The sequence below is a fragment of the Eleutherodactylus coqui genome, chromosome 8 (genome assembly GCF_035609145.1).
Source record: "Eleutherodactylus coqui strain aEleCoq1 chromosome 8, aEleCoq1.hap1, whole genome shotgun sequence".
Taxonomy (NCBI): Eukaryota; Metazoa; Chordata; class Amphibia; order Anura; family Eleutherodactylidae; genus Eleutherodactylus; species Eleutherodactylus coqui.
Window position 1 is genome coordinate 156903976 of NC_089844.1, and position 71735 is coordinate 156975710.

Genomic DNA, 71735 nt, shown 5'->3' on the forward strand with positions numbered 1-71735 from the left:
AAAGTAAATGAGGGCCCTATCTCCCTCATCTTGCACACAGGACTCTTGAACTTTGTGGAGAGCCTGCAGGATCTCAAGGCCTTACGACAATTTACAGATATAAATAAGTCAGAGATCACATTGGATGTGAACACAGCTCAAAATAAAATCAGCATCTCCAACGACCTGAAATCCGCTTCCCACTCCACAGCATCACAGAAGTATCCGGAAAGCCCTGAGAGGTTTAAATCATGTCAAGTCTTAAGCACCAATGAATTCACCTCTGGGCAACATTACTGGGAAGTAGATGTGAGTCAAGCCAAGAGGTGGATTGTTGGGGTGGCCTTCAAGAGCATAGAGAGGAAGATTGCTGATAATGAGTCATTTCTTGGCTACAACAAGAAGTCGTGGACCTTATTTTTCCAAAAATTTCTTGGAGCCTCTCACAACAACATACAAAATGAAGTGATCTCTGAATCCACAGTGAAAGAAATTGGGATCTACCTCGATTATGACAACGGGTATCTGTCTTTCTATCAGCTGAACCCTACAAGACACTTGTACACCTTCACCGCCACCTTCTATGAGACTCTCCATGCTGCGTTCTACGTATTCGACAACAGCTGCATTAAAATTAAGAGTTAGAAGGGAGATCTTGCAACCTGACAGTCAGGAAACTGGAGCTTCTGGGACACGACACTTTGAAGAATTCTTTCACTTTTACACTCTTAAAGACATCTACAAGGTTACTGGTACGATGGCCGTATGAGAGGACGATGGTATAAGTATTTACCACTGCTATGTAGTTTATGTCCTGGTTTATAAGATGCTTCAGGGTTTTCTCTAAATGTTCTATGTGGGGAACTTTTTTTCCCTTTTATTAATATTTTTAACTATATACAGTTCGAGAGAGAATTTCTTTTACAATGTTGGTGAAATATAACTTATTTGGTCTGTCATACTAGGTTTAAAGGGTTATTCCGGGCTTTTACAACTGAAGAACTATCCTTTGGATAGGCCATCAGTAGTTGATTGACAGGAACCTGCCACTCGGGATACTCGTCTATCAACTGATCATTTGGCACTCTGTCAGTGCAGCAGGGCCAAACGTCATCATCAGGGGTCAGGTGAGGATGTGAGAGAGCTGGCTTTACTCCAATTGAACTCAATGGCAGCGCTGTACTTCTATTACACTTCATGCTCCTCTTATGGTCAGGGCCAGCCATCAAGAGGATAAGTCATAAGTTGAAAGAGGCCGGAATACCCCTTTAAGGGTTTTATTTACAGTCTATGGAATATGTAGTACAACTGGTCTGTAAGTCTCAGCAGGACCAGATCAAAAACTGTATATCTTGAATCAGAATGTTGCTGATTCCACGGTAAAATAGAACATGCTGTATTCTATATTCTTCCGAGCGAATGGGCTAATGTGAGCAGAATTGTGTAATTCAATTCATTAGATTGATCCACGTATTACCACGGATCAAATGCTTACAAAATCCGCAATTCCTGTCTGGCTGTGTAAGGCCAGCCTAAGGGTATGTTCACATGGCAGAATCCAACGCAGAATGTTCCTTGCCGATTCTGCTTCTAGAGCTGTAACAGAAATCTACATCTATTCTGCCATGGATTTTGCCATAGATCTATATGTGGATGCAGCCCTGTCAATGGCGAAATCTACATGCAGAATTTCCAACACGTTTCTGCAAAGATCCACATGAAGAAGTGAGATGCCACTTTTTGACATGGATCGGCGTGGAATCGCATTGCAAATTACGGCATTGACAGGGATAAATTCTTAACAAAATATGCCACATATTTCTGTTGCGGTTTTAAAGGATGAATCCTCGCATTGAATTCTGCTGTTTGAGCACACCATTATACTTCCCTTTCCCCCCGTGTGCTGTCAAAAGCACCATTGAATGAATCCAGGCGACTACTTTTGCACCCACAAAGCATGAAAGGGCTATGTAGTATACTGGATACGTGCTGTGATGGCTTCAACAGCTCATGGCGGGGACGGTAAGTATAACAGTTATATCTCCGGGTTCAGAGGGTCTCTTTCTATGACCCCTTAATGCTAGCTTATGGGCTCAAAAGAACAGACAAACTCCCTTTAAACCCTGCAGTGAACTCCTTTCAGCTCCGTTCTTGGAGGAGAGAAATTGAAATAAAATGGAAATAATGGATCAGTTTTTACCCCCATTGATTTCAATGGGGTTTCAAAAAAAAAAAAGGAAAGCAAATTAAAAGCTTTCCATTTTGCTTCCATTCCGTCCCATTTCCATTTTTTTTACAAAAAAGTAACACTGCAGACTGCGCAGTTTTCCCATTCAAGAAAACGGAAACTCAACTAAATGGAAGCCTGCTAATATGGATAGAGCGCAGTTTGGCCCCACTGCCTTCCCTATAGGCAGTGTCCCTCAATATGTGTCTCCTACAAGGGATTGCAAGTGAGGGAAAGAACCACCACTAGGGGCGCTTTACTGGAATAATAGGGTGATGTGGCCCCTAGCACCAGAAAGGGGCCTATTTTAATTTTTCCACTGAAGCCCCCTCCCCTTTAGCAGTTTCTGCAGATTGGATCCAGGTAATTGATCAGACAAGGCTTGTAATCCACTCCAGAATCCTTGCCTTCTCCGAATTTATTGTTTTCGTAATTTTTTATTTATCTATAAAGTCAAAAATAGAAAAGAGGTTTTTTAATCAACAAAAAGTAAAAGTAGAACAAATAATAAAATGTAAGATTAAAATCAAGAAGTATCCGCTGTGATGTGATCTGCGTGAATGTCGTGATTTATAAGTGTATAATAAACAGCGGTCTGTCAGCGATGTGTTGGGTCTTATACATACAAGCTCTGAGGTTCACGAGGCAGTAAAACGGCGCCCATAAAACCGTGCAATCTGTTATCAGCGCTTCTTGCTAGAGGACAATAATGTAGCCAGATCCATGATATTTCTCTTCCCATGACAACACTCCCGGCCCTCTACGCTGGCAGTTCAGTGTTATCATAGGGAGGTTATAGTAATCTCTGTAGTGAGAGGGAATAAAAAGAAAATCCATAAACTTGTATAATACTTGACGGCCTCCTGTTAAACATTGTGTAACAGATGAAGTACAGGAAACGTCTCCCGCTGGGCAGCAGAAATACCACAGATACTTGTTACCATAGCAGACTGATAACACCCATCTGTGGGCGCACAGAGCAGGAAATGAGGAGGATATTAAGGTCGTGTACAAAAACAAAAAAGTTTTCCCTGTAAAATCATGGGAGACAAAAACTTGTGACACTTGTGACCTTCACGTGCCCACCGTCCGCTGGTGCACAGTTCACCTAGTGCAAAGCCACCTAGTGGGAAGAGCTTTTTGGTGCATGGTAAAAGTTGACAAAATTCAGCCCTTCTTAGCGTGAAAGTTTCTTAAGTGTGGGTCTAGATATTTAGTACCTTAAAGTCTGTGTTCCGGTGGTTGAGTAGTGCCCCTGCGGCCAGCACAGAAAGGATCAAAAGGAGCCAGTGCTATCTGAGTCACCATTTATCAATAGAGAGAGAGACAGATAGATATGAAATAGATAGATATGAAATAGATAGATATGAGATAGATAGATATGAGATAGATAGATAAATATGAAATAGATAGATAGCTATGAGATACATAGATATGAAATAGATAGACAGATATGAAATAGATAGATAGATAGATAGATAGATAGATAGATAGATATGAATTAGATAGATAGATAGATAGATAGATAGATAGGAGATAGATAGATAGGAGATAGATGATAGATAGAAGATAGATAGATATGAAATAGATAAATAGATAGCTAGATAGATATGAAATAGATAGATAGATATGAGATAGATAGATAAATATGAAATAGATAGATAGATAGATAGATAGATATAAGATAGATAGATAAGTATGAAATAGATAGATAGATAGAAATAAAGATAGATAGGAAATAGATAGATAGATAAATATGAAATAGATAGATAGATAGATATAGATAGATAGATATAAGATAGATAGATAAGTATGAAATAGATAGATAGATAGATAGAAATATAGATAGCTAGATAGGAAATAGATAGATAGATACATAGATACATAGATACGTAGATAGATATGAAATAGATAGACAGATATGAGATAGATAGATAGGAGATAGATGATAAATAGATAGAAGATAGATAGATATGAAATAGATAAATAGATAGCTAGATAGATATGAGATAGATAGATATGAAATAGATAGATAGATATGAGATAGATAGATAAATATGAAATAGATAGATAGATATAAGATAGATAGATAAGTATGAAATAGATAGATAGAAATATAGATAGCTAGATAGGAAATAGATAGATAGATAGATAGATAGATAGATAGATAGATAGATAGATAGATAGATAGATAGATAGATAGATAGATAGATAGAATAACAGAATATAATATGTTATGGGGTTTATGGTGGCATGAGGCCCGTCCTTTCTGAATCCACAGTAAATGTTCTACATTCCTGAGATAAGAACTACCTCCGCTGCAAATGAGAATTGGGAGAATATCTAGGATTTCCCTTCTTGCTGTGTTCGTGCCTCTGTGATGGGCTGGAGGAGGATTTACCACTCCAGATGTTGAGTATTTCACAGGCTGGTACTAGAAGCAGAGCATTACATAAGATAACATGGAACAGAGCAGACAGATCGGGACACTGATCATCCTGCTCGGGGCTGTGATCGGCGCCATCTCAGGTGAGTGTTGGCTCCACTGGTGACATCTCATTCAGGTACGTCTGCACCATACTCTATTCTCCATGAATGCTTTTATGCTACATGGGGACCTATGGCCACCTGACCTCTGCAACCCCAATAGCTCTCCTAATGACCTTATATTTGAGGCCTAGTGTCACACCAAGAAATATTAGGATATTTGGCATCACTTGTATCACATCATCTATCTTGAAGATACTTCTTTCCTGGAAGTCTTAAAGGGGTTTTCCAGTTGAAAAACGATTCATGGCATATCTGTAGGTTAGGCCATCATTATTAGATTGATGGGAGCCACCTGCGACCCCAGCAGTTCTCTTGCCCGTTATACTAATGCACTGAGATGATTTCTGCAAGAAGCAGACAGCTCTGTTTCCACTACAGTAGTGAGGCTTGGCATTACAGGCAGAGGTACCATTGAAGTGAATGGGAACTTGCGTGTAATACATAGTCAGGCCACTGCAGTGGGATCGGTGCTATCTGCTTCCTGTAGAAAACAGCTCAGTGCATGAGTACCCTGGGCAAGAGAACAGTTGATCAGCAGCGGTTACATGTGGCGGACTTCTGCCAATCTACTATTGATGCCTAAGGATATGCTTTCAATAGTTTAAAACTGGACAACCTGTTTAACATCTGAAGGTACAAAATGTGGCCAGTGATTGCAAAGAAAGGAGCAAGGAGTATAGACAGCAGTAGAAAGACAAGTGGGCATATTTACTTAGACTAGCCTATGAGACACCAGTCTAAGTAAGGCTTGCACCGGTGTTAATCTAACAGATGTATTAACCCCATAGTGACGGCCCAATAGTAATTTTAGCTATCTCCCTCCATACAGCACGGGCATCAGCTGTTTATTACAGCTGACACTCGTGGGCAATAGCTGCAATCAGCCACGCGGCCCTGACAGCAGCATTTAAATCTCCCAAGCATTACGTAAGGCCCTCCCGCGGTGAAATCGGGGGAGCCGCGCAGGTGTCATGGCAACCGAGGGCCTTCTAAAAGGCCCCAGGGCTGCCTTAGGAGACTGCCCATCAAGCCATCCCCGTGGGGTGGCTTGATAGACTGCCTGTCAAAAAGCAGTATCACGTAATGCTATAGCATTACGTCATACTGCAGGAGCGATCAAAGCATCGCTGGTTGTGGTCTCCCCTGGGAAGTGAAAGAAAGTGTAAAAAAAAACACAATAAAGTTTTACTAATTATTTAAAAAAAACAAAATAAAGTAATAAAAGTTAAAAAAATAACTTTTTGCTATATTTGCAATAAAAGAATCTTAATAATAAAGCAAAAATATGTTTTTGGTATTGCTGCTTCCGTAAAAGTCTGATCTAGCAAAGTAATGCATTATTTACCCCGCATGCTGAACGTCGTCTGAAAAAAAATAAAGAACGGCAGAAATGCGCTTTTTTGGTCACCCTGTCTCCAAGAAAAAAATGTAATAAAAAGCAATCAAAAAGTCGTTTGTATCCAAAAATGGTACCAATGGAAACGTCAGGACATACCGCACTAAATGAGCCTCGCACAACTATATCGAGGGAAAAATAAAAAAAAGTTATTGTGCGCAGAAAATAGAGACAGAAAATAATTTTAAAAAAATTAAATATCTTAAAAAAAAATACAAGTAGTACAGCAAAAAAAAAAAAAAAACTATATAAGTTTAGTATCATAGTAATCGTACTGACTAGAGATGAGCGAACGTACTCGTTCGAGTATTAGCGTGTTCGAGATGCTCGTTACTTGTGACGAGTACCACGCGATGTTCGAGTTACTTTCACTTTCATCTCTGAGACGTTAGCGCGCTTTTCTGGCCAATAGAAAGACAGGGAAGGCATTACAACTTCCCCCTGCGACGTTCAAGCCCTATACCACCCCCGTGCAGTGAGTGGCTGGCGAGATCAGGTGTCACCCAAGTATATAAATCGGCCCCTCCGCGGCTCGCCACAGATGCATTCTGACAGAGATCAGGGAAAGTGCTGCTGGTGCCGGAGCTGCTATAGGGAGAGCGTTAGGAGTTATTTTAGGCTTCAAGAACCCCAACGGTCCTTCTTAGGGCCACATCTAACCATGTGCAGTAGTGTGGAGGCTGCTTTTTGCAGTGTTGCACTTTTTTTTTTTTTTGTATATCGGCCGTGCAGAGCATTGCGTCCTGCAGTAATTTTACATTGTCCAGGGCCAGTAGTGGTGAGGCAGGGACAGAAGACATATTTCGTGTATATAGGCAGTGGGCCTTTCCAAAAAAATCTATTTGGGCTGCCTGTGACCGTCCTCAGTGTACTGGGTCTCTGCTGGGGGTAGTTGTCCTAATTCATACGCAGCCAGCTAAGTGTTACAGCAGGCTTGCACAAAATTCTTTCCTGGCTCTGCTGTGCGTTCCGTAAGCGAAGTCAGCCTCCAACCACAGGCCAATAAGCGGCACATTTAATTACAGCGTTCTGTTTCTGCACTACTGGTAATACACCATGCTGAGGGGTAGGGGTAGGCCTAGAGGACGTGGACGCGGCCGAGGACGCGGAGGCCCAAGTCAGGGTGTGGGCACAGGCCAAACTCCTGATCCAGGTGTATCGCAGCCGACTGCTGCGGGATTAGGAGAGAGGCACGTTTCTGGCGTCCCCACATTCATCTCACAATTAATGGGTCCACACGGTAGACCTTTATTAGAAAATGAGCAGTGTGAGCAGGTCCTGTCGTGGATGGCAGAAAGTGCATCCAGCAATCTATCGACCACCCAGAGTTCTGCGCCGTCCACTGCTGCAACTCTGAATCCTCTGGCTGCTGCTCCTCCTTCCTCCCAGCCTCCTCACTCCATTACAATGACACATTCTGAGGAGCAGGCAGACTCCCAGGAACTGTTCCCGGGCCCCTGCCCAGAATGGCCAGCAATGGTTCCTCTCCCACCGGAGGAGTTTGTCGTGACCGATGCCCAACCATTGCAAAGTTCCCGAGGCCCGGGGGATGAGGCTGGGGACTTCCGGCAACTGTCTCAAGAGCTTTCAGTGGGTGAGGAGGACGATGACGATGAGACACAGTTGTCTATCACTCAGGTAGTAGTAATTGGAGTAAGTCCGAGGGAGGAGCGCACAGAGGATTCGGAGGAAGAGCAGCAGGACGATGAGGTGACTGACCCCACCTGGTTTGCTACGCCTACTGAGGACAGGTCTTCAGAGGGGGAGGCAAGTGCAGCAGCAGGGCAGGTTGGAAGAGGCAGTGCGGTGGCCAGGGGTAGAGGCAGGGCCAGACCGAATAATCCAACAACTGTTTCCCAAAGCGCCCCCTCGCGCCATGCCACCCTGCAGAGGCCGAGGTGCTCAAAAGGTGTGGCAGTTTTTCACTGAGAGTGCAGACGACCGACGAACAGTGGTGTGCAACCTTTGTCGCGCCAAGATCAGCCGGGGAGCCACCACCACCAGCTTCACCACCACCAGCATGCGCAGACATATGATGGCCAAGCACCCCACAAGGTGGGACGAAGGCCTTTCACCGCCTCCGGTTTGCACGGCTGCCTCTCCCCCTGTGCCCCAAACTGCCACTGAGATCCAACCCCCCTCTCAGGACGCAGGCACCACCGTCTCCTGGCCTGCACCCACACCCTCACCTCCGCTGTGCTCGGCCCCATCCACCAATGTTTCTCAGCGCACTGTCCAGCCGTCGCTAGCGCAAGTGTTGGAGCGCAAGTACGCCGCCACGCACCCGCACGCTCAAGCGTTAAACGTGCACATAGCCAAATTTATCAGCCTGGAGATGCTGCCGTATAGGGTTGTGGAAACGGAGGCTTTCAAAGGTATGATAGCGGCGGCGGCCCCGCGCTACTCAGTTACCAGTCGCCACTACTTTTCCCGATGTGCCGTCCCAGCCCTGCACGACCATGTCTCCCGCAACATTGTACGCGCCCTCAGCAACACGGTTACTGCCAAGGTCCACTTAACAACGGACACGTGGACAAGCACAGGCAGGCAGGGCCACTATATCTCCCTGATGGCACATTGGGTGAATTTAGTGGAGGCTGGGACAGAGTCAGAGCCTGGGACCGCTCACGTCCTACCCATCCCCAAAATTGCGGGCCCCAGCTCGGTGGTGGTATCTGCGGCGGTGTATGCTTCCTCCACTAAACCACCCTCCTCCTCCTATGCAACCTCTGTCTCGCAATTAAGATGTGTCAGCAGCAGCGCGTCGCCAGCAGTCGGTGTCGCGCGGCGTGGCAGCACAGCGGTGGGCAAGCGTCAGCAGGCCGTGCTGAAACTACTCAGCTTAGGAGAGAAGAGGCACATGGCCCACGAACTGCTGCAGGGTCTGACAGAGCAGACCGACCGCTGGCTTGCGCTGCTGAGCCTCCAACCGGGCATGGTCGTGTGTGACAACGGCCGTAACCTGGTGGCGGCTCTGCAGCTCGGCAGCCTCACGCACGTGCCATGCCTGGCCCACGTCTTTAATTTGGTGGTTCAGCGCTTTCTGAAAAGCTACCCACGCTTGTCAGACCTGCTCGGAAAGGTGCGCCAGCTCTGCGTACATTTCCGCAAGTCCCACACGGACGCTGCCACCCTGCAACATCGGTTTCATCTGCCAGTGCACCGACTGCTGTGCGACGTGCCCACACAGTAGAACTCTACGCTCCACATGTTGGCCAGGCTCTATGAGCAGCGTAGAGCTATAGTGGAATACGAACTCCAACATGGGCGGTGCAGTGGGAGTCAGCCACCTCAATTCTTTACAGAAGAGTGGGCCTGGTGGCAGACATCTGCCAGGTCCATGGAAACTTTGAGGAGTCTACCCAGATGGTGAGCGGCGATGCTGCAATCATTAGCGTCACCATTCCTCTGCTATGCCTCTTGAGAAGTTCCCTGCAAAGCATAAAGGCAGACGCTTTGCGCTCGGAAACAGAGGCGGGGGAAGACAGTATGTCGCTGGATAGTCAGAGCACCCTCCTGTCTATATCTCAGCGCGTTGAGGAGGCGGAGGAGCATGAGGAGGATGAGGATGAGGGGGAAGAGACAGCTTGGCCCAATGCTGAGGGTACCCATGCTGCTTGCCTGTCATCCTTTCAGCGTGTATGGCCTGAGGAGGAGGAGGATCCTGAAAGTGATCTTCCTAGTGCGGACAGCCATGTGTTGCATACAGGTACCCTGGCACACATGGCTGACTTCATGTTAGGATGCCTTTCTCGTGACCCTCGCGTTACACGCATTCTGGCCACTACGGATTACTGGGTGTACACAATGCTCGACCCACGGTATAAGGAGAACCTTTCCACTCTCATACCCGAAGAGGAAAGGGGTTCGAGAGTGATGCTATACCACAGGACCCTGGCGGACAAGCTGATGGTAAAATTCCCATCCGACAGCGCTAGTGGCCGAAGGCGCAGTTCCGAGGGCCAGGTAGCAGGGGAGGTGCAGAGATCAGGCAGCATGTACAGCACAGACAGGGGAACACTCTCTAAGGCCTTTGACAGCTTTCTGGCTCCCCAGCAAGACTGTGTCACGGCTCCCCATTCAAGGCTGAGTCGGCGGGAGCACTGTAAAAGGATGGTGAGGGAGTACGTAGCCGATCGCACGACCGTCCTCGGTGACGCCTCTGCCCCCTACAACTACTGGGTGTCGAAGCTGGACACGTGGCCTGAACTCGCGCTGTATGCCCTGGAGGTGCTTGCTTGTCCTGCGGCTAGCGTCTTGTCAGAGAGTGTGTTTAGTGCGGCTGGGGGAATCATCACGGATAAGCGTACCCGCCTGTCAACCGACAGTGCCGACAGGCTTACACTCATCAAGATGAACAAAGCCTGGATTTCCCCAGACTTCTCTTCTCCACCAGCGGACAGCAGCGATACCTAAACAATACGTAGGCTGCACCCGCGAATGGAAGCATTGTTCTCTATCACCATCAAAAACGTGGGCCTTTTAGCTTCATCAATCTGTGTATAATATTCCTCCTCCTCCTCCTGCTCCTCCTCCTGAAACTTCACGTAATCACGCCGAACGGGCAATTTTTCTTAGGCCCACAAGGCTCAGTCATATAATTTTTGTAAACAATTTTTATACGTTTCAATGCTCATTAAAGCGTTGAAACTTTCACCTGAACCAATTTTTATTTTAACTCAGCTGCCTCCAGGCCTAGTTACAAATTAAGCCACATTAACCAAAGCGATTAATGGGTTTCACCTGCCCTCTTGGTTGGGCATGGGCAATTTTTCTGATGTACATTAGTACTGTTGGTACACCAATTTTTTGGGGCCCTCGCCTACAGTGTAATCCAATTAATTTTTTGCCCACCTGCATTAAAGCTGACGTTACATCAGCTGTGCTGGGCCCTGCAATGGGATACATTTATGTACCGCCGGTGAGTTCCAGGGAGCCACCCATGCTGTGGGTCCACAGGGAGTTGTAACTGCATGTGTCTACTTCTAAAGAACCCCAGTCTGACTCGGGCATGCAGTGTGGGCCGAAGCCCACCTGCATTTAACATGACATTACCTCAGCTGTGATGGGTAATGCAATGGGATATATTTATGTACCGACAGTGGCTTCCTGGCACCCACCCATGCTGTGGGTCCACAGGGAGTTGTAAATGCATGTGTCCACTTCTAAAGAACCCCAGTCTGACTGGGGCATGCAGTGTGGGCCGAAGCCCACCTGCATTTAATCGGACGTTACCTCAGCTGTGATGGGCACTGCAATGGGATACATTTATGTACAGCCGGTGGGTTCCAGGGAGCCACCCATGCTGTGGGTGCACACAGAATTCCCATTGCGTAGTTGTACCTGCCTGTGACTATTTATAAAAAAACGCGGTCTGACTGGGGCATGCAGACCAGACACCTTGACAGAATGAGTAGTGTGTGGCACATAGGTTCCCCGTTGCTATGCCCACGTGTGCAGCTCCTGATGGCGGTGGCACAGGATTATATTTCTCATTGCTTCTGTACAGCATTGTGGGCTATCACCCCGCTCCTTTTAAAGAGGGTCACTGCCTAGCGGTGCCAACCCTCTGCAGTGTGTGCCTGCGGTTCCTCCTCATGGCAGACGCACTTATAAATAGACATGAGGGTGGCGTGGCATGAGGGCAGCTGAAGGCTGCGCAGGGACACTTTGGTGTGCGCTGTGGACACTGGGTCGTGCGGGGGGGTTGGGCAGCATGTAACCCAGGAGAAGTGGCAGCGAAGTGTCATGCAGGCAGTGATTGTGCTTTGTTGGAGGTAGTGTGGTGCTTAGCTAAGGTATGCATTGCTAATGAGGGCTTTTCAGAAGTAAAAGTTGTTGGGAGGGGGCCCACTCTTGCCGCTATTGTGGCTTAATAGTGGGACCTGGGAACTTGAGATGCAGCCCAACATGTAGCCCCTCGCCTGCCCTATCCGTTGCTGTGTCGTTCCCATCACTTTCTTGAATTGCCCAGATTTTCACAAATGAAAACCTTAGCGAGCATCGGCAATATACAAAAATGCTCAGGTCGCCCATTGACTTCAATGGGGTTCGTTACTCGAAACGAACCCTCGAGCATCACGATAATTTCGTCCCGAGTAACGAGCACCCGAGCATTTTGGTGCTCGCTCATCTCTAGTACTGACCCATAGAATAAAGTTATCATGTCATTTTTGTTGCAGTTTGTGCCCCGTAGAAACAGGACGCACCTGCTAGAATTTTTTTAAAGTTTTTCAGTACATTATAAGGTACATTAAATAGCACCATTCAAAAATACAACTTGTCCCGCAAAAACCAAGCCCTCATACAGCGACGTCAATGAATAAATAAAGGAGTTACGATTTTTTAAAGGGGGGGGGGAGGAAAAAACGAAAAAGGGAAAAAAGGAAAAAATCTCCGTCACTAAGTTAAAATACGCATGTGGGTACATTTATCACATCTGACGGTACCTCCATGAACCAGACTGAAATCTATGCCAGCTTTCAGTTGGTATAGGTTCCAGCTATAATTTATAACAGTTTCTAGTATAAATTATTATAAATGTGATGGCCCAACAAAACTTTGCCCACTTAAAAAAAAAAAGTTCTGAAGGCCAGCATGAATTCTCAAAAACTCACAATTTTGGCACTTGTACCAAAATTACAACTTTTTAATACTCCATTTCCGGAGCAACCCACCTAATAAATATGCCTTAATTTTGCAAGTAAAGCCAGTTAGCCCACCTCTGCTTGTCTTCTTGCCTTCTTGCTTACTTGTACCAGAAACCACAGGAGCCTTTGGTACTGTTCAGATGTTTCCATCGCTCCACTCTACCAAGTCCTGTACTTTGACTGTCTCTCTCCTCATAGATGGGATAGAAGACGTGAGACTCGTGGGGGGATCTGGACCCTGTGAAGGGAGAGTGGAAGTGAAGATTGGGGGCGAGTGGGGTACTGTGTGTGAAGACGACTGGGATGAGGAGAACACCGAAGTGGTTTGTAGACACATAGGCTGCCCCCAAGGATCAGGGCGTGATACCCGGACGTCCTCATTTGGTGCTGGCACTGGGACTGTCTGGTTGACCGATGTGATCTGCAGAGGACAAGAGGAAACTCTGAATCAATGCAAATATTCCTCTGAATCGGGAGACATTTGTGACCACAAGAAGGACATCGGCGTCATTTGTGGAGGTGAGTTATTTATCTAAAATAGCCCATTCAAAAAACTCCCAGAACTTAGGAACGTCCAGTATGCTGTCCTATTGAATTCAATGTATACAGTACTCTCCTGAGCTCCCCCTACTGGTGACTGTAAGAAGTTAAAATTATATCATACAACGCTGTGCATGCTGGAGATTTGGATGTCTGTATAAAAAAAATTATCTTTGCCCACTATAAAGATATATTAAGAAACTAATCAGCACAGAATTAATTTATTTAGGATATTACCTTTAACCCTTTCCAATCCACTGTCTGACCTCTCAAGACATTATGATTTAAAGCTGTACAGCTACGATGTTGAAAGACATCTGTCGGGGTTCTCTTACTGTATATTGCCGGCCTCTCTGCTGTCGGAGCCTATCCAACGTGTCACCTAATGTAGTACTGGCTTTAGCCAGCAGATAGCGCTGTTGTATAATGGCAGAAAATGAGTAAGCCCCCTAGGAAAACCAGGATACAAAATGGATTGGAAAGGGTTAAGGATTTATATTTACTGGGGTTTTTTTTCATAAAAGGGAAAAGGTTGTTTTAATACATCTCCCACCAGTGCCGGATTCAGTGGGACAGTCCAAGATTTGGGGGCTGTTCGGGAAGCCAGAAAATATGTCCCAGTGGAGCGGCTGGAAATGGAGTAAAGTTAAAAAACATCCTATACTTACCGCTTTCCTAACGCCCACTTCTCCAGTCCCCTGCTCACTTCCGGTTAGCATGATCACATGCTGTCTAGCATGTGATTGTTGCAGCCAAATACTGGCCTCAGCCTTACTAAGGCTGAGGTGGGGGATTGGCCTCCATGATCACGTGATTGTGCTACCTGGAAGTGAGCAGGGGACAGAAGCGGCACTGGCCAAAGCAGTGGGGAAGCAAAAGAGGTGAGCGCAGTTTTTTTGTTTTTTTTAACTGTACTGCATAACAGGGGGCTTTGCAGGGGTATTATTGAAAAGTGGGGATTTGCGGGGGTATTATTACTATGAGTTGACACAAAGGTTTTATTTTAGTGTAAAAGAGGTATGACTGAACAGTAAAAAAAATGCCGCAGCATACTCTATATCCCTCAAAAATTCTTCCCCTTCCCATTGTTTAAAAGTTAGGAGGCAAATAGTACAGCTGTAGTTTATATCCTAGGTCTATAGTGAGTGTATCCAACTTCTCTTCTATCAACAGGTGAAAAGGAGGAGATAAGACTCGCTGGTGGGAGCAATGAGTGTGAGGGACGAGTGGAGGTGAAGCACCGAGGACAATGGGGCACCGTGTGCGGTCTGGACTGGTACAGAAGAAACGCCCTTGTAGTCTGTAGACAGCTAGGCTGCAACGTTACCAACGAGCTCGAAGTCAAAGCGGCTTCATTTGGAGCCGGAAAGGGGAAAGTCTGGCTCAGTAATGTCAAATGTGTGGGGAACGAGAATGACCTGTGGGACTGCAGGCATCGAATGTGGGGAAGTGGCTCATGTAAGCATCGAGACGACGCTGGAGTTATCTGCTCAGGTACAAAAAGGTACTTATGCTATACTATATGTAACTATATATTATATCCACTAATGCGTTTCATACATATTTTCCACAGGTGGACCTCAGGAGCTGAGACTTGTGGGAGGAACCAATTCATGTGAGGGGAGGTTGGAGGTGCGTCATCAGGGGGAGTGGGGCACAATATGTGGTGACTATTGGAATCACAAGGACGCAGTGGTTGCTTGCCAGCAGTTGGGCTGCAGTGCCTCAAACATCCAAATGAAGGCAACATCATTTGGGCCTGGAGAAGGAAAGATTTGGTTCAGTAATGTTGCCTGCACTGGAGAAGAGTTGAACCTGTGGCAATGTCGGCACCAAATGTGGGGAAACCCTTTCTGTGACCACGAACAAGACGTTGGGGTCATTTGTGCAGGTAATAGGCCATTATTACTACACTGAGCAAAACTGTGTTATCCTTAGTGCAGGGTGTGGGGTGGAGCATGACACCAAAGAGAGGATCATGCTCCGCCCCCTAGGACCTACAGAAAGTATAGTATAGTATCAGCTTTGCCTGGAGTCTTCCTTTAATATAAAAACATACAGTTTCAAAGTAAAGGGATTGTCCTTAAGTTTAAGACAATAGCCATCGCCCCTACAGTCTGTAGAAACCCACCCTAGAATGGGAGAATATATCGCTAGACTATGGAGAAGTGGTTGGAGCCACAGATGGATACTAACACCACTGTTGGGCTGCATGGTAAGCCTGGCAGAAAGAACAGTGAGGGATATTTCTAAAAGCTTTTATGTCACTTTGTGGCATATAAAAGTTGCAAAGTTTTGCGCTAACGGGTATTTTGCAAAATTTGCAACATTTTATCTTTCTGTGCTGGCCCAACACTTTTTCAAAAAGTGAGCAGTCCTTTTTCGGGAGGGGGCATAGCCATCCTAGACCAAAAGTTTTATACATAATTTACACCAGAAACTGGCATAAATTGTACCAGAAACACATGGCAGGTCTGATCTGGCGTACATTTCGGATAAGGCGCATGTAGCTGCTGGGATGCACTGTATACATGAAGAGGCACCCGCCTTTTGATATATTCAGCGCACTGTGCGCCAGGGAAAAATTATACTAAGTCTGGTGTTGCAAATGCCGAGCTTTGCAAATTTTCCCCAGTGTGATGTTAGGCTCCACCCTCAATCCATAGCCACACCTCCTTCACCCTCCAGGGTGAAGATGCAGCCTCTTGTTCTCAGACGGATTTCTACAGGCTACAGCCATTGTCTTGGATTCCTGGACAAGCCCTTTAATGCATAACATTTCTAAAGAATTATTCAGCCCTTCCTACTTCTATATTTGGGTAAAACAGATGCCAAGTCATATGGCTTCCATTACTGGGGGTCAGCAACCAACTTTCCTAGAGTTCTGAAAGACAATTCAACCTTATAATGCAGTGCTGTAGGAATGTATTAGTGCCTAATAAGGGATATTTGATCATATTGGATGGTGCCCAATTTTCCCTTTTTTAAAGGGAAATGCACTTTAAATACGTTGAGTTTTGGGTTGAGTCTTGTTACATATGACATTCACATGCAGATCGGGCCTCGTCCATATTTCACTTGCCCCGGTATTGTGCAACTCTTGAAATGCGTGGAGCAATAAAGCCAAGAACTGCGTCTTGTCTGAGATGATTTTAGTCAAAGTTCTAGACAGTTCTCTTCTGTAACACATCAGATAGTCTGTGTCAGATCATCCAATTACATAAGAATCTTGGAAACTCTCGAAAGTAGGAAATTCAACAAGAATCTTCTAAAGATGGTTGCAGTACAGTCCAACAACAGAAGGTGGATGAAGGGCAAGATGGCATTCGCTGTTTATATCCCCTATTAGGGCACTTGAGCATCATAGAGCCCCCTCTGTGTCCAATAACAGGGAGCAGCTCCGTAAGAGCAGCTTCTGTCCTGGCCGGCCATTCATGTGAATGACCATCCTGCGGAGGTCACTGCTGGAGAAGTGTAAGGCTGGGTGCAGCTTTTCCCAGAAAAATAAGCTGTCTGCCGGGGAATGCCAAGAGCAGGACTCCGGGTGGTAAGCTGCATTCTTAATCCTTTCCCATCCCAAGTTATAAATGTACACCTTGTGTGGAAAAGGGTTCCCCCGAATGGGTGTACACTTATGTCCTATAAATGGATTGGGCAGAGAAACTGCGCCCATGCCATCTGAAACCAGCTATGACTGATAGCAAGCCTCCGGCTTCAAAAATCCCCACCTGCTGAATGGGCTGCCTCTGATTGGCTGAGCACTGTGACCAATCAGAGGCAGCTCTCAGCTATTGAATGACAGCTGAGAGCTGCCTCTGATTGGTCCCTGCACTCAACCAATCAGAGGCAGCACTCATCCATTCATGAATTTAGCAGCAGCCGCGGCTCCATTGAAGGCAATGCACAGACCTTCATACACGTGTTTTTGCGCGTACATATGTACGCACCTATGTATGCACAAGAACACGCTCGTGTGAAGCCACCCTTAGTATCGTTGCATCCATATTGGCCAAGTAGGAGCCAAGATGCTTTTTTTTCTTCATTTCATCTCTCAAAAAAAACTATTGAAAAGCTGAGCAAAATAGCCCCACGTACCTCAAAATGTTACCAATAAAAACTACAGCTCTTCACCCAAAAACAAGCCGTCACAAAGCTGCTTTGATGGAAAAATAAAAACAAGTTATGTGACTTTAAATGCAGAGATGCAAAAAAAAAAAAAAATTTGAAAAAAATGGTTTTTATTGTGCAAAAGTGGAAAACCCTAAAAATATATAATTTTGGCATTGTCATAATTGTACCAACCCACTGGTTGATTAATGCTGTAAAAAAATGTCCATATTGATGATTTTTCCTCCCTGCCCTCCAAAAAAAAAAAAAAAAAAATTAACAAGGCTGCTTTCCCATGGATGACACAAATCACACAATTTTCTTGCAATACGACCGCCTACAAATCGCACGTATGTGAAGCCCATGCTTTCCACTGGATTCTTTCACATTAGCAATGTTTTGTAGGCTGCTACATTGCGAGAATACAAACTCACAGCATGCTCTATACAGCCGCAATTTGCGCTGTTTTGTAGCCCATATTTCCCTATGGAGCCTTCCTTTATGTTACATCACATGAAAACACATTTTTTGTGCAGTGCAACTTTTACAGAAGGAAACCCTATTGTAGAAACCCTAAAATAAGCCCTAGCTGCCGATTATCAGTCGCAAACCTTTAACCCTTTCCAATCCACTGTCTGACGTCTGAAGACATTATGATTTAAGGCTGTACAGCTCCGATGTTGGAAGACGTCCATCGGGGTTCTCTTACTGTATATTGCCAGCCTCTCTGCTGTCGGAGCCTATCCAATGTGTCACCTCATGCAGTACTGGCTTTAGCCAGCAGATAGCGTTGTTGTATAACAGCAGAAAAAGAGTAAGTCCCCTAGGAAAACCAGGATACTAATTGGATTGGAAAGGGTTAATGGCCAGATTATCAGGCCATATAAACTTACAAATGATCAGCAGACCAAAGGGAAAAATGCTTGTCCGCTAATTGTCTCATTCATGCTAGCTGGTCAACTATACCTCTCCCGTGTGAATGGGGGGACATCAGCCCACCAATGACCGCACTGTGGAGACAAACGATCGTAGTACCAACCATTCGTCCCCATTCTAACGATTCTCAAGCAGGGTAAGAAATATAAAGCTGCGCTAGTTATATCGGGCCAAGAATTAGTGCGTGTGACATGCCATTTAGTTGATGCAGTATGTCACTAATTAGAGTAGCAGTTTGTGCTCCAGAGCTGCTCTTCCAATTGTAAAGGAAGTTGCAGCCATTCTGCAAATCAAGAAGAGTCTTCCTTGGTCACCTACCTGCACATACCCACACTACCCTCCTCTATTCCTCCCATCAGATCTCTGTCACTCTGGCTGCTTGGAATAGTCCACAGGTTGAAGTTACTACTAAAACAAGTTAATGGCTTACAAAATAGGTCTAGAATCATGAAGGATGATAGTGAGCCATGTGTGAAGATTGCACCGTCCACTGATCAGCAGAATGAAGGGGCCGTGGTACTTGAAGCATAGGTGGGGACAGGGCAACTGCAGCCATCTGAGTGAGGCTCAATGATATATCTAGAAGCCCACGGTCTTAGGACTTCTCTTGCTTTTTTTCTTTGACCATGCAGTGATCTCATGTATGTTCACAGGTGAAGAGGAGGAGGTGAAGCTTGTTGATGGAAAGAATGAGTGCGAGGGAAGGCTGATGGTCTATCATCGAGGACAATGGGGTACAGTATGTGGCTATTACTGGGGTGCCACAGAGGCCACCGTCGTTTGTAGACAACTAGGATGTGGTGGTTCCCATGAAGATGGTCAAGCCAAGGCTGTCGGCTTTGGACCCGGATCTGGAAAGATTTGGCTGAGTAATGTAAGATGTTTAGGTGAAGAGTCAGCCATATGGGAATGTAATCCCCCAATGTGGGGAATCAAACGTTGTGGGCATAAGAATGACGTTGGGGTTATCTGTCCGGATGAAAGGACAGGTAAGACCGTGCTCATTGTTTTTTGAACTCTTACACGAGTGGTAGACTAAAGGGGTAAATTCTTTTCGAGTAATGTATCTTTGCTGGCTCTCCTCTTCCTAGGTGACTTCAGATTAACAAACAGCAGTCAGAGATGTTCTGGAAGAGTAGAGATGATGGTTGCTGGTAAGTGGGGTGCCCTATGCCACTCCCACTGGGACCTCCAAGCTGCCAATGTTCTTTGTAGACAGTTACAGTGTGGCACCGCAGTGTCAGTCTCGCAAGGGACTGATTTTGGAGATAACAACCTTATCTGGACCGATGAGTTTCATTGTGAAGGCACTGAGTCCAACATCAGGGAATGTGCAAACACAGGGCTGGGGAACGGTATGTGTCCAGACCAAGCCACTGCAAGCGTAACCTGTTCAGGTAGGTTCAATCGAGGTACCACAATCATTATTAACCATTGTTTTGCTGATCGAACTATTTCTGACGACCAGTACCTCATCAATATACCCAACAGGTACCATGGAATCAATACGTCTGGTAGGTGGTACAAGCCACTGTGATGGAAGACTGGAAGTCCTGCAAAATGAAACATGGGGCAGAGTCACAGACCATCAATGGGACATCAAAGACGCACAAGTTGTATGTAGGCAGCTACATTGTGGAGAAGCCATTGAGCCATTCACTCTAAAAGGGCCAGTACATGGAATTATACAGTGGGACAATGTCATATGTCAAGGAAGTGAGAATGACATAAAAGAGTGTTTGAAGACTGAATCCAAATCTTCAGATGCTACTACTGACCTTGGAAAGGATGTAGGAGTCATCTGCTCAGGTTGGATATGTCCCTTTATGTATGCACTATAATAACAGTGATGGAGTCCTATAGCCTTTTATATTTGTAGGGTATATAGACACTTATTACACTTTCTCTAACATTGCAGAGAGTCAAAGTGTTCATCTAACGGACGGCCCTGGACGCTGTGCTGGAATGGTGCAGGTTTATCACCGAGGGGAATGGGCGATGGTCAGCGGTGACTCGTGGACATTGGCTGATGCTCATGTAGTCTGCAAGGAGCTGAAGTGCGGCCATGCCATTAATGCCACAACTGCGGTGATCAATGGAGCTGCGAACGTATGGCTGAAGGGTTTAAAATGTGGAGGACATGAAAGCAAATTACGGGAATGCCCCTCCAGCTCATGGGGAGAGGAGGATGCTGGAGAAAAGGAAGCTGCAAGGCTTTTCTGTTCCGGTAAGATAAGACATCTTGGCCAGCGGTCGTAACCAGACCGTAACAGTCAATGCTTGAAGCCTAAGCTGAGCTACTACAACCCAAATACATAGTAGGTCTACAAATGATAACACTGGGGGCTTTTTTTGTGATCCTTTTTGGGAAATTCTGGATCTGGGGGCTTTATGCAAAAACTGTATTCAATTATCTTCTAACTTGGGTATGTACAGGGGTGCAGGGAATCTTGGGATAGACTTGTCGCCTCAGCGGTGGGACTAGTGGTCAGCTATGGCTACTCCATCATAAACCCTGATAACGTGTAGACCATCATCATAGACCATCCCCTGAGGATCAAGATTGCCAAACTATTGGGTAGATTCCTTTTAATCTACAAGGAGTTGTCCTGGTACAGGATTTCTATATGAGGAGGTGCAAGAGTAAGTGATTTTAATGTTAGAACTTGTATTATGCTTCAGAGCTGCACTCGTAATTCTGCTATTGTTATTGCAAACAGTCAGCAAGCTTGTAAATAGACATTCTCCAAATTCAAATAATGCAAAGGGAAACTATGTACAGGGAACGCTCGGCAAATTCTGCTTAGAAGCTTACAAAATTGTTAGTAATCACAGGTGGATATACTGTACACAAAAAAATCTTTGTCATTTTGATTGTTTTTTCGGCAGAGTTTACAGACCTCCGTCTGGTGGGAGGAGCTAACAAATGCGAAGGACAGCTAGAAATTTACTATAATGGAACGTGGGGATCAGTTTGTAATAATGTGATGACGATGCAGACTGTCTCTCTAATATGCAAGCAGCTGGGGTGTGGATCTTCGGGATTATACCAGGAAGGGGCTTCTACCTCTGATGTTGATGCTGCCCCCTCCTGGCTGGACTTTATAAAGTGTAGATATCGTGACCGATCTGTCAGCGAGTGCCCTTCATCTCCATGGGGGAGGAAGATGTGCGATGCAAAGGCTTCCATCAGGTGTGAGCATGAGGAATCTGCTTCCTAAAAGGCTACAATCATAAGGAGAAAGCATTGGTGGAGTATATGACCATGAGCCGTATATTATAGAATTCAATCAAAGGTAATTCTGATCGCAGCCACAGAGTCATATGACAGATTGTAGCAAATTTATCACTACAATACTTATGTAATAAAACACCAATATTATATCTTCCAGCAGCTGTACATACATAATTAGGAGATGCCTAGGTATATACCAGCATGATCCATAACAATATATAAACAGATGTATAACTTATACTAGCTGTACATATATAAAAGTACTAACGACCACTTGTCCGTGAGTGTGTGTTACATGCTCTGTTCCTGGTCACATGACTGTGATGTCATCACAGGCCCTAAAGCATAAAACATGCAGAGCCTGACATCAGTCGTGTGCGCACAGAACCTGTGATGATGTCACCGTCGTGTGATCAGTTACCTGTGGTGGAGCCGTCCAGGGTCACATGACCTGGAAGCGATCAGTGTGTGCAGGACTTTGCTATGTCATTTCTGATCCCTGTTATATGGGATGAAGAATGGATGTAGCCGAGCTTTGTGTGTGTGACACGCGCACATAGCAGAGCCCTGTGTGTGTGACGTGCGTGGAGCAGAGCTGTCTGTGTGACATGCGCGTAGCAGAACTGTGTGCGTGACGTGCATAGAGCAGAGTCCTGTGTGTGTGACGTGCGTGGAGCAGAACTGTGTGCGTGACGTGCATAGAGCAGAGCTATCTATTATCTATCAAACACCCTAGAGGCGCTATCACATTGATGTCAGCACGGTCCTAAAAAAGCAGCCGTGTGCTTACAACTCCAATCCTTCATTATACTATAAGTGGTGCATTGCGCCACCAGAAACACTGCTGCTATAATTTCCTAATAATTACTAGTAATTATATACAAGAGATACCCAGGTTATACCAGCATGGTGCATATCACTTTATGTACACAGGAGATGTATAACTTATACTAGCTGTATATATTTAATGATAGACAGGAGGTACCCAGGTTATAACAGCATCCCCTACATACAGGAAATCCATGGTGTTGCAGTGTCCATCTACAACCGCCAATCCCTTCCTTGATGGACGCACCAAACCTCAGTTCTCTGGAGCCATTGGAGTCCAAGTAGCCCCTGGCCTGGTTTCTGCTATCATTCTATCCAGTATGGGCAAGTAGGTTTGATGGCTCTGACCCCAACAGGTAGTGACAGGCTTATGGCACAGGGTAGGCCGCAGGCTGACCTCCGCTCACATGCATCATGAAGGCTGGTGCTGTGCCTCTGACTCTTACCTGCTGTGCAGGAGGAAGATACAAAGTTTGGCGTCCGCTTCCTTTCCTCTGTTCGGCCTTGTTGACACAACAACGCACATAAGGGTCAAGAAAATGACGTGTGCGATCTTCAGCGTGGGGGCAGCAAGAACAACTGTTCAACAAGGATGGCCACCGGTCAAAATGAAAAAACATCCCTTCTCTCATTAGTAGTGCACTGCACCGTTACCCCTATTGCACTGTATGATCACATGTTAATAGACATTTCCCTACACACAATCTATTAAATTCTCCATAAATCTCCATCTGTTACACATCACGCCGTCCCAGTATTTATAGAATAAACTAGTAAATGCTTCAGATTTTCTCAAAATTTTTTTCAATGCAATTTCCCACTGAACCACAAGATGGCGCCGTAGGATAATAAATGTCCGTACTGCCAGCATTTTACTATAACTGAACTTACGTTAAAGGTAACCCGCAGAGCTTAAGAAGAAAACACAACGGCCAGCAAAAAGTTACATTTTACTGCTGCAATTAGGAGAAGTGATCAGTGGGCGGAGCTAATCTTATGAATACCACATGATAATGCGAATCCAGCGCCAGTCAGGCATACTAATGAATAATATATGCCGCCCCCTCCCACCATGTCTCCATTTTAGGGCAGGTACAAGACTGTTTAGGCCGGATTCACATTACTGTGTTTGCACTCGCAAATATGCAGCGAATAGAATCCATTGATTTCAATGGTTTTTTTCACAAGCACGTATTTTGCGTGTAAAATTCGGTCATGCAAAAAAAAAAAAAAAAAATACACGTTCTATTTTCCTGCACATTTGTGCTGAGACATATGAAACTAATCAGGATAATTAGCCAAACAAAGAGAAAAAACGCAAATATGCATATACACGTGTGAATCCAGCCTTAGGGCTTTAAGACCCAGAGATGTCGTTTGGGGTCTGCCGCATCGTAACGCATATGATGTCACGTCTCATGAAGGATGCAATCACGGAGGTGTGACATCACTGCCACAAGGCCAACTGCGTTAATCCGTCAGTTTCCTCTGTGCAGGGGATCTATCTATACAGTATCCAGAGGAAGCTATTATCTCTTCCATGGGACACCCCACCCCCCTTAATGTGCAGCAGCGCCCACCAAAAGGCCCAGTTATACTTCTAGGCATATTGATCATCGACTCTCAGAACGGAGCCCCATGCTTGGTCCCTTTGTCATTACTGGCCACACTCAACCGAGCACACTCTAAAGCTGGGTTCCCACGGGACGCTTTCCCAGCGGAAATTTCTCTTTTCTGGCGCAGCAAAATAAATGCAAGATTTCCGCGGGATAAGTACAGCTCCAAAACCGGCAGCACTTCGCCGCATGCTTTTCCGTTGCGACTGGCGCTTGCACAGAGAGGAGCGAGGCCGCAACGGAAAAAAATAAATTAAATGGACATGCTGTGTCCCGGGAATCCACACCGCAGCGCCAGCTATTACCGACTTTGCTGCAACAGATGGTCCGCCCCGTGTGGATGCGATTTTTGACAAATCTCATCCACATGGCTGGCGAATCCAGGGATTACTGGTCGCAGGCGGATTTGCTGCTTTGAAATTCTGCGGCGAATCCGCCCCGTGTTAACCCAGCCTTAAGAGACCTTTCCCACGGGACGGAATAGCCCGCATTAAAGGCGCCAGCTGCGGTAAATTCCGCACCCAAATCGTCTAACTGCCTGCGGATGCAGAATTTAAAATGGCTTAAAACATACCTGCACCTCCGCATCAAAACCCGCAGCTAGACCCGTGGAACTCTGCAGCCGCGGCTTTGCTGCATCCTGCGGTGTTATTTAGTTTGTCACGCTTAAGAAATTTGCAGGGTTGAAGGACGATCCCAAAACTATTGCGGCGCCCAGCGGAAGAGACGGTTTTCTTTTATTTGCACGTAATAACCCCACAGCAATGACATCACTGCCGCTACTCGTTAGCACACAGAGATTGGTATTAGTGGTTACAACATTAGAGATATTGATGCTTCACATGATGCATGATCGCGCTTCAGCATCATCCATCTGCGGGAGCATGAGCGAACTTAAGGTCACGTTTAGCTCGCTTACACCTCACACTACTCAGGGAGTAACCCGAGAGTGCAACGAGGAACAGGCCTCATGAGACCCCAGTGAATGACACCCGTTACCCGAGAGCAGTGGTACAAAATGCCTGCAGGCTTTAATAAATACAAGCATGAACTAAAACTTCTCCATCTTTCACAATGGCGGCGTTGCCCAGCTGAGGAGCCGAGCCACCGCGAGGTAATTGGTGAACAGGAACTAAAATTTGGGTCCTCATAGAGAAGCAGCACGAATTATACATGGACCCACGGCTTCTTATATGCACAACTAGCAGTCACCCCGGGCCAAAATTTGCAAATACATAAGGCTGCCTGCACACGGCAGGGCCAGATTCTGCATGCAGAATCCCGCAGCGGAATCCGGCCCTGGGTGCAACGGCGTCGGCACGTACCTGTACTTTCCGTTTTCCATCTGTGCTGTGGATGGTCCGCATGGAGAGTCGTCGGACATGCGCAGTACAGATTTATTTTTCCTTTCAAACTCCGGCGTTTCCAGCGTCATCGCCTAGCGATGATGCAGAATCCGCGGCCTTTCCGCAATGTGATTGCACAAGGGCCGCAGATCGGCTTCCATTGGCTTGTGGAAAACGCAGTTGGTTTCCGCAAGAGTCCAAGAAGAATAGATTTCCCATAGCATGCTATGGGAGCTATTTGCTGCGGATCCACAGTGCAGACGCCCGCCGTAAATATCCATCCGTGGGCAGAAGCCCTAAATGGGGAAATGGGAAAGGAAGAGGGGGAAGGGAGTTAACATTACCTGGGGCTCTCCTTGGTCGCTGATCAGATGCTTCCCAGGTCCAGTTCTCCTCTCGCTAGCAAATCCACACTGTGCATTGGTGGTCTAAGACACTGAACGCCGTTTACATGACTACTAGAGATGAGCGAGCGTACTCGGAAAAGCACTACTTGCTCGAGTAATGTGCTTTATCCGAGTATCGCTGTGCTCGGGTCTAAAGATTCGGGTGCTGGCACGGAGCGGGGAGCTGCAGGGGAGAGCGGGGAGATCTTTCTCTCCTTCTCTCCCGCCCGCTCTCCCCTGCTCCCCGCTGCAACTCACCTGTCAGCCGCAGCGGCACCCGAATCTTCAGGGACGAGCACAGAGATACTCGGATAAAGCCAATTACTTGAGCGAGTAGTGCTTATCCGAGTACGCTCGCTCATCTCTAATGACTACCAATCCAAAATGCACATTCGGTAGTTAAGAGGCGTCCATGGAAGACCAATGATTGGCCCAGAAACCACAGGAGCCATAGCAGAACGACACGAGAGGAAAGCCCCAGTAATTTCACTCCCAACCCCTCTGCAACTTCACATTTTTCCCAGGATTGGAGGGTCTTTTAAAAAAAAAAAAAAAAAAAAATAGCTGATCTGAACCCTCGACGGAGCGGGGTCTGAGCTCCAACACCCTGTAGGCTTGTCTAGAAGACACTGCGGTTACTACACAGGAACACGTGAACATTCACACCAGGCCAGCGCATCCTTCATACAGAGGGAGGGGACGTCACAAAAAAGTGCGCAATGTAGACCCTGCGGTCACGACGGGCTGCGGCAGAGAACACAGTCAACCTAAAACCATGATGGGAAGCATTAAAAATATATGGGTGCCAAGTCAATTTATAGAAGAACTTTAGCTGAAAACTCAGCTTTGGCTGGAGCTTCTATCAATCAGCAACCCACAGGGGTCTACAGTGAAAAACGAGCAGCAGCGGATTGTTTAAAGTCGCGGAAATAACGTCCACATGACTGTCACTGATAATAGTGGCTGTGTGTAATACGGGGCGGCTATGTCCTTAAATACAAATCGGTATATACAGCGGAAACCCAATCTTCAGATTAGAGGGGGGTGAGAGTTATAAACAGAAGATGGGAGAATCTCGAATGCCACCCGAGAGCCCTGCTGAGCGACTATATACAAGACACAGGTTCAGCTGTATTCGCAGAGGTGACCGCAGCCCGCGGGGCAGTGAGAGCTCGTCTGCATCCAGTTCATAATGTGTTGAAGGTGGCCGCCGTGCCCACAGCCCTGGCACCAGACAAAGAGGCCTTTCACCACATGGTGGCACACAGCACACATACTGGCACACTGCCGGCATCTGTGAAAGAAAACCAAGAATGGGTTATCACAATGGCAGGTGTGTTATCCTTATATATAAAAGGCAAGGGGTGTTGGGGACAACTCAATTCTTAACCCCCTAACGCTATATAACGTAAGTTTACGTCCTGGCTGCGGGGTACTTAAAGGGGTTGTCCCGCGGCAGCAAGTGGGTCTATACACTTCTGTATGGCCATATTAATGCACTTTGTAATGTACATTGTGCATTAATTATGAGCCATACAGAAGTTATCAAAAGTTTTTCACTTACCTGCTCCGTTGCTGGCGTCCTCGTTTCCATGGAGCCGACTAATTTTCGCCGTCTAATGGCCAAATTAGCCGCACTTGCGCAGTCCGGGTCTTCTTTTTTCAATTGGGCTCCATGTAGCTCCGCCCCGTCACGTGCCGATTCCAGCCAATCAGGAGGCTGGAATCGGCAATGGACCGCACAGAAGCCCTGCGGTCCACCGAGGGAGAAGATCCCGGCGGCCATCTTCAGCAGGTAAGTAAGAAGTCACCGGAGCTCGGGGATTCAGGTAAGCACTCTCCGGTGTTCTTTTTTAACCCCTGCATCGGGGTTGTCTCGCGCCGAACGGGGGGGGGGGGGGGGGGGGGTTTAAAAAAAAAACCCCGGTTTCGGCGCGGGACAACCCCTTTAAAGCACCAGGACGTAAACTTACAACATTTGGATGGCGCGGGAATAGAGGCAGAGCCCGGACCATCTGCCAGTTGGAGACGGAGGGACGATGAGTTGCCATGGACACAAAAAAATAATTGTAAAAAAAAGTGTAAACAACACATGCTAAAAAAAAACAAAAAAAAACCCACACACTTTTTTTTTTTTTTATTTTTTTTTTTTTTTTTTACACACTTTCCCCTATTTGCATAAAAATAATTAAATCCCCCATATTTGGCATCATCGTATCCGCACCGACCTGTACAATGAGTTGGATATACCATTTATCTTGCACAGCAAAAAGTGTAAAAAACTTAAAAAATAAATAAACGCCATAAAAGCGATCCAAAAAATCCATATGTACCCCAAAATGCTACCATAAAACTACAGCTCGTTACACAAAAAGCAACAGCTCACAGAGCTCCGTCCGAGTAAAAGAAAGAAAAAAGAAATGGTTTTATTATGCAAAAGTGGAAAAACCTCTAAAAAAAAAAAAATTATGGTATCGCCGTAATCATAGCAGCCCATAGAAAAAAAAAATCATTGCATCCTTATGGCCAAAATAGGCCATGACACTAGAGCGTTAAAGTGTACGTGCGCCCCCACCCCCCCAAATGTTAGGACTGTTTAGCGCCACCTTCCGGCACTCACCGGTCACATATCCAGCCCTTGTTGCTCATGGGTCGCTTGCAGTTGGTGCAGTTGATGTGGAGAGTGGTGGAGGCCTGGTTCAGGCAGTTGATGGCGCTGCACGTGCTCAGCTTGATCACTTGGTTGGAGACGTTCCACAGCTTAAAGCGCTGCAGCAGGTCAATGTAGGAGGTAAACCAATGCTCCTGCCATGGAAGAGATGAGATGCAGATGAGAGATGGAAGTCCTGGTGCATCAGTGCGTTAGGTGAATGGCCCCTTATGTCAATGGGAGTGGTGCAAGTCTTTATATCTGACCCCGCCATCACCAAGGTGACAAGCCCAGTAAAGAGTCTACATTGTTCAAAGATGGTTTTAAACCTTTACCTGCATCTGCTCATCTATCTCCTTGCGTATTCGATCCCCCAACACAATGAGGACCGAGGCCGCCATCTGCACGTCTCCCTGCTCCGCGTAATAACACAACATGTCCCGCACGGTGGGGTTAAAGAAGTCAGAGGGCAGCCTGTTCTCATACAAGGCATGGGAGATGGAGATGAGGGAGAAAGACTCCACCGGGGTCAGGGACACGGTCTCGGCCTCGTTGCCGCTCACGTGGGGAGAGTCCGCCTTATCCTGGAGGTGATCCAGAGCTGAGGGATTGTCTGTGATCTCATGACGCAAAGGAAAACCTTCCTGGGGGAGAACGTACTCCTGCTCCTCAGCTGTAGGAGAAGAAGATCCAATATTACTGACAAGAACGGAGGTGAACCCATGGAGAATTAGACTGATCTAGTGCCACATCCTGTATTATACTCCAGAGCTGCACTCACTGTTCTGCTGGTGGAGTCACTGTGTACATACATTACTTATCCTGTACTGATCCTGAGTAACATCTTGTATTATACTCCAGAGCTGCACTCACTATTCTGCTGGTGGAGTCACTGTGTACATACATTACTTATCCTGTACTGATCCTGAGTTACATCCTGTATTATACTCCAGAGCTGCACTCCCTATTCTACTGGTGGAGTCACTGTGTACATACCATCACTTATCCTGTACTGATCCTATATTACATCCTGTATTATACTGCAGAGCTGCACTCACTATTCTGCTGGTGGAGTCACTGTGTACATACATTACTTATCCTGTACTGATCCTGAGTTAGATCCTGTATTATACACAAGTGCTGCACTCACTATTCTGCTGGTAGGGTCACTGTGTACATACATTATACTCCAGAGCTGCACTCACTATTCTGCTGGTGGAGTCACTGTGTACATACATTACTTATCCTGTACTGATCCTGAGTTACATCCTGTATTATACTCCAGAGCTGCACTCACTATTCTGCTGGTGGAGTCACTGTGTACATACATTACTTATGTACTGCTCCTGAGTTACATCCTGTATTATACTCCAGACCTGCACTCACTGTTCTGCTGGTGGAGTCACTGTGTACATACATTACTTATGTACTGCTCCTGAGTTACATCCTGTATTATACTCCAGACCTGCACTCACTATGCTGCTGGTGGAGTCGCTGTGTACATACATTACTTATCCTGTACTGATACTGAGTTACATCCTGTATTATATCCCAGAGCTGCACTCACTATCCTGCTGGTGGAGTCACTGTGTACATACATTACGTATCCTGACTGATCCTGAGTTACATCCTGTATTATACTCCAGAGCTGCACTCACTATTCTGCTGGTGGAGTCACTGTGTACATACATTACTTATCCTGTACTGATCCTGAGTTACATCCTGTATTATACTCCAGAGCTGCACTCCCTATTCTACTGGTGGAGTCACTGTGTACATACCATCACTTATCCTGTACTGATCCTATATTACATCCTGTATTATACTGCAGAGCTGCACTCACTATTCTGCTGGTGGAGTCACTGTGTACATACATTACTTATCCTGTACTGATCCTGAGTTAGATCCTGTATTATACACAAGTGCTGCACTCACTATTCTGCTGGTAGGGTCACTGTGTACATACATTATACTCCAGAGCTGCACTCACTATTCTGCTGGTGGAGTCACTGTGTACATACATTACTTATCCTGTACTGATCCTGAGTTACATCCTGTATTATACTCCAGAGCTGCACTCACTATTCTGCTGGTGGAGTCACTGTGTACATACATTACTTATGTACTGCTCCTGAGTTACATCCTGTATTATACTCCAGACCTGCACTCACTGTTCTGCTGGTGGAGTCACTGTGTACATACATTACTTATGTACTGCTCCTGAGTTACATCCTGTATTATACTCCAGACCTGCACTCACTATGCTGCTGGTGGAGTCGCTGTGTACATACATTACTTATCCTGTACTGATACTGAGTTACATCCTGTATTATATCCCAGAGCTGCACTCACTATCCTGCTGGTGGAGTCACTGTGTACATACATTACGTATCCTGACTGATCCTGAGTTACATCCTGTATTATACTCCAGAGCTGCACTCACTATTCTGCTGGTGGAGTCACTGTGTACATACATTACTTATCCTGTACTGATCCTGAGTTACATCCTGTATTATACTCCAGAGCTGCACTCACTATTCTGCTGGTGGAGTCACTGTGTACATACATTACTTATGTACTGCTCCTGAGTTACATCCTGTATTATACTCCAGACCTGCACTCACTGTTCTGCTGGTGGAGTCACTGTGTACATACATTACTTATGTACTGCTCCTGAGTTACATCCTGTATTATACTCCAGACCTGCACTCACTATGCTGCTGGTGGAGTCGCTGTGTACATACATTACTTATCCTGTACTGATACTGAGTTACATCCTGTATTATATCCCAGAGCTGCACTCACTATCCTGCTGGTGGAGTCACTGTGTACATACATTACGTATCCTGACTGATCCTGAGTTACATCCTGTATTATACTCCAGAGCTGCACTCACTATTCTGCTGGTGGAGTCACTGTGTACATACATTACTTATCCTGTACTGATCCTGAGTTACATCCTGTATTATACTCCAGAGCTGCACTCACTATTCTGCTGGTGGAGTCACTGTGTACATACATTACTTATCCTGTACTGATCCTGAGTTACATCCTGTATTATACTCCAGAGCTGCACTCACTATTCTGCTGGTGGAGTCACTGTGTACATACATTACTTATATCAGAGCTCATCTAAGCCATTAGCTGTGCGTCCGACAGGCTTACTGACAGTTTCCAGCAGCATTATGGCTCGAAGGATAAAACGCTCTAACAACAATGCTAGTGCCTGGCAGCCATTGTAGTGAGAGTAGGACTCACGGTGTGGATGGTCATGGTCCACCATATACAGCTCATCCTCGTCTCCCTCCACGTCTCCCAGGAGGTAGTCAGCAGGAACATCGCTGCCCTCAGTCTCCTCGTTCTCTGTAAGGTGAAGACAAGAGTTAAGAAGCAAAAGAAACCTGGTGGAGAGCTGACACTCCTTCCTGCGGGTTAGGTCTAATCCTTACCGTCATTATTAATGGCTGTAGAGTCAATGTGGATGCTGTCCGCCCGGCTGTCTCCCTTGCTGTGCTCCAGTCGAGCCTCGTTGCCCATGCCCGGGGGCATATCCTTCAGGTTAAAGCTGGAGAGAGATGTTCACAGTTATGGGGCCAGGTCTAGAGATAGAGACAGGACACAAGAGCTCCCAAGATCCTACCTGTTGTGAAGGGGCAGAGAGTTGCCACTTTTGCCCAAGCTATGGTTGAGATTTGTGGGTGGCACAGTGCCCAGGCTGCAGTAGATGATTCTCAGCATGGTCCACGTTTGAGCAACCTGGAAGATACCATAAGATAGAAGCTGGTAATAGTCCACAGTTAGGACTGCAAGTCCTGCAAAGTAAAGCTTTATAGAGTGCTCCAGATACCCGGTCAACACTAAACTGGTGGGCAGTGCCAGCTCCGAGCAGCTTTCTATGTAGGCTAAAGTATATGCTTAAAAGGGGCTGTCACACCTAAATAGGTCTTCCCCCTATCCACAGGATAGGCGATAACTTACTGATTACTAGGGGTCCAACCACTGGGATTCCCCCTGATCCCAAAAACGGCCACCCAGCAGTCACATATGTGCGACTGCCTCTCCTTTTATTCAGGGGTGCTGGGGACGTTCGTTTTCAGGATTGGTGGGGGGTGCCAACATTCGGACCCCACCAATTAGTAAAGACCATTCACAGGAGGCAACTGTTGACGCAGAAGCAGCTGACAACCTCCGCAGCACCAATAGTTCAAGTGAATGGAGGCGGAGTGCACTGGAGATAGTTCCAGCCGCTCCATTCACAGTAAACAGGCAGTCGATCATAGATGGACAACTGCCTGTTCACATGGAACGATCGTCATTTGATTTTTATTATCAGCATGATCCGAACAACTTATCGTTCATCGCTCAGTCACCGCCGGCATGAACACTGACAGATTACGGTTCAGATTGCCACGACCCAGCGAGAATCTGAACGATAATCGCTCAACGTAAAAGGACCCCAAGTTATCCCCTACCCTGTGGAAGTGGGAGAACTTCATTTGGTGGGACAGCCCCTTTATGAAGAGTTTTACAACTTTCTAATATACTTTGTGCTTCTATTCCTAACTCTGCTCCCTGCCAGTGAACAGAAACATTCCTGTTGACATCCAGAAGCTGAAACTCCATCTGGACCGAATGCTATTCACAACTGATGCAGAGGCCAGAGGATGGTCCCCAGGAATGTTCCTTAGGGGGTTAGCAGCAATTATTGCAGATTGCACCCAAGGTTTAATGAAGAGTTCCCCTTTAAAGGGGTTGTCCCATGAAGTTATAGGTGTTGTCCGACATTTAATTTTTATCTCAACAGTGTCCCCATGTGTAAAAATAACAAGCTAGCTTATACTCCCTTCTCCCCGCTGTGTCCAGCACTGCACTTCCAGGTCTCCCTTGTGGTGTAATGTTAACAGGCTGCAGCAGCCTGTGACACACCATACATGGGCTGCTGCAGCCTGTAAGCACTATGTCACAGGGAAGGCCCAGAGATGTGTAAAAATAATGGAGCAGCTTATACACATGGGGAGCCGGTTGAAAAAAATTAAGTAAGTCAGACAACCCCCTTTAAGTTACGTGACGCCCCCTATCCACAAGATAATGGATACCTTTCTGATAGGCAGTGGTCTGACCACTGTGATCCCCATTGATCCGAGAATCAGGGTGCACTGTATCCAAGAATCAATTAAAAGGGGTGGGGGGAGTCGCAGATGCGTACCGCAGTAACACTCATTTCAATCGGGCCGTTGGAGATAGCCAAGTACCATTATAATGAATGGAGCAGAAGAGAGCCCATACAATGGCCGCTGCATTCATTTGTAAATAATGACCCCTATTATCAGAATCCAGGGTGGTCCCAGCAGTTGACTCCTTCCTCATATCAGTACGTTATCGTCTACTCCTGTGACTAGGGGACAACTTAGCTGGTGGGACAACCCCTTTAACTGCATGAAATGTTTTGCAACTTTGTAATATTCTTTGTGCTTCTATTTCCTCACCGACTTCAAGATTTCTGCTTGCGGTCAATGAATGCAAACATCATGTTATCCAGGAGCAAAAAATCCATCCTGACCTAATACTTATCCCAACGGATAGTTTGTTACAATGTACCAGTGTAGGGAAATATCCGAGCTGTAGAATCTGTACTGGATGCAATTGCAGCAGAGCCCTGGAAAGAGTCTCCAACGATCACTAAGGCCGGCTGCACACAAACGGATTTGCATTGCGGAATCCATGGTCAGCGTCCGCAGCAAATACCGTTTGGAACATGCTATGCAGAAATCACTTTTTCCAGCACAGTTGCGGAAACTAATTGCGATTTACACGGGCGGAGGAGAAAAAAAAAAATAAATAAAATAATCTCAGCAGGTTCTATATTAGCGCAGATTCCACATGGACAGCCTCAATTGAAGTCAATGAAGGTTGTCCAACCCGCGGCCCATCCGAAATTGACATTACGGACAGGTCGCGGGTACCCGCATCATCGCCTAGCGACGGCACGGAAAAAGAAACATTTTTTAAATCTGTACTGTGCATGTCAAACGGGGGATCATCGCAGCCATCCACGATACAGATGAAGAAAAGATACAGGTACGCAGGGTCGCCGGCCGCGACCAAGGCCGGATTCTGCTGCGGGCTACAGCATGCGTAATCCAACCTGGTTGTGTGCAGCCAGCCTTAGACCTAAACTCCTCGGTGGCCGGCCTGTAACATGAGCAGTCCCAGAGGAGGTTCCCAAGAAATGTTTCGGAGGGTTAGGCACTGCACCCAAGGTGTAAGGTGGAGATCTTCTTTGAAAGGGTCATTCAATGAAATTAAGTTATCCCTATCCACTGGATAACTTATCAATGGGGGTCTGACTGCTGGGACCCCCGCCAATATTTAGAACAAGGCACCAGTGCATTCAGGACTCCCATCACCTATAATGTGGGTAGGGGATAACCTAATTTAATAGGACAACCCCTTAATGCACACCTAAGAAAATCTGTTGGCGTATCGCCAATAGGACTAGCGCCCCCGTAGCGCACAGGTGATAGTGAGTAAGTCAGTGCACATCTCCCGTTTCTCACCTGCCATCTGTTCAGTTCTCGAGCCACTTTTGCATTGTGGTCACAAAGTTCTGCTAGTGGTTTTCCCGCCAGAGCGTACCTCTCCGCCGTGGCCACGAACCAGCCCATATCCCCGCCACCAGCCTCAAATACCATCAGGCCACTGGAGATATTTTCAAACTGCTCCATGGGGTCTTGCTTCCTCAGGAAGAAGATTGGATGTCGCCTGTCGTAGGGTTTCTTATTGGAGTCATGGGAGGAGGAGGAAGAAATGAGGCTTTCCTTGGCTGCAAAGGCCAAGTCGCCCAACAATCCGTAGCAAAGGCCTTCAGGGTTGGCACGGTCTATCGGCCTCCTGGCATCTCTGAAGATGTGCTGATACAAGGTGCTGTCCTTAGATCCCGAGAGCAAAAAGTACGGGTCGTGTAAGTGACGCCAAACGATGCCCGTCGTTACGTCCTTGTGTTCTTCAAAAGTAGCAAAAGGTATGAAAGGTCGGCGTACATCCCACACATAGATGTTATGGTCCACCATCATGGAACACGTCCCGATGTGGTACTTCCTCTCAGGGCGCCACTTCACCCGGGCAACGGAGGCGATTGTCTGTACACAGTAGATCTCTTTGGCCCGGTTGGTGTTCATGTCCCACACTTTCACCATCTTATCGCGACCACCAGTGGCCAACCATCCTCTGCAGGGAAGGGATCAGAGGGTTAGAGGTGGCCATGAAGGATGTTGGGACAAGAGTAGTCGAGAAGGGGGGGGGGGGGTGAGAAATGCTGGACTCCCACCACCTCCGTGACCCCTTATAAAGGGAGTGACTACTTCCTCACCCTCCCGTTCCTGCCTGAAGGGTACATGATCAGTCCTCAATTTGTCTAGAGTAATCCCATCAATAGAAGAGAAGGATGAGGGGGATGCAGTATCTGTATGATGTGAGAGGGAAGAGGGAGGAGCAGCAGAACACACACTGACCGACCCCCTTTAGACCCCCCCATCTAGTAGCGCAACTCCATTGGCCTTCAGAGTCGCAGCAATTTGTTGTATAGATTTCACTCGGTGATAAAGACGTCCTGCAGAAATACCGGCCCCTGCGGACAGGAAGGTTCTTGTAGTTACCGCAGATTAGATGGCGGTGCTGAAAGGTTCTGATCAGCTGACAGGAAGGGGTCATCGATTTATGCTGCTTGCACCAATTTCTGACCTCCAATCAGCACGGGGCAACAGAAATCTGGATTTATATGACCAGAGAATGTTTTTTCGCTACACAGTGATGATTTTTGGCGCTTCTTTGCCCGCTGGAGCTTCTCTGAAACACAACGGCACTGGAGCTGGTCATCTGCTGTTATAGCCCATCTGTACCAAGGAACTACGAGTGGTGTGTTCAGACACGACAGTTGGAGCTCCAGCGTTGTATTCATCGGCTCCTGACTGTGCTTGTTGATTGGAATGATTCCTGACATCCTCCTCTGACCCCTTTAGGTGCCGAGCTGCTTCTATCCACAGGATCCCTTTCGCTGGATGTTTTTCCTCAATCAGGCCATTCTCCGTATACCCTCCACACAGTCACATGAGAAAACCCCACGCGGTTGGCAGTGACATCCCGGCCCCGGCTAGTCTAGCGCCGATGACCGGACCTTGTGGGATTTCCTATCCAATGTGGATTCACACCGAAACTGATCCACGGAAAACTTGTCACGTGTTTACATGCTGCACTCCAGGGTCACGGGGAGAATTTCTATACAGGGGAGCGCCAATCGTGAGAGTCCCGGGGGTCTAATAAAGGGGCCAGTCAGTGTATGTAACAATTAAGGTGGGGCAGGAAAAGCAGGACTTCCAGCACTCTCAGGAATAAAACATAGCTTTCATGACATTATATTACCCACTGGATTGAGTGTTTACCTTCCCCACAGCTCCTTATTCACATGAGGACTGATTCAATCCTATGGTGGTGAGCGGGTTTCCCTATCAATTGGAATAGCTGGGGTGTACTGAGGTGACAGATTTGGGGGGGGGGCACACAATAACCCCCTCTATTGGCAAGTGCTGCTCAGAAGGACCACACACAGGCAGAACAGAACTTCAGTCCCTACAGTATGCGATTTGGGGGTACTTGCCTATCCTCGGGGTGCCAGTCACAGCAGAAGACAGGACCGTTATGGGCAGTAAACATGCGTTCAAACCGGTCCGGCCTCCGGATGTCCCAGAGCTGAACGTTTCCATTCTCAAACGAAGCGGCAAAGGTGAAGTAGTCGCGGATGCTGAACTGGACGTCTCTCACGCTCTCCGACTGACCTGGAAACGGGAAGACTGTGGTCAGGACAGGTAGACAGGGTACAAAGCTAGTCTATGTAGCATGTATTAATGGGACACACAGAAGCTGATAAACCAATATATAGTCATTCAGGAGCTGTAGGATAATCTTGATGCAAGTACTACAACTCCCAGGATGCTACGCAACACATTCTGTAATCCCAGGGCTGTGTCAGTCTGTAGGATTATATATAAAGTTTCATCATCGTTTAATGCAAAGTTTTGCAATTTTGGGCTTCAGTTTTCCACCATTTCCAAGATCTCTGCTTGCTGTTGGCGGCTGATCCCTGCACAGACCTTTGCCCTGCTTACACAGCCCAGATTGGTACAATGTAGCAGTAAAGAATTGTAACGAGTCTACGAGGACCGGAGAGAGATTTGTGCTGCTATGAGTTTGCCTCACAGCGGATTGTCTAGACTGGATACATTGCAGCAAACCTTCAGCTGTGAGAAGTGATCAGTGTGTATGGATTGTCTGTGAATGTGAACAAGAATGATCTGATTCTCTGACAGCAAGCAAAGAGCTTGAAAACAGTGAAGTCAAATGCAAAGGGGGGAAGTTTATGTAGCATTTCATGCCAGTTTTCTGGGGCTAAAAAGACACATGCCAGACTCTAGGTAAAAACTCGCAAGTTTTTGGACTTCAGTCGGCAGCAGATCTCCCCATTTACGGGTTTACCCGTTCGTCAGCTGATTGGACAAACGAACACTCTGGTAAACTCTGAAGTCGGACTGTGTACAAACTCCTTTTGAGTATGTTCATGCGGTGGAATCTGACGCGGATCTGACGCGGATCTGTTCGCGTGGATTCCGCCTGTGAAAACTGCTACGGAAATCCGCTAATTTCTGGCGCACATTCATATGCAGATGTAGCCCTGTGAATGCGGTATTTCCCACACAATGGTATATTAAGAAGTGAAGCGTCACTTTTTAACATGGATCCACGCAAGTTGGAAATTCCGTAAGCGGATCTCGGCCATTCACAGAGAAGTACACAGCAGAAAGTTATATCCTAGCCGCGTATTTCAGACGCTGCTTTTAGAGGCGGAATCTACGCAAAAAAATCCGCTGAGTGAACATGGCTGTAGCTGTAACCCACATCACCTGAGAAGGTGCTGACCGAGTCCTTTTTCCGGAGATCGAAGCACTTCATGAAGCCGTCCTGGGAGCCGCTGAGCAGCATGTAGACCTCAGTGGGGTGGAAGCACACTTTGTTCACCGTCCTCTTGTGCTCCGTGAAAAGCTGGTCCTGCTTGTTCCGCGAGGGTTTGCCCAGGTTCCACGTCACCACCACGCCGTTAGTGGCAGCCGTGGCCAGAAGGTTTTCATCCATCTGGTGCCACACCACATCGGCACAGCTGAAGTTCAGAGACGGCTTGCGGCCCACTCTCAGGTTCAACTTTTCTGCAAAGTGGTCTTCCTCCAAGGAGTAGATCTTAAAGATGTTCCGCCCGGCCACCACTACCTGGGCGGCATCGCGGCAGACACTTATGGCATTGGCAGGGGCATCGAGGTGACAGAACATGGTGCGTCCTGTCAGGGTGTTACCGCCCAGGGCCGTGGTGACCCTCGCCATCTTCTCCATGGCAGGTACCCGGCCACTGGCCCCCTTCCAAACACCGCTGAGGGTCTCCACAAGAGCGGTTCTACAGACCAACAATGAGAAAGACCATGCTGCTCGAGGAAAAGGAGGGACGTTACGGCACGGAGAGGACTAGAACCAGCACAGCCGCCGCACCTGTAAGGATGCTATATAGAGAACCTGCAAAAGAGGAAGCAGAAGATTATGGGATTAGACGGAACAACTATGGGATGTGTGACGAGGGGGGCGACGGGCGTATGGAGGACACCAGTCTGGCAGAAGAGGACGACACGTGCAGAGATGATGGGGTTTATGGCAACTGCGCTGTGACTCAGCATCCTACGGCGTGTTGGACCTCATAGGGCCAACGCTCCAGGGGTCTCGAATATGAAGCGCGAGGAGCGCAAAATCTCACCCACTCCCTGGTGCCAGCCTGTGGCGAAAATCTGACTCTTTTCAGAGTCCAGTGTGCACTCCCCGAAGACATGCATAGGAGAGCGTGTGCATGGGACTCTAAAGAGTCAGACTTTCGGCCGGTGCGCAGACAGACGGGAACCATGAAGCACCCGTCTCGCCGTCACCTGCCCTAGGGGGCTGATTCACAGGAGCGGAATACACAGTGCATCATACGTAATATGCAGTGAATAGCGCCCCAATTTCTGTGGGGTCATTCACAGCTGCATACGTTTCATGCGACTTTTGGTTGTGTGAAGAAATAAGCCGCATGTCCGACCGTAGGGCGTATTACGTGCAGCATTAGCCCATTAAAAACAACCGCCGGGTGTATTCGCTCTGTATTTATGCACAATGGGATTTTGCGCAACCTTTTTTACATGCACAAATACGCTACTCATGCCCGCGCATTAAAAAGACTGCCGATGGGCGTAGGAAACATAAGGCAGCGGCCATGACCGGACCAAAATATCTATCTGCCCCTAACAGCGCCAAAACGTAGGTGGCTCCCAAACACGGTCAAGATAGTGCGAAAGTGGCTTCCGTGCAGTCAAGAAACCGAGGGGGGAGGGGGACGGCAACTGCTGCACAGTCAGGGGTGGGGACAGCCACTTTTGCGTTCTGTTAAGAAATGCTTAAAGGAGATGTCTCGAGGAAGCAGTGATTTTTTTTTTTTGCCCAGTCCCCCCCCCCCCCATTAAGCATACATTACTAAGCCCCCTGTAAATGACATTTCTAGCTGGTTTGTACTTACAGTTCCAGCGTTTCAGCAACTTATAAAAGTTTCCCCAAGATGGCCGCCGGCTCTTTTCCCGTCGCTCGCTGCATCCCGACGTGCGCGCTCCCGAGACGCTGCCAGCTGTGTCTCCATGACAACACGACGCCCCGCAGCCGCCGACCGGACCCACCGCAGCCGCCGACCAGTCACCCACCGCCAGGCAGCAGGTAACCGGCGCTAGCCCCCGGCTCCCCAGCGCTACGCTCCCGGCTCGCCAGCGCTAGACCCTCAGCCCAGGTGAAGGCCCCGGAGCCCAGCGCTAGGTTCCAGAGCCCAGCGCTAGGTTCCAGAGCCCAGCGCTAGGTTCCAGAGCCCAGGTGAAGGTCCCGGAGCCCAGGTGAAGGTCCCGGAGCCCAGGTGAAGGTCCCGGAGCCCAGGTGAAGGTCCCGGAGCCCAGGTGAAGGTCCCGGAGCCCAGGTGAAGGTCCCGGAGCCCAGCGCTAGGTTCCGGAGCCCAGGTGAAGGCCCCGGAGCCCAGCGCTGGGCTCCGGGGCCTTCACCTGTCAGTGAACATCACCCCCGACCCATCACTTACCTGGGCGGCTTCTCGGGACAGCTGGACACCTGGGCGGATTCTCAGGACGGCAGGACAGCTGGGCGGCTTCTCAGGACAGCTGGGCGGCTCTGCACCTTCCTCTAACAGAGGAAGGTACATAATGGCCGCTCCAGCGCGCTCCCGAGCAGTGACAGCTCGTCTGCGCATGCGCAGAAGAGCTGTAGCGGGGAGCACACTGAAGCGGCTCGTGCTGAAAGGAGAAGACCGGACTGCGCAAGCGCGTCTAAAAAAGCAAGCTGCCGGCGAATTTAGACGGAACCATGGAGACGAGGACGCTAGCAACGGAGCAGGTAAGTGAATAACTTCTGTATGGCTCATATTTAATGCACAATGTACATTACAAAGTGCATTAATATGGCCATACGGAAGTGTATAACCCCACTTGGTTTCGCGAGACCACCCCTTTAAGGTGTGCGGCAACTACCAGGATGTCAAGATAGCGGGACAGCGCCCTCCGCAGTCACTTCCACACGCAATCATGTTACGGGGGGGCACTTCCACACACACCCAAGATATGATGGGGAAACGGTGACTCCCGCGTGCTGTTGATATACAGGGGTGGCGTCTCCTGCGTGCAATCGAAATATTGGGGTGACTTCCGCATGCTGTGCAGATACAGGGGGGCACACGGGCGCGGTAAGAGGTCACAACACTCGATCGGACATGGGGCAGCCAGATATAGAAGCACTACAACTCCCAAATAACCAGGTGTGGGAGAACAAGTCTCTGCAGCCATCCCTGGGAGGACTACAAGTCACAGCAAGGAGAGCGCAGACTGCAGCTGTAAGCAAGGAAAAAGTTGCAGGAGGGAAGCGGAAGGACGGTGCACCCGCCGGGACCGGGCAATATAGAGCCCCGGACCCCCGTCACTGATGTCACCCGCCGGGTCACCATTCACCCCTGGGCACGAGACACTCACCGGCTCACTCGTCACACCGGAAACAGCCGAGTTTGTAAATGGTCCGCCGCTTATTATCTTCCCCCATCTGCTCAGTAATCCCAGAATAAAGGTTCCGTGCTCACAACGTTCCGGCCGGGTATTAACCCCCCACCCCGGACCTTGTAGAGGAGGCACAAACCAGCTACCAGATATGGGCAGTGCAAGACAGTTGTGGACTCGTCCTATGTGTGTGTGTAACCCCCAGGGGCAGCTGCAGACCCCATAAGTACTACTGCCTCCCGTTTTGTCGGTATTTGCTTCCCACCATAAAGCTCTCAATTATTTGTCGCTTGCTTTCCCAGGACAGATATCTAGTATCGGAGATCAGCGGCGCCGAGTGCTGCTCATCCTTCCACAAAGACCCTCCCTTTTGGGTGATTCCCCGCTTTGTTCAAGAGACTCCCCCCATAGACAAGAGTCATGAATCCCCCGAATCTCCGTAGATCAGCAGGTAAGCGCTTGTTTACAGCGCAAGTAGAAAATCCGCCTGTGTGAACGGCCGTTACATCCACCTCTAACAGGTCCTTTGGTCTTCCTAATATTCTGCGCACTCTCCTTTAACAACATCAGACTGCGGTGCTTTGTTTTATGTGGGAAAACAAAACCTGAACTGAATTAAAGTGAGAAAAACGGACGCGGCGCAAATCCCTCTGAAATCATTGGGACTTAAAATGGAAGAAAAAAATCTCCTCGAATGCAAACCAAAATCATAAACCCTGATGTGAACGAGCCTTTAGGCCGCAGGTCCATGGACGATTTTGCCATGCGAGGTTTGTGCGCTGTGAGAGAGCTCACACGGACATAGAAACCATTGTTTTCAGCGGGTCTACGTATTGTATTTATCCTCGCGCGGTGATCCTGCGAGACAGAAGCTCGCCAACATGTTCTACAACAAGTTACAGATCGCATCAGACTCGCATGTACGTGTAAGGCCGGCTTCACACGGGCAAGATTTGCGCATTGCAAGATGCCCAAATCTTGCACGAATATGAACCCTATTCTTCCAAATGGAGTCATATACATGAGCGATTTTTCATCGTGGCACGATGTGAAGAAAAAATCACAACATGCCCTATCTTTGGGTGTGCCCTCGCGTCGCCCATTGTTTACCATGAGGCCGGCGGCAGCATCGCCCCACGTTCTGGGTGCACACGACTGTGAAGTGAGGTCTCCCCATTGAAAACTCAATGCGATCCTCCCCCACGGGTGTCAGCCGTGACAGAGGAACGCTAAATCCCCGAGGTGATGCGAGGTGGCCTTGATATAAAAACGCCTCGCACCCGCAGGGAAATCACGTGTTGGCAAGCGAAATATCGGGCTGCGCATCACCCGCCCGCGTGAAGTTAGCCTAAGTGCAATATATATATATATATTTTTTAACTTTCCTATTGGAAAAACGTGCACGTGAAAAACGTATGTTCAGCGATGCAATTTCCCAGCAAATCGCGTTGTACTAGCATAGAGAAGCGCATTTATATAGAAGCGATATCGGTCTAAGTTTTTCAAACCGCTCTCGTAATCGCCCTTGTAAATACGGCCTTAGACTCACATCTGCATATCTTGTTTCCGTTTTCCTGCCCACCGCGCCCCCATTGACTATAGATGGGTGCGTCTGGCTTGCATGGTGCCCTCCAGCGGTTTCGTGGATCATGTAGCGCAGATATTAGGTTGATATGTGCCGGACGCCCAAATCGGAGCCCCCGATGAAGTTGTGACCAGAGCCCCAGGGCGGACGTAAACTTCAGTATTTGCTGCTCTGATGTGGGTCTACTGCGCTCCGGCTCCTGGGGACCGGGGATGGTATGTGGGATTTTAGCGCTTCTCATGTTTTCTTCGTGCAGGAAGTAAGCCGCTACTAGAGGCGTCTGATCGCAGCAGCTTATTGCCCTTTCTTCAGCGGTGCGCGGAGGACGCGCGAGCGGTGATGGTGGAGTCAGCATATCTGCTTACTTATAGGGTCAAAGCCTCGGTTTAGGAAACCTCGCTAAATGACCATCTGTACAAAGTTCGCCAAGTCCTGCTGATAATAGAAGAGGACGGCAGGCTAAGCACAGACACACAGGCAGCAGGTCTGCTTCACTGGTGGGTATCACAGGCTTAGATACACGGGGATCAGCAGCACAGTGTCCCATTGGTTTAGGGAACAAGCCCAATGTCCACAGGCGGGTTTGATTTGCGGGAGATCTAGCTGCCCATAGGGAAACATAGGCGTCCACAAATGCATTAAAGCATGCGGATGTGTTTTGCGGACCGGAAAACCAATCACAATATGCTCCATTTCACTGCAGATCCCGCACAGACGTCAATGAAGTCAATGAAAGCTGTCTGATCCGCGCCCCATCCGTTATTGAATTGCACGGATGCCGCGGGAAAGCAGGAGTTAAAAAAAAAAAGGGCGGCTCGCCGGCCGGTGCTTCCCCAGGCATCCGCAGTGAAAAAAAAGAAGATCCGGACAGGACGCAGAAGACCCGCATAGGTAACATAGTGTCCTCAGCCACGGGCGGGTGGGATTCCACTGCGGGCTTCCATATGTGGAATCCGACCCACCTTTGGACATGAGGCCTAAATGAGATTTAAAGGGGTTGTGCAGGACTTTACTAGTGAGGATCTTTCCTTAGGATAGGTCATAAATAGTTGATCGGTGAGGGTCTGCTACTCGGGACCCCCACCGATCAGCTGGTCGCTGGGTTTGCTGTCATGAACAGAGCTGGAAGCAGATAGCTCTATCTGTATTGCAGTGGTTGGTATTGAATTTAATAGAATCTGTGCCTGGCTTACCATGTAGGGCCACTGCACTGTGGACAGAGCTGTCTTCCTCGGTCTGCTGTGACAGCTGGCTAGATATCAGCTGATCGGCATTGATCCCGAGCGTCTGACTTCACTGATCAATCAGTGATGTTCTATCCTGAGGATTGGTCATCAATAGTAGAGTCCCAGAAAACCTTTTTAAAACTAATTAATATCTAACTATCTTCAAATATGAAGAAAGAATTTGTGGGGGTCAGCAGAAACGTAGGGCAAACACTGCTGACTCAGCGAACACACAACTGGTGATAAGGCAAATTCTTACTCTTCAAGGGTGCAGACTAAACAAGGACAGGGGATCAAGGCCGGGCTGTTTAGCTGGTTTCTTCACTGGTTGGGATGCACAGAGATGTTAAGGGCCCTCTTACATGGGACGACCTGTGGGGAGGTGAAGATGTTCGACAGCTCGTCCCAGTGATAATCGTTCCTGTGCTTTTACACAGGAGCATCGCTCAGTGAATGGAGGCGCAGCGGGTTGGGGATCGTTCCATCCCGCCGCCGCCTCCATTCACAGTAAACAGGCAGTTGTTCATAAGTGATACTACCTGTTCACACGGCCGATCCCGCCTTCCGTTCTCTGCTTGCACAAATTCTTACTCGTCACTCAGTCAGGGCGGCATTTACACTGAACGATGAGCTTTCAGATTCCTGCTAAATGCACAAATCAGAACGATTTGTCAGCTTTTGGAAAAGGGCCCTTAGGTATGGAAAAGGGTGAAGTTGCTGACAGCGCAAGGGAGAAGAGGGGTGTAAATGCTTATAGGGTCCCCAGCAATCAGAAAACAAAACTTCATGTCGCTGCTGGTATGGAGACGCGTCTCTGTGAAGCGCCCTCCGCTCTGTCTATTATGCTGCATACGTATCCCAAATACTACATATGTCCGCAAATAAAGGCCACATACCTTAATTACAGACCCAGAAATAAAAACAGATTTATTGGACCCTCTAAACAAACACAGAGCCCAATCCAAACTCCCTAAATAAATAAAAATAACTAAAAATACAGATCCCCTAAAAAAAATGCAGACCTCAGACCAAACCCTCCCTGTTAGACATCCCATGAGCAGGTGATCAGATCCTCCACGCTCCCTGTGGTTGTGCTTCCCTCCACCCCTAGGGGTCGCTATACATTGGAGCCCCCATTTATATATGTATTAGATGCCAAGCCATCAGCATCCCTACGGTATGCACCCCACTTTACCCAGGGTCCAAATAGCAGGAGGTGCAGCAGCGGTCTGTCCCTGCTCAGGTGTCTGTGGGTGAGGCCGTATTTACACAGTCAATAAAGACTTGCGCCCAAGTTTCTCGGGCACGACTTGCATCGCACAGCACACGAACACCCCATCCGTTTGCTGTGCAAGGCACCACAAATTGCAAGTACTATTCTTGCATGAGCATTACCTGAAAAAAGAACCTGCTTCAGTTTTGCCGTCCCGCACTATTGGTGCGAGAGAGAAAAAATACCCATGTAAATGAACCCATTGGAAATAAGAGATTATTATAATGCGTGAGTCGTGTGCGTCGCACAATCACACAGGAGTCGTGCGTATTTACATGGGTGAGAAAATTGGCCTGAAGATGAGGCTTAGCAGCATCAGCACACTGGGCATGGAGGTTCAGAATGCACGCTGAAGGAACCCTTAAAGGTGCACTTGTGCTACCGCTACAAGGGCCACCAGGACTGGGAGGGCAGGGGAAGAGGGGGTACAGACTGCCAAGGGGCCTGTGCAGCGAGCATTGCTCAGATCAGGAAGACTGGGGAGTCGAAAGGGCCAGGCGACCAGAACAGAAGATGGAGACATCTGCGTGCTCGCGGGAAGAAAGGGAGTCCCTCTCCCCACCTTTTTCCCCAGGCAGAGACGGGATGGCTGTGTACAAGCTGGCGCAGTGGCCGCTACGCAGATGAAGAAGAGAGCGAGCCACAATGTACCAAAAGTAGTCCTGAAGGCTGTGTTGAGTGCAATTGTTTCCCCAGATCTGTCATGGCTATGGTGGGTGTCGTGGACCTTATTGGACTACATAAAAGGGTTAAAGCTACTGTACGATGTCACATGTAGCGCCATTTTACTGCAAGGCCTTGTGTAGTTAAGTATGAGGATGATGTAATAGTTATTTGTCTTCTGCGATTTGTTATTACGCAGCAAGGTACCAATTGAATAACAAAAGTAAAGACTGTTCGTGCGCCTCGTTGCGTATGGTGAGTTATATGTGACACAGTGATAAAACCGCAGATTGGAATATAACCGTCAAGACATCCACGCATGTATTCAAGAAAAGTAGGGCCTGATTGAGCAAGTCATGAGAAGTGTATATTTTAGTGAAGACTTGCGTTCGGTTATTGCAGCTAACCAGCTTCCACATGACCTGGGCAATAGGAAGCTGGATGCAGAATCCCAGCAGCTGCCTGGACCCGAAATTATAGTTAGAGCCCCGCACGTGTATCAGTCAGAACTATTAGGACGCAAATTGGCAAATCCTAACTAGATTGGGCATATATAGTGAAAACCAGAATTAACATGTGACTTGCTGCTTCCACTTCAGAGAAATCAAGAAGGATATTCTGTATGTATGTTTGGCGCAAATTCCGCAACTAAATTCACGTAGAATCTAATGACTATTTATGTTCAGTTCTTGATAATATCACTTTCTCACTTTGTCTTTATGCAACGGAAAAGAATCCATGCTACTGAATTTCGTGGATTCTATGTGAAGAATGGAGGAGAGTAGCCTCATTGGATGAAGCTAATTCCCATGCGAATCCGTGCACATCAGATTGCAGGTTCGCAGCAGAAATCTGAGTGTCAGCGCAGGACGTCCGCTGTTGAACCTGAAGTAATTATGTCAGATTTGCCTAGGAAAAATCTGACATATGAGCTGAGTGTTAGGGTGGACACTCACTAGCGAGAAAACTCTCGCCACGCAGTGCAAGAAAGACGTCGGTATAGAACCGGCATATCGCTAGTGCTTTCAATGGGGCCAGCGGCAGCAGCGCTAGCTCCATTGAAAACATAGGGAGAATGCCGCGGACTTCTGCCACAGCTGTGACAGCTGTGGCAGAAGTCCACGACATTCTGTCCCATTGCTTTCAATGCTGCCGATCCCATTGAAAGCAATGCTTTGTCAAGCCCCGCGGAATGATTATCGGGGAACGGCTTGAAATATAAACCCTTCCCCGATAATCAGCAAAAAGTGTTTAAAAAAATTAAAAAAATGTACTCACCTCTCTGGCACTCAGACGCGTCCTCCTGGTGGCTCCCCAGCACTGCTATCAAGCTCTTTCAGCAGTCGGGGATTTAAAAAACCCCGCCTCCTGAAAGGGCTGTGCAGATTGGCTGAGGGCTCAGCCAATAGCAGCTACTGCTTAGCTATTGGCTGAGCACTCAGCCAATGACACATAGCTCTTAGCTATTCATTCATATATATGCCGGCTTTTTTCTCGCACTGCGCTGCAAGACTTTAACTTTACTCTCGCAGCGCAGTGGAGAAAAAAACGCCAGTGGGTGTCCACCCTTACACTTACAAATTAGGGGCCGCGCTATTTTGGGGGGCTTTAATGTAACTTTAGGACAAGTTGTAAAGAAAAGCAAAAAGTGGTTTCAGACATAAACTCGAACGGAACAACAGGCTTCCATTTCTCTTATGGAGACCGGCAAGGCTTCTGTTTAAGCTGCTTTCCATTAGTTTCCAGCATTCGTGCAGGACAGATTTGCTTGGTCGCCCACATGTCTGGGGATTCAGACGGAACCTGGGGATGTAGTGAAAAACAAAATGCGAACAGCTCGATTATACACTTATGCTGCACTGACAATAACCCTAACCATCCACAAGGTGGCGCTCTTCCTGCATTTTTCCTGCAATTTTCACGAAGTGTATACGAGACCATAATTTACCTGCCCCTCTTGCCGAGATGTCGACTAAAATGATTGTCCGTTGGGTTTAACAGTGTACAATTGCTTTCGCTAAGTGATGACAGACCGTCGTTGTCTGGAAGGAGGTCGGCCATGCTTGAATTTTTCATCCAATAGTCAGACGAAAGATCTTTCGTTTTCACTTACGATCGGAAATAGGGAACTAGGACAGGCTGGATGACGTAGAAAACCCAGGAGGCGTCTCAGAAGCTAGACGTCTAAGATAAGGGATCTAAGAGGTTACACGAAGTGGCCTGAGTGGCTTGAGAAAGACCATACTGGTCGAAATGTTGCCTGTATATTTTTAACATGGAGCAATAAAGAGTTGTTTTTACTAAAAATCCACCATTGATGCTGCCACTTCGTGTAGCATCTTGGATGATAGCGGGGACTGGAGGTCCATGGTCCCAGGTGTGGCTTGGTAAAGACCGGATATCTCTGCTTAATGCTTGTATATCACGGGAGTGCTGCAGGATTTTTCCTATAGGGAGACTAAGATAAGGGACAGAAGTAGAAAAATCTTTCCCTGATCTCCTCCGACTGAGCTTACCCATAAAATGGAGTACCCGCTCTGAAAATGGCAACCCCACATCAGGAACCTAAACTGATTCCTTATACATCACTAGGTATAAAATGGAAGAAAGAGAATACGAGTGGGCAAAGCGGGACAAGGCAAGGCCAGAATACGAGAATACCAATAGACAGAACAGAAAAAGTACAAAGAACCAATTCCGGAAAGGAAGATAAAAATAAAACCCTCTCAATCATAAAGGCGCAAGTCCGGTGTACAAGTGTATTGCCCGCATCCTCTGCCCAGAGGAGCTGGATAAAATACCCAGAACGAACCACTGATAGGCTGACTGGGATGATAGACAACCCAGCCAGCCTATCGGCAAAAGAGCTGAAGGGGCGTGTTTGTCACTTGGCATCCAGTGCCGAATACCACTGTGCATTTGCTAGTCTGGGGCTGACTCCATGATGGCACACTGGACCCGTGCATGCACCCAGAGCACCCAGGACAGAGATTTCTACAGTTCGTGTGTTGAGCTCACAGAAGATTGTCTAGACCAGATACTACTGTAACAGCAAGAACTGCAAGAAAATTGTATATATTTTCTGATGTGTTTAAAGAATACAGGTGAAATGTAGCAATGAGTCTCGGGTTCTGTAACCAGAAGGAGAGTGTTACCGGAAGCTTCTGGAAGCTAGGTTCTGCACGGCGGAGCCTTTATTTGCACATTGTGCTGTTCGTCACGCAGAGACAAGAGAGCCTCACGGTGAGTCAGCCGGGTCGTGACGCTCACAATACAGGGGGGACCCACCAGGTGGGATATAAAAAGGCTGTTTATCAGCCGTCTGTCACCTGTGCCGGGTCACCCTGCACAGATGGGATCATTGCTTCATGAAAGGAGAGAGCAGGAGGCATCTAGTGATGGAAATCATACATGTCGCAAAGTGTCAGCAAGAAAATCACACATAGGCCCAAGAAAGAAATGAATTTACTCCTTCATCTTACTCTGTACCAATCTGCTCGTGCTAAATAGGGAATTAATTAACATTAAATAAAACATTTAAATCCCTGGAAAACTATTTGCTGGTCTGAAATTCAGGACCATGGTGCTTCACGATGAGGTGCCACATGCACGTACTTCCTGCCAGCAGGGCTGCCACCTGGATTGAAGAATGAGGCTACATACAACGTACGTCACCGCTCAACGTAGGAATCCTGCTCCGTGGGAGGATGTGTGGTGAATGTATGAAGGATGTGTGGAGGATGTGTGGAGTATGTATGAAGGATGTGTGGAGGATGTGTGGAGGATGTGTGGAGGATGTATGGAGGATGTATGGAGGATTTGTGGAGGATGTATGAAGGATGTGTGGAGGATGTATGAAGGATATGTGGAGGATGTATGAAGGATGTGTGGAGGATGTATGAAGGATGTGTGGAGGATGTATGGAGGATGTGTGGAGTATATATGGAGGATGTGTGGAGTATGTATGGAGGATGTGTGGAGTATGTATGGAGGATGTGTGGAGTAAGTATGGAGGATTTGTGGAGGATGTATGAAGGATGTGTGGAGGATGTATGAAGGATATGTGGAGGATGTATGAAGGATGTGTGGAGGATGTATGAAGGATGTGTGGAGGATGTATGGAGGATGTGTGGAGTATATATGGAGGATGTGTGGAGTATGTATGGAGGATGTGTGGAGTATGTATGGAGGATGTGTGGAGGATGTATGAAGGATATGCGGAGGATGTGTGGAGGATGTATGAAGGATGTGTGGAGGATGTATTAAGGATGTGTGGAGTATATATGGAAGATGTGTGGAGGATGTATGAAGGATATGTTGAGTATGTATGAAGGATGTGTGGAGGATGTATGAAGGATGTGTGGAGTATGTATAAAGGATGTGTGGAGTAAGTATGGAGGATGTCTGAAGGATGTCTGGAGGATGTATGAAGGATATGTGGAGGATGTATGAAGGATGTGTGGAGGATGTATGAAGGATGTGTGGAGGATGTGTGGAGTATATATGGAGGATGTGTGGAGTATGTATGGAGGATGTGTGGAGGATGTATGAAGAATATGTGGAGTATGTATGAAGGATGTATGAAGGATGTGTGGAGTATGTATGAAGGATGTGTGGAGTATGTATGGAGAATGTGTGGAGTATGTATGAAGGATATGTGGAGGATATATGAAGGATGTGTGGGGTATGTATGATGGATGTGTGGAGTATGTATGAAGGATGTGTGGAGTATGTATGGAGGATGTGTGGAGTATGTATAAAGGATGTGTGGGGTATGTATGACGGATGTGTGGAGTATGTATGAAGGATGTGTGGAGGATGTATGAAGGATGTGTGGAGGATGTATGAAGGATGTGTGGAGTATGTATGAAGGATGTGTGGAGTATGTATGAAGGATGTGTGGAGAATATATGAAGGATGTGTGGGGTATGTATGACGGATGTGTGGAGTATGTATAAAGGATGTGTGGGGTATGTATGACGGATGTGTGGTGAATGTATGAACGATGTGTGGAGTATATATGGAGGATGTGTGGAGGATGTATGAAGGATGTGTGGAGTATGTATGAAGGATGTGTGGAGGATGTATGGAGGATGTGTGGAGTATGTATGGAGGATGTATGGAGGATGTGTGGAGTATGTATGGAGGATTTGTGGAGGATGTATGAAGGATGTGTGGAGGATGTATGAAGGATATGTGGAGGATGTATGAATGATGTGTGGAGTATATATGGAGGATGTGTGGAGGATGTATGAAGGATGTGTGGAGTATGTATGAAGGATGTGTGGAGGATGTATGGAAGATGTGTGGAGTATGTATGGAGGATGTATGGAGGATGTGTGGGGTATGTATGACGGATGTGTGGAGTATGTATGGAGGATGTGTAGAGTATGTATGAAGGATGTGTGGAGTATGTATAAAGGATGTGTGGAGTATGTATGGAGGATGTGTGGAGTATGTATGGAGGATTTGTGGAGGATGTATGAAGGATGTGTGGAGGATGTGTGGAGTATGTATGAAGGTTGTGTGGAGGATGTGTGGAGTATGTATGAAGGTTGTGTGGAGGATGTATGAAGGATGTGTGGGGTATGTATGACGGATGTGTGGAGGATGTATGGAGGATGTGTGGAGTATGTATGGAGGATGTATGGAGGATGTGTGGAGTATGTATGGAGGATTTGTGGAGGATGTATGAAGGATGTGTGGAGGATGTATGAAGGATATGTGGAGGATGTATGAAGGATGTGTGGAGTATATATGGAGGATGTGTGGAGGATGTATGAAGGATGTGTGGAGTATGTATGAAGGATGTATGGAGGATGTGTGGAGTATGTATGGAGGATGTATGGAGGATGTGTGGAGTATGTATGGAGGATTTGTGGAGGATGTATGAAGGATGTGTGGAGGATGTATGAAGGATATGTGGAGGATGTATGAAGGATGTGTGGAGGATGTATGAAGGATGTGTGGAGTATGTATGAAGGATATGTGGAGGATGTATGAAGGATGTGTGGAGGATGTATGAAGGATGTGTGGAGGATGTATACAGGATGTGTGGAGTATATATGGAGGATGTGTGGAGGATGTATGGAGGATTTGTGGAGGATGTATGAAGGATGTGTGGAGGATATGTGGAGTATGTATGAAGGATGTATGAAGGATGTGTGGAGTATGTATGAAGGTTGTGTGGAGGATGTATGAAGGATGTGTGGAGTATGTATGAAAGATGTGTGGAGTATGTATGAAGGATATGTGGAGGATATATGAAGGATGTGTGGAGTATGTATGAAGGATGTGTGGAGTATGTATGGAGGATGTGTAGAGTATGTATGAAGGATGTGTGGAGTATGTATAAAGGATGTGTGGAGTATGTATGGAGGATGTGTGGAGTATGTATGGAGGATTTGTGGAGGATGTATGAAGGATGTGTGGAGGATATGTGGAGTATGTATGAAGGTTGTGTGGAGGATGTATGAAGGATGTGTGGGGTATGTATGACGGATGTGTGGTGAATGTATGAAGGATGTGTGAAGTATATATGGAGGATGTGTGGAGGATGTATGAAGGATGTGTGGAGTATGTGTGGAGGATGTATGGAGGATTTGTGGAGTATATATGGAGGATGTATGGAGGATGTGTGGAGGATGTATGGAGGATGTGTGGAGTATGTATGGAGGATTTGTGGAGGATGTATGAAGGATGTGTGGAGGATGTATGAAGGATGTGTGGAGGATGTATGAAGGATCTGTGGAGGATGTATGAAGGATATGTGGAGGATGTATAAGGGACAGAGGTAGAAAAATCTTTCCCTGATCTCCTCCGACTGAGCTTACCCATAAAATGGAGTACCCGCTCTGAAAATGGCAACCCCACATCAGGAACCTAAACTGATTCCCTATACATCACTAGGTATAAAATGGAAGAAAGAGAATACGAGTGGGCAAAGCGGGACAAGGCAAGGCCAGAATGCGAGAATACCAATAGACAGAACAGAAAAAGTACAAAGGACCAATTCCGGAAAGGAAGATCAAAATAAAACCCTCTCAATCATAAAGTCGCAAGTCCAGTCTACAAGTGTATTGCCCGCATCCTCTGCCCAGAGGAGCTGGATAAAATACCCAGAACGAACCACTGATAGGCTGACTGGGATGATAGACAACCCAGCCAGCCTATCGGCAAAAGAGCTGAAGGGGCGTGTTTGTCACTTGGCATGTGTGGAGTATGTATGAAGGATGTGTGGAGTATGTATGAAGGATGTGTGGAGAATATATGAAGGATGTGTGGGGTATGTATGACGGATGTGTGGAGTATGTATAAAGGATGTGTGGGGTATGTATGACGGATGTGTGGTGAATGTATGAACGATGTGTGGAGTATATATGGAGGATGTGTGGAGGATGTATGAAGGATGTGTGGAGTATGTATGAAGGATGTCTGGAGGATGTATGGAGGATGTGTGGAGTATGTATGGAGGATGTATGGAGGATGTGTGGAGTATGTATGGAGGATTTGTGGAGGATGTATGAAGGATGTGTGGAGGATGTATGAAGGATATGTGGAGGATGTATGAATGATGTGTGGAGTATATATGGAGGATGTGTGGAGGATGTATGAAGGATGTGTGGAGTATGTATGAAGGATGTGTGGAGGATGTATGGAAGATGTGTGGAGTATGTATGGAGGATGTATGGAGGATGTGTGGGGTATGTATGACGGATGTGTGGAGTATGTATGGAGGATGTGTAGAGTATGTATGAAGGATGTGTGGAGTATGTATAAAGGATGTGTGGAGTATGTATGGAGGATGTGTGGAGTATGTATGGAGGATTTGTGGGGGATGTATGAAGGATGTGTGGAGGATGTGTGGAGGATGTATGAAGGATATGTGGAGGATGTATGAAGGATGTGTGGAGGATGTATGAAGGATCTGTGGAGGATGTATGAAGGATGTGTGGAGGATGTATGAAGGATGTGTGGAGTATGTATGGAGGATGTGTGGAGTATGTATGAAGGATATGTGGAGTATGTATGAAGGATGTGTGGGGTATGTATGACGGATGTGTGGAGTATGTATGAAGGATGTGTGGAGGATGTATGAAGGATGTGTGGAGGATGTATGAAGGATGTGTGGAGTATGTATGAAGGATGTGTGGAGTATGTATGAAGGATGTGTGGAGGATATATGAAGGATGTGTGGGGTATGTATGACGGATGTGTGGTGAATGTATGAACGATGTGTGGAGTATATATGGAGGATGTGTGGAGTATGTATGGAGGATTTGTGGAGGATGTATGAAGGATGTGTGGAGGATGTATGAAGGATATGTGGAGGATGTATGAAGGATCTGTGGAGGATGTATGAAGGATGTGTGGAGGATGTATGAAGGATGTGTGGAGTATGTATGGAGGATGTGTGGAGTATGTATGAAGGATATGTGGAGGATATATGAAGGATGTGTGGGGTATGTATGACGGATGTGTGGAGTATGTATGAAGGATGTGTGGAGGATGTATGAAGGATGTGTGGAGGATGTATGAAGGATGTGTGGAGTATGTATGAAGGATGTGTGGAGTATGTATGAAGGATATGTGGAGAATATATGAAGGATGTGTGGGGTATGTATGACGGATGTGTGGTGAATGTATGAACGATGTGTGGAGTATATATGGAGGATGTGTGGAGGATGTATGAAGGATGTGTGGAGTATGTATGAAGGATGTGTGGAGGATGTATGGAGGATGTGTGGAGTATATATGGAGGATGTGTGGAGTATGTATGGAGGATTTGTGGAGGATGTATGAAGGATGTGTGGAGGATGTATGAAGGATATGTGGAGGATGTATGAAGGATGTGTGGAGGATGTATGAAGGATGTGTGGAGGATGTATGAAGGATGTGTGGAGGATTATGAAGGATGTGTGGAGGATGTATAAAGGATGTGTGGAGTATATATGGAGGATGTGTGGAGTATGTATGGAGGATTTGTGGAGGATGTATGAAGGATGTGTGGAGGATATGTGGAGTATGTATGAAGGATGTATGAAGGATGTGTGGAGTATGTATGAAGGTTCTGTGGAGGATGTATGAAGGATGTGTGGAGTATGTATGAAGGATGTGTGGAGTATGTATGAAGGATATGTGGAGGATATATGAAGGATGTGTGGGGTATGTATGACGGATGTGTGGAGTATGTATGAAGGATGTGTGGAGTATGTATGGAGGATGTGTAGAGTATGTATGAAGGATGTGTGGAGTATGTATAAAGGATGTGTGGAGTATGTATGGAGGATGTGTGGAGTATGTATGGAGGATTTGTGGAGGATGTATGAAGGATGTGTGGAGGATATGTGGAGTATGTATGAAGGATGTGTGGAGGATGTATGAAGGATGTGTGGAGTATGTATGAAGGTTGTGTGGTGAATGTATGAAGGATGTGTGGAGTATGTATGGAGGATGTGTGGAGTATGTATAAAGGATGTGTGGGGTATGTATGACGGATGTGTGGTGAATGTATGAAGGATGTGTGGAGTATATATGGAGGATGTGTGGAGGATGTATGAAGGATGTGTGGAGTATGTGTGGAGGATGGTTGGAGGATGTATGGAGGATGTGTGGAGCATATATGGAGGATGTATGGAGGATGTGTGGAGTATGTATGGAGGATTTGTGGAGGATGTATGAAGGATGTGTGGAGGATGTATGAAGGATATGTGGAGGATGTATGAAGGATGTGTGGAGGATGTATGAAGGATCTGTGGAGGATGTATGAAGGATCTGTGGAGGATGTATGAAGGATGTGTGGAGTATATATGGAGGATGTATGGAGGATGTGTGGAGTATGTATGGAGGATTTGTGGAGGATGTATGAAGGATATGTGGAGTATGTATGAAGGATGTGTGGAGGATGTATGAAGGATGTGTGGAGTATGTATGAAGGTTGTGTGGAGTATGTATGGAGGATGTGTGGGGTATGTATGAAGGATGTGTGGAGTATGTATGAAGGATATGTGGAGGATATATGAAGGATGTGTGGGGTATGTATGAAGGATGTGTGGAGTATGTATGAAGGATATGTGGAGTATGTATGAAGGATATGTGGAGGATATATGAAGGATGTGTGGGGTATGTATGACGGATGTGTGGAGTATGTATGAAGGATGTGTGGAGTATGTATGGAGGATGTGTAGAGTATGTATGAAGGATGTGTGGAGTATGTATAAAGGATGTGTGGAGTATGTATGGAGGATGTGTGGGGTATGTATGAAGGATATGTGGAGGATATATGAAGGATGTGTGGGGTATGTATGACGGATGTGTGGAGTATGTATGAAGGATGTGTGGAGTATGTATGAAGGATGTGTGGAGTATGTATGGAGGATGTGTGGAGTATATATGAAGGATGTGTGGAGTATGTATGGAGGATGTGTGAAGTATGTATGAAGGATGTGTGAAGTATGTATGAAGGATGTGTGAAGTATGTATGACGGATGTGTGGAGTATGTATGACGGATGTGTGGAGTATGTATGAAGGATGTGTGGTGTAAGTATTGAGGATGTAGAAAAGATGGGTGGAGTATTTAAAGGATGTGTGGAGGATGTATTGAGTTTGTATCGAATATGTGTGGAGTATGTATGAAGGATGTGTGGAGTAAGTATTGAGGATGTAGAAAAGATGTGTGGAGCATTTATTGAGTTTGTATGGAGGATGTGTGGAGGATGTATGAAGGATGTGTGGAGGATGTATGGAGGATGTGTGGAGTATATATGAAGGATGTATGGAGGATGTGTGGAGTATGTATGGAGGATTTGTGGAGGATGTATGAAGGATGTGTGGAGGATGTATGAAGGATATGTGGAGGATCTATGAAGGATGTGTGGAGGATGTATGAAGGATCTGTGGAGGATGTATGAAGGATGTGTGGAGGATGTATGAAGGATGTGTGGAGTATATATGGAGGATGTATGGAGGATGTGTGGAGTATGTATGGAGGATTTGTGGAGGATGTATGAAGGATATGTGGAGTATGTATGAAGGATGTGTGGAGGATGTATGAAGGATGTGTGGAGGATGTATGAAGGATGTGTGGAGGATGTATGAAGGATGTGTGGAGTATGTATGAAGGATGTGTGGAGTATGTATGAAGGATATGTGGAGGATATATGAAGGATGTGTGGGGTATGTATGACGGATGTGTGGAGTATGTATGAAGGATGTGTGGAGTATGTATGGAGGATGTGTAGAGTATGTATGAAGGATGTGTGGAGTATGTATAAAGGATGTGTGGAGTATGTATGGAGGATGTGTGGGGTATGTATGACGGATGTGTGATGTATTATGAAGGATGTGTGGAGTATGTATGAAGGATGTGTGGAGGATGTATAAAGGATATGTGGAGGATATATGAAGGATGTGTGGGGTATGTATGACGGATGTGTGGAGTATGTATGAAGGATGTGTGGAGTATGTATGACGGATGTGTGGAGTATGTCTGAAGGATGTGTGGAGTATGTATGGAGGATGTGTGGAGTATGTATGAAGGATGTGTGGAGTATGTATGGAGGATGTGTGAAGTATGTATGAAGGATGTGTGAAGTATGTATGAAGGATGTGTGAAGTATGTATGACGGATGTGTGGAGTATGTATGAAGGATGTGTGGTGTAAGTATTGAGGATGTAGAAAAGATGGGTGGAGTATTTAAAGGATGTGTGGAGTATGTATTGAGTTTGTATCGAACATGTGTGGAGTATGTATGAAGGACGTGTGGAGGATGTGTGGAGTAAGTATTGAGGATGTAGAAAAGATGTGTGGAGCATTTATTGAGTTTGTATGGAGGACGTGTGGAGGATGTATGGCCATTTTATTGGCTGGAAGGATAGTCTTCTTCTCTCCTGTGTTGTAGTCTTCAGGTCAGTGACAATGGCTCTGGGTACTATGAAAAATGCTGTGAGCCCTGTTCTTGTGTGTGACTAATATACAGGGGTCTGCCATTGTCACCCGCAGGACTACACTGGACTGTCCAATAAACACATATTAGGGGCTCCAATAAATAATTCAGTCTATTCCACCTAAAATCCTGGTACTTATTGCTTACTATCATTAACCCCTTAATGACATGGCCTATTTTGGCGTTGAGGAGCAAACGCTTTTTTTGGTATTTTTTCATCTCCATTTTTCAACAGCCATATCTTTTTTATTTTTCCGTTGACGCGGCCGTATGAGGGCTTGTTTTTTGCGTGGCGAACTGTCGTTTTTATTGGTACCATTTTTGGGTATATAGACTATATTGTAAAACGTTTATTTTTTTTTTTTAATGATCGTAGGAAGAGAAAAGGCATCAATTCTGCCATAGATTTTTTTTAAGCGTTAATTATGCAGCATAAATGACACACTACATTTTTTTCTGCGGGTCGGTACGATTACAACGATACCAAAATTCTTTTTTTTTTTTAGGTTTTTCCACTTTTTCACAATAAAAGCCCTTTTTTTTGGAAATTATAATTTTTTTTCTAAACTCACTGCATTCAAAGTCCTATAACTTTTTTATTTTTCCATGGACGGAGCTCTACGATGTTATCGCGAGAGCCGGCTGAAGTCACAGAGGGAACGCGCTCCCTCCGTGAACCCGGGGGTTAACGGCGGGTGGGCGCATCTCCGATGTCCCACGCTGTCGCAGCGGGTGGCCGGCTACTAGTGACAGCCGGCTCCCGCTGCAGGATAGCGCGAGATCTGCTATGATCTCACGCTATCCCTATGACGTAAGGGTACGTTCAGTTGCAGGAAGTACCCTGCTCCCATGACGTACCCTTACGTCATGGGGAGGGAAGGGGTTAAAAAAGTGTTCCATCTTCTAAAGTAATGGCGCATCTGGCACCCCAATAGATTCTCAGCATGACTAAAAGAGTAACCGAGCGCCGACTGACATACCTGGTTGATCAGCGATCATTGGACTTGACTGAGAAATGGTCCTTGAAAAAGGACCCTTTTCTATTTTACAGCATTACCTGACCATAAGATTATTTTTTCCTGGAAAACCCCTTTAATTTAGCCAAATTGATCTGATTGAAGGAACTTCCAGAACGCTGTCAGATCCAGTCATGGTAAATGATGTGTGATGCTCAAAGGCAAAGAGAGGACCGTTCCTGGGAGGTAACTTCAAACGCCTGGGCCCCAATACTCAACCTGTGACAGGGCCCCAGCTACTATGCACCTTTTATGTTCTTATGTGGTAGAGGGGTCTTTGGGTTCCAGAGTCTGAATATGGCTGACAGGTCTGCACCCATGGTCGCAGCATAGCACAAGAAATGATTTGTATCAGAAGCAGCCATTTATGGGGATGCTAAGCTACACACAAGTTTATTAGTTATTTCGTAGACCCATTTGAAGTAGGTATATATGAAGACATCTGTGATTTAAAACTATTGATTTGCCTGATTTTATAGGGTTAAAATTGTATGTGTTTAAGGACCTTCCAGTGAGGTCACATGTTGAGGTCAATGTGATTTTGCAGCAAAGGGCATCTTGGAAAAGGGCATAGGCAACCAAAGAGTATAAGAAGTGACTCAGCAGTTTAGGGCTCATGTCCATGGGTGGGTTGGATTCCGCATGCGGGAGCCTGCAGCGGAATCTAACCCTGCCTGTGGCCGAGGACCCTGCTTACCCATCCGGGTCTTCTATTTTCTGTACTGCGGATGTGTGCGGAAGTGCCAGCCGGCGCACATGCGCAGTAGAGTTTTGTTTTTTCCTTTTCAAACTTCTGTATTCTTGCGGAATCCGTGGCCCGTCCACAATGTCAATTGCGGACGGACCGCGTAGCGAATGGTTTCCATTGACTTCTATGTAAGCTGTCCATGCAGGAACCGCACTGAAATGGAGCATGCTGCGATTTGATTTATGCACCCAAACGTCCGCAAATCAAAAAGTAGACTCTCTACTAACCAGCCTATTGAAGTAGTGGAGGTCAACGGTAAGAGGAGTAATCATCGACTGAGCAACCCAAAAGTTCCACAGCCAGACTGCCATGGGGCTTGTGTAAAGTTATGCGCAGCCGCTGCTGTACTGATAAAAAGGCCAAAGTAACGTCTGCTAGAGCAGGTAAAGTACGGCCACCAAGCATGGAGGAGAAGCCAGATCACTGAGGCTGAGGACTTTGCAGCACATGGGAGGAGAGGGAATCTTCTTCCCTGTTATACCCTGGCACCGAGGCGGCGGTGTTGAAGGTGGAGTGCTGCTATGCCATCAGCATGGAAGCTGATGAATAGACTGAGAGCTATAGAGAGGCGTATACCGGGTGAAGTGGGTGCCGGCACCAGTAATGAGTGCACTTTGTCTCCCTGGTTCTGTTTGGTGTCAAATTGGGACACACCTAAAGGATTAATACTATCATATGTTGAGTCATGGCACCAATTTAGTGCAAGGCCTTGCTTAGATATTTAATAGTTAAAAATAGAAGGATGTAATGTTATAGGTTCATTACAGTTGTAGGGGCGCACCAAGGCAACTCATAGAGGGGAACATTGTGTATTCTGAGTCTGTAGCGGACATTATAGTTAGAGCCCTGCATTAATGTATATTGATAGGAACTACCAAGAAGAGACTTGCTAGAGCTTGGGTAGTTCGGGTGTATATGGAGTAGGCCCACCACTATGTGTACCTTGCTGCTGCCACTTGGGAGAATTTGAGAGGTGATGTATGCACCACCGTGTTATGCTGAATATGGGTAACAATGTTGTGACTTTCAGTGAAAACCTAAGAACTGTCACTTTATGAAAAAGAAGATGATGATACATAGTGGTGTGATGGAACATCTATGTACGACCCCCCCTCCCATGGAGGGATAGACTGTTGGTAACTTTTATGGTTTAGTAAAACTTTGTTTTTGCCTCGTGCGGTGCAGAGTGTTAAGGCAGCAGTATGCAGTCTTAAAGGAGATGTCCCGCGCCGAAACGGGTTTTTTTTTTTCTAAACCCCCCCCCCCCCGTTCGGCGCGAGACAACCCCGATGCAGGGGTTAAAAAAACCACCCGCACAGCGCTTACCTGAATCCCGGCGGTCCGGCGTCTTCATACTCACCTGCTGAAGATGGCCGCCGGGATCCTCTGTCTTCATGGACCGCAGGGCTTCTGTGCGGTCCATTGCCGATTCCAGCCTCCTGATTGGCTGGAATCGGCACGTGACGGGGCGGAGCTACACGGAGCTACACGGAGCCCCATAGAGAAGAGGAGAAGACCCGGACTGCGCAAGCGCGGCTAATTTGGCCATCGGAGGGCGAAAATTAGTCGGCACCATGGAGACGAGGACGCCAGCAACGGAGCAGGTAAGTATAAAACTTTTTATAACTTCTGTATGGCTCATAATTAATGCACAATGTACATTACAAAGTGCATTATTATGGCCATGCAGAAGTGTATAGACCCACTTGCTGCCTCGGGACAACCCCTTTAAGCTCTTGCTCACGACCTGAAGGTTGTGAGGTCAATCCCCGCGTGGTTCAGGTACCCGGCTCAAGGTTGACTCAGCCTTCCATCCTTCCGAGGTCGGTAAAAGGAGTACCCAGCTTGGTGGGGGGTAATAAATAAATTACCTGAAAGTGCTGCGGAATAAGTTGGCGCTATACAAATAACAAGTCCCTTTCCCCCCTTTTCACTGCATGAAATAGGCCTCCATATCCGTCTGTCGCCACGACATACTATCCATCTGTTACACCAAGTACTAAATGGAGGCGTTTGTTGGTGATGTCTATTGGAAGCACTTATTTGGGCACGTAAGCCTGTATAGCTATGTCTATGACGGCCACTTACAGTACATTAGGGTCCCTTTACCCGGGACGGCCTAACGGGCACCACTGACTGAATGGAGGCAGAGCAGCCGGGGATTGTTCCAGCTCGCCTCCATTCACGATAGACAGGCAGTCTTTCCTAAGTGATACGGCTGGTTTACGCCGAACGGTCCGTCATTAAGAAGTGAGCGATTCTCGTTAGTCATTGCATGCATTTACACTGAAAGATTAGCGTTCAGATCCTTGCCAGATCACGGAAATCCAAACGATATATGTTCCGTGTGAACGCGCCTTATTGGTCGGCAGTTATGGCGGCACACCTGTGCGTGGTCAGCGAGAATGCAGAAATCGGTATGAGGCCGCACTTTTCAAATTTCCAAATTGAGGTAGATTTTTATGCTGGAGTTCCACTTTACATAAATTTGCCCCAAAATATTTTCTAGCTGAGCGCCATCGCTAAGCGTCTCACGGCGACCACAGCGGCGCACCGTGGCTGTTTAGTCCTTCAATGTCCAACAATGTCCTTCGGAATCCTGCACGGTCTCCATGGAAACCTCTTCAGACGAGTGATTTCTGGCATCATAATTAGACAGAATCAGTTTAGTAAAAGATTTTCCCGACTTAAATCCACATCTATATTTTATCTACAGCAATCTCTCATTTCCTTACATTAAAATCTGAGCTAATTGGCTGTTGCCCACAATAAACATGGCTGCTGCGGTCTTTTATATAGTGTGCGCTCACTGCCTGATTCACAGGAAGTAGTCTCTCTAACTGTGAGAGTCACGTCCGCCCTCAGTGCGCATTATTATGGCAGGTGTCTGTGGTACAAGCGTCATTCTGATGTCACTGCGTTCCTGCTTTTTGTGGAGGGCTCATCCTACTGTAGAAAGGGTATCTATAGCAACCAGTGTTAACACAGTGCAGGCGTACAGTGGAGAACTACAGGTGTGTCATGGTAATATGGCTGGTACCATACTCTTACAAAAACTAAAAGGAAATCTGCCTTTGTTGCCCCTAGCAACCAATCACAGCACAGCTTTCATATCTTATACTGCTGAGGTAAAATACAAGCTGCTCTGTGATTGGTTGCTATTTCTTATACTGCTGAGGTAAAATGAAAGCTGTGCTGTGATTGGTTGCTATGGACAATACAGATTTAGACTGCTTTCAGTGGGGTGCCCATAACAACCAATCACAGTGCAGCTTTCATATCTTATACTGCTGAGGTAAAATAAAAGCTGCTCTGTGATTGGTTGCTATTTCTTATACTGCTGAGGTAAAATGAAAGCTGTACTGTGATTGGTTGCTATGGGCAATAAAGATTTAGACTGCTTTCAGTGCGGTGCCCATAACAACCAATCACAGTGCAGCTTTCAGTTTACCTCAGCAGTATAAGAAATGAAAGTTGCGCTGTAATTGGTTGCTATGGGCAACACAGACAGATGTCTTCTGGGGTCCACACTGTACAACTTTAATGCGAAGCCCTGGGTGTAACCCAGGGGCGTAACTATAGAGCGTGCAGGGGATGCGGTTGCACCCGGGCCCAGGAGCCTTAGGCTGGGTTCACACGGGGCGGATTCCCGTCGGAAATCTCGCGGTTTGGCTGCAGCAAAAACCGCGAGATTTCCGCCGCGGCTTTGAAGCGGCCCGGCCGCTTGCTTTTCCGTTGCGGCCGGCGCTCCCATAGAGGAGAGCGCGGCCACGACGAAAATAAACAAAAAAAAAAAGTAAATAGACATGCTGCGGTTTCAGCCGGACTTACCGCAGCGGATTGGCCGTCCCGTGTGAACCCAGCCTTAGGGGGCCCATAAGGCCTCTCTTCTCCATATAGGGAGCCCAGTACTATGAATAAAGCATTATAGTTGGGGGCCCTGTTACAGGTTTTGCATTGGGGCCCAGAAGCTTCAAGTTATGTCTCTGTGCAGCATGGTTTAGGTATGGGTACAGGTACAGATACAGATAGAGGGGAGGTGGGGGGGGGGGGCAGCTCACCTTTTGCATCAGGGCCCCTGAGCCTTTAGTTACGCCCCTGCTGTAACCCTTAACTAGCTCCCATTGCCACAAAAGTAGATTAAAAATGACACCTCTCTTGTATATTTGATGCACATCTTCCTGATACCCATTAGCCCACATTTATCAAAAATGGAGTAATGTGCGCTTTTCCCTATGCCAGATGTTTCAAGATGACGCATTCCCTTCATACATTTTGTGCAAATTACTACCTTGCCGTGTCTCCTTTCAAAAACCAGACCTATACTAATGAATGTGGGTCATGTGACGATGTGGCTTGGTGCGGTTGTTTACATGTGCCATTCGCAGGGCATTGTGCCCATCCCCACCCATTGGATTAATCATGCCCTCAGCTGACTGGAGATGGGCTTGAGCCCAAGAGCTGACAATTGTCTATACATCAAGGTCTTGCATTGTTGGTAGGGCCCCGTGGGCACAGCCTGGCATAGTCTTGTCATTGTCAACCCACTCCAGATCCTGCACAGCAGCCACTAATATTGCAGCCTGGTAGCCCGATAATGAGCGGCCACTGGCGGGTTTTATCTCTATTAATTCCAGTATAATAGAGGTGCTGTGTAGTCACCGGAGGGGCGCTGTATCCAGGCACAGGCACACAATGGCACCCCATGGGGCTCGGCTTACAACTGCCTAGATTAATGGTATGAATAATTAATCAGTGATAAAATGCCCACAAATTAGGATGCTCTGACTGCTGCAGCCATCACCTGGGTTTCCAGTGACATTCATGTGGTTGGATGATTACTGATGTCATGGAAATAGCACTGCTACCAACTATCTGCACCACACCTATATACCAGACCGAAGTACTATATATTATATACATAGTGTGCAGTATTGTAGTAGTTATATTCTTGTACATAGGTGGCAGTATTATAGTAGTTATATTCTTGTACATAGGGGGCAGTATTATAGTAGTTATATTCTTGTACATAGGGGGCAGTATTATAGTAGTTATATTCTTGTACATAGGGGGCAGTATTATAGTAGTTATATTCTTGTACATAGGAGGCAGTATTATAGTAGTTATATTCTTGTACATAGGGGGCAGTATTATAGTAGTTATATTCTTGTACATAGGAGGCAGTGTTATAGTAGTTATATTCTTGTACATAGGGGGCAGTATTATAGCAGTTATATTCTTGTACATAGGGGGGCAGTATTATAGTAGTTATATTCTTGTACATAGTGGGCAGTATTATAGTAGTTATATTCTTGTACATAGGGGGGCAGTATTATAGTAGTTATATTCTTGTACATTGGGAGCAGTATTACAGTAGTTATATTCTTGTACATAGGAGGCAGTATTATAGTAGTTATATTCTTGTACATAGGGGGCAGTATTATAGCAGTTATATTCTTGTACATAGGGGGCAGTATTATAGTAGTTATATTCTTGTACATAGAGGGCAGTATTATAGTAGTTATATTCTTGTACATAGGGGTCAGTATTAGAGTAGTTATATTCTTGTACTAAGGGTGCAGTATTATACTAGTTATATTTTTGTACATAGGAGGCAGTATTATAGTAGTTATATTCTTGTACATAGGGGGCAGTATTATAGTAGTTATATTCTTGTACATAGTGTGCAGTATTATAGTGTTATATTCTTGTACATAGGAGCAGTATTATAGTAGTTATATTCTTGTACATAGGGGTCAGTATTATAGTAGTTATATTCTTATACATAGGGGCAGTATTATAGTAGTTATATTCTTGTACATAGGGGGCAGTATTATAGTAGTTATATTCTTGTACATAGAGGGCAGTATTATAGTAGTTATATTCTTGTACAAAGGGGGCAGTATTATAGTTACTATATTCTTGTACTAAGGGTGCAGTATTATACTAGTTATATTTTTGTACATAGGAGGCAGTATTATAGTAGTTATATTCTTGTACATAGGAGGCAGTATTATAGTAGTTATATTCTTGTACATAGTGTGCAGTATTATAGTGTTATATTCTTGTACATAGGAGCAGTATTATAGTAGTTATATTCTTGTACATAGGAGCAGTATTATAGTAGTTATATTCTTGTACATAGGGGTCAGTATTATAGTAGTTATATTCTTGTACATAGGAGCAGTATTATAGTAGTTATATTCTTGTACATAGGGGGCAGTATTATAGTAGTTATATTCTTGTACATAGGAGGCAGTATTATACTAGTTATATTCTTGTACATAGGGGGCAGTATTATAGTAGTTATATTCTTGTACATAGTGGGCAGTATTATAGTAGTTATATTCTTGTACATAGGAGGCAGTATTATAGTAGTTATATTCTTGTACATAGGAGCAGTATTAAAGTAGTTATATTTTTGTACATAAGGGCAGTATTATAGTAGTTATATTCTTGTACATAGGGGGTATTATTATAGTAGTTATATTCTTGTACATAGTGGCAGTATTATAGTAGTTACATTCTTGTACATAGGAGGCAGTATTATAGTAGTTATATTCTTGTACATAGGAGCAGTATTATAGTAGTTATATTCTTGTACATAGGAGGCAGTATTATAGCAGTTATATTCTTGTACATAGGGGGCAGTATTATAGTAGTTATATTCTTGTACATAGGAGGCAGTATTATAGTAGTTATATTCTTGTACATAGGGGGCAGTATTATAGTAGTTATATTCTTGTACATAGGAGCAGTATTATAGTAGTTATATTCTTGTACATAGGGGCAGTATTATAGTAGTTATATTCTTGTCCATAGGAGGCTGTATTATAGTAGTTATATTCTTGTACATAGTGGGCAGTATTATAGTAGTTATATTCTTGTACATAGGAGGCAGTATTATAGTAGTTATATTCTTGTACATAGGAGCAGTATTAAAGTAGTTATATTTTTGTACATAGGGGCAGTATTATAGTAGTTATATTCTTGTACATAGGGGGTATTATTATAGTAGTTATATTCTTGTACATAGCGGCAGTATTATAGTAGTTACATTCTTGTACATAGGAGGCAGTATTATAGTAGTTATATCCTTGTACATAGGGGGCAATATTATAGTAGTTATATTCTTGTACATAGGGGGCAGTATTATAGTAGTTATATTCTTGTACATAGGGGGCAGTATTATAGTAGTTATATTCTTGTACATAGAGGCAGTATTATAGTAGTTATATTCTTGTACATATGAGCAGTATTATATTAGTTATATTCTTGTACATAGGAGCAGAATTATAGTAGTTATATTCTTGTACACAGGGGGCAGTATTATAGTAGTTATATTCTTGTACATAGGGGGCAGTACTATAGTAGTTATATTCTTGTACATAGGATGCAGTATTATAGTAGTTATATTCTTGTACATAGGGTTCAGTATTATAGTAGTTATATTATTATACATAGGAGGCAGTATTATAGTAGTTATATTCTTGTACATAGGGGGCAGTATTATAGTAGTTATATTCTTGTACATAGGGGGCAGTATTATAGTAGTTATATTCTTGTACATAGGGGGCAGTATTATAGTAGTTATATTCTTGTACATAGGAGGCAGTATTATAGTAGTTATATTCTTGTACATAGGGGGCAGTATTATAGTAGTTATATTCTTGTACATAGGAGGCAGTGTTATAGTAGCTATATTCTTGTACATAGGGGGCAGTATTATAGTAGTTATATTCTTGTACATAGGGGGGCAGTATTATAGTAGTTATATTCTTGTACATTGGGGGCAGTATTATAGCAGTTATATTCTTGTACATAGGGGGCAGTATTATAGTAGTTATATTCTTGTACATAGAGGGCAGTATTATAGTAGTTATATTCTTGTACATAGGGGTCAGTATTAGAGTAGTTATATTCTTGTACTAAGGGTGCAGTATTATACTAGTTATATTTTTGTACATAGGAGGCAGTATTATAGTAGTTATATTCTTGTACATAGGAGGCAGTATTATAGTAGTTATATTCTTGTACATAGTGTGCAGTATTATAGTGTTATATTCTTGTACATAGGAGCAGTATTATAGTAGTTATATTCTTGTACATAGGGGTCAGTATTATAGTAGTTATATTCTTATACATAGGGGCAGTATTATAGTAGTTATATTCTTGTACATAGGGGGCAGTATTATAGTAGTTATATTCTTGTACATAGAGGGCAGTATTATAGTAGTTATATTCTTGTACAAAGGGGGCAGTATTATAGTTACTATATTCTTTACATAGGAGGTAGTCTTGTAGTAGTTATATTTTTATACGTTGGGGGCAGTATTATAGTAGTTGTATTCTTGTACATAGGAGGCAGTATTATAGTAGTTATATTCTTGTACATAGGAGGCAGTATTATAGTAGTTATATTCTTGTACATAGGAGGGAGTATTATAGTAGTTATATTCTTGTGCATAGGGGGCAGTATTATAATAGTTATATTCTTGTGCATGGGAGCAGTATTATAGTAGTTATATTCTTGTACATTGGGGGCAGTATTATAGTAGTTATATTCTTGTACATAGGAGGCAGTATTATAGTAGTTATATTCTTGCACACAGGGAGCAGTATTATAGTAGTTATATTCTTGTACATTGGGGGCAGTATTATAGTAGTTATATTCTTGTACATAGGGGGCAGTATTATAGTAGTTATATTCTTGTACATTGGGGGCAGTATTATAGTAGTTATATTCTTGTACATAGGAGCAGTATTTTAGTAGTTATATTCTTGTACATAGGAGGCAGCATTTTATAGTAGTTATATTCATGTACATAGGGGCAGTATTATAGTAGTTATATTCTTCTACATAGGGGGCAGTATTATAGTAGTTATATTCTTGTACATAGGACCAGTATTTTAGTAGTTATATTCTTGTACATAGGAGGCAGTATTATAGCTACTATATTCTTTACATAGGAGGCAGTATTATAGTTACTATATTCTTTACATAGGAGGCAGTATTATAGTTACTATATTCTTTACATAGGAGGCAGTATTATAGTTAGTATATTCTTTACATAGGAGGTAGTCTTGTAGTAGTTATATTTTTATACGTAGGGGGCAGTATTATAGTTACTATATTCATTACATAGTAGGCAGTCTTGTAGTAGTTATATTTTTATACGTAGGAGGCAGTATTATAGTTACTATATTCTTTACATAGGGGGCAGTATTATAGTTAGTATATTCTTTACATAGGAGGCAGTCTTGTAGTAGTTACATTTTTATACGTAGGGGGCAGTATTATAGTTACTATATTCATTACATAGTAGGCAGTCTTGTAGTAGTTATATTTTTATACGTAGGAGGCAGTATTATAGTTACTATATTCTTTACATAGGGGGCAGTATTATAGTAGTCATATTATCGTACATAGCGGCAGTATTATAGTGTTATATTCTTGTACATAGGAGCAGTATTATAGTAGTTATATTCTTGTACATAGGGGTCAGTATTATAGTAGTTATATTCTTATACATAGGGGCAGTATTATAGTAGTTATATTCTTGTACATAGGAGGCAGTATTATTGTAGTTTTATTCTTGTACATAGGGGCAGTATTATAGTAGTTATATTCTTGTACATAGGGGGCAGTATTATAGTAGTTATATTCTTGTACAAAGGGGGCAGTATTATAGTTACTATATTCTTGTACAAAGGGGGCAGTATTATAGTTACTATATTCTTTACATAGGAGGCAGTCTTGTAGTAGTTATATTTTTATACGTTGGGGGCAGTATTATAGTAGTTGTATTCTTGTACATAGGAGGCAGTGTTATAGTAGTTATATTCTTGTACATAGGAGGGAGTATTATAGTAGTTATATTCTTGTGCATAGGGGGCAGTATTATAATAGTTATATTCTTGTGCATAGGAGCAGTATTATAGTAGTCATATTCTTGGACATTGGGCCAGTATTATAGTAGCTATATTCTTGTACATAGGGGGGCAGTATTATAGTAGTTATATTCTTGTACATAGGGGGCAGTATTATAGTAGTTATATTCTTGTACATTGGAGCAGTATTATAGTAGTTATATTCTTGTACATAGGGGGCAGTATTATAGTAGTTATATTCTTGATACATGGGGGCAGTATTATAGTAGTTATATTTTGTTCATAGGGGCAGTATTATAGTAGTTATATTTTTGTACATAGGGAGCAGTATTAGAGTAGTTATATTCTTGTACATAGGGGCATTATTATAGTAGTTATATTCTTGTACAGAGGAGCAGTATTATAGTAGTTATATTCTTGTACATAGGAGGCAGTATTATAGTAGTAGTTATATTCTTGTACATAGGAGCAGTATTATAGTAGTCATATTCTTGTACATAGTGGCAGTATTATAGTAGTTGAATTCTTGTACATGGGAGCAGTACTATAGTAGTTATATTCTTGTACATAGGAGGCAGTATTATAGTAGATATATTCTTGTACATAGGGGCAGTATTATAGTAGTTATATTCTTGTACATAGGGGGCAGGATTATAGTAGTTATATTCTTGTACATAGGGGCAGTATTATAGTAGTTATATTCTTGTACATAGGGGGGAGTATTATAGTAGTTATATTCTTGTACATAGGGGGCAGTATTATAGTAGTTATATTCTTGTACATAGGGGGCAGTATTATAGTAGTTATATTCTTGTACATAGGAGGCGGTATTATAGTAGTTATATTCTTCTACATAGGGGGCAGTATTATAGTAGTTATATTCTTGTACATAGGAGCAGTATTATAGTAGTTATATTCTTGTACATAGGGGGCAGTATTATAGTAGTTATATTATTGTACATAGGGCACAGTATTATAGTAGTTATATTCTTGTACATAGGGGGCGGTATTATAGTAGTTATATTCTTCTACATAGGGGGCAGTATTATAGTAGTTCTATTCTTGTACATAGGAGGTAGTATTATAGTAGTTATATTCTTGTACATAGGGGGCAGTATTATAGTAGTTATATTCTTCTACATAGGGGGCAGTATTATAGTAGTTATATTCTTGTACATAGGAGCAGTATTTTAGTAGTTATATTCTTGTATATAGGAGGCAGTATTATAGTTACTATATTCTTTACATAGGGGGCAGTATTATAGTTACTATATTCTTTACATAGGAGGCAGTCTTGTAGTAGTTATATTTTTATACGTAGCGGGCAGTATTATAGTTACTATATTCTTTACATAGGAGGCAGTCTTGTAGTAGTTATATTTTTATACGTAGGGGGCAGTATTATAGTTTTTATTTTCTTCTTTGCAAGGGCAATTTAAGGGGAATTTCCTGTATCATTTCAGAAGACATGTTTATAATGGTGTCTGGTCCTTTAAATAGATGACAACCTTTTTGTTATACTCCTGTGACTGAGCTCTGACATGTCTATTTAATCTTCCTTTAGTCTGTCAATGTGACATCCAGGGTGTGACAGTGATGTGTATCTCAGCAGTCTGCTCTCTGCATGGGGTCCTGCTTGGTATTTCTTCCAGCAGCTCATCATGAGGGGGAAGATTGTCCCAAATTTCAGCCTGAAAGCAGGACCCTGATAGATGGAAAAGCTTGTAAGCTTAGTGATAATACACGAGACGCGGGGTGACTGGTTCTTTAAACCCTGCACTGCT

General features: G+C 45.5%; 3 protein-coding genes across 3 annotated transcripts in view; 2 read left to right on the plus strand and 1 right to left on the minus strand.

Annotated features, from left to right (window-relative positions):
• The window catches only part of LOC136577968 (probable E3 ubiquitin-protein ligase MID2), a 1353-nt gene extending 729 nt beyond the window's left edge, over nt 1-624 (plus strand). The window contains exon 1 of the mRNA XM_066577881.1: nt 1-624. This exon is cut by the window's left edge and continues 729 nt beyond it. Coding sequence (XP_066433978.1) covers nt 1-624 — 624 coding nt within the window.
• Nucleotides 625-4596: 3972 nt separating this feature from the next.
• LOC136577036 (scavenger receptor cysteine-rich type 1 protein M130-like) lies at nt 4597-21776 on the plus strand. Its single transcript, XM_066576734.1, has 9 exons — nt 4597-4735; nt 13001-13321; nt 14516-14836; nt 14916-15233; nt 19039-19374; nt 19477-19782; nt 19877-20194; nt 20304-20612; nt 21275-21776. The coding sequence occupies exons 1-9, from the start codon at nt 4669-4671 to the stop codon at nt 21604-21606; spliced, it is 2628 nt and encodes an 875-aa protein (XP_066432831.1). The 5' UTR covers nt 4597-4668; the 3' UTR covers nt 21607-21776.
• Nucleotides 21777-25071: 3295 nt separating this feature from the next.
• On the minus strand, nt 25072-41608 carry WDR24 (WD repeat domain 24). Its single transcript, XM_066576735.1, has 10 exons — nt 41583-41608; nt 38400-39057; nt 37100-37277; nt 35004-35673; nt 32087-32202; nt 31896-32011; nt 31705-31809; nt 28782-29119; nt 28417-28601; nt 25072-27090 (listed from the first exon to the last, which is right to left on the minus strand). Exons 2-10 carry the CDS (start codon nt 38878-38880, stop codon nt 26922-26924), a joined length of 2358 nt encoding a protein of 785 aa, XP_066432832.1. The 5' UTR covers nt 38881-39057; nt 41583-41608; the 3' UTR covers nt 25072-26921.
• Between the last annotated feature and the right edge of the window lie 30127 nt (nt 41609-71735).

Excerpts from the sequence above, each read along its gene's own strand:
- LOC136577036 (XM_066576734.1), top strand. The coding sequence starts at position 4,669 with ATGGAACAGAGCAGACAGATCGGGACACTGATCATCCTGCTCGGGGCT. Across the intron at positions 4,736-13,000 it reads TGTGATCGGCGCCATCTCAG|ATGGGATAGAAGACGTGAGA; the intron begins GTGAGTGTTGGC and ends CTCTCCTCATAG. Across the intron at positions 19,783-19,876 it reads TGCAAGCGTAACCTGTTCAG|GTACCATGGAATCAATACGT; the intron begins GTAGGTTCAATC and ends TATACCCAACAG.
- WDR24 (XM_066576735.1), bottom strand. The coding sequence starts at position 38,880 with ATGGAGAAGATGGCGAGGGTCACCACGGCCCTGGGCGGTAACACCCTG. Across the intron at positions 29,120-31,704 it reads GGACCATGACCATCCACACC|CTGAGGAGCAGGAGTACGTT; the intron begins GTGAGTCCTACT and ends CTTCTCCTACAG. Across the intron at positions 27,091-28,416 it reads AAGGGCTGGATATGTGACCG|ATGCCGGCAGTGTGCCAGTA; the intron begins GTGAGTGCCGGA and ends TTTCTTTCACAG.